Genomic DNA, 72089 nt, shown 5'->3' on the forward strand with positions numbered 1-72089 from the left:
TTAATTCTTAATTAATTATTGACTAATATTAATTAAACAATATGATTTCTCCTTTAATATATTATTCTCATAATATATTAATAAATCATAATTAATCCTCTCTCTCTCTCTATCCATAATTCAGCCTATCAAGTTGCTTTGGTGAAGGCAACCCAAAAGGACCATGCACCATCGGGTCAAGTACATACCAAAGTAGTTATGGACTTAGACACTAATCCAACAAGACAGTGGCTGCTCGCGTCACATGACAGGAAGGAAGGAAGAGCTAAGGGAGTTTCGATCTCTTCAAAATGGTGGCAATGTCAAGTTCGGTAACAACTCTTATGGAACGATAAAGGGTTATGGGATGATATCAAATAGAGATTTTACAATCAGAAAGGTGGCGTATGTAGAGGGGTTGCAACATAACCTCATCAGTGTGTCTCAGCTGGTGGGAGGAACCAGTCTCAAAGTCTCATTTGATGACGAAGGTTCAGAAATTATAGAGAAGAAATCAAACAAAGTCATTCTCAAATCAGATCGTAAAGGTGAAATGTTCCCTCTGAATCTCAGACCAATCAAAGGGAATCCAACAATATGTCTTTTATCCAAATCTCACTCAGACGAAAGTTGGTTGTGGCACCGAAGGATTTCACATCTCAACTTCAAAGACATCAACAAGCTTGTCACGGCGGTCATGTTCGGGGTCTTCAATTGCTCAAGTTTGATCGAGAACACTTATGTGCTACATGTGAAATGGGAAAACAAAGTCGCCAAAGTCACCCAACGATTATAAACACAAAAGTTGTTGAACCACTTGAGTTGCTTCACATCGACTTATGTGGTCCATCATCAATCAAGAGAATTGGTGGTAAAAAGTATATCCTTGTTATTGTTGATGACTTCTCACGTTTTACATGGGTATTCTTCCTAAAGCACAAATCTGAGGCGACTCCCAAACTAAAAATCTTTATCAAGCAGGTCGAAGTGCAACTGAGGAAAGTCGTTTGAAACATTAGGAGCGACAATGGACTGGAATTCAAGAACAAGGAATTCGAAGACTTTTTGGCAGAAAAAGGGACCAGTCACAACTCAACAGAATGGAATTTTCGAAAGGTGAAACCGATCCTTGTGTGAGGCGGCACGAACCATGCTAAGTTTTGCTTCCCTTCCTTTATATTTCTGGGCTGATGCCATTGCTGCAACATGTTTTGCTCAGAACAGGTCTTATCTCAACAAGCGTTTCTCTCTCACTCCTTATGAGATAATCAACAACAGGAAGCCGAATGTCAAGTTATTTCACGTGTTCGGTTCCAGGTGCTTCATCTTCAACTCCAAAGAACATCGCAACAAGTTTGATGTCAAAGATGATGAAGGTATCTTTCTGGGATATTCTCTTACTTCAAAGGCTTACAGGGTTTTGAATAAGCGTTCTAAAAGAATTGAAGAAACCTATTATGTGACGTTCGACGACAATTACGTCAAGAAGTTGAAGTCCACTGAAGAAGCAATAGGAGAGATTTTCTCTCAAACAGGTCAAGTCACAGCCTCTATCGCCAATCTCTTTGACCAGTTCATGGATCTATTTGATGAACCTGAGAAAGCAGCTCACTCTGAAGCCACGATAGCAGACAACAAGATTGATCACCTAAAGAAGATCGTCGAAGATGCGGCCAAACAAATGGGAGCGGATGAACCAGTTCGAAAAGAAACTCCCCAGAGTGGTACTTCGGTCGAGGGGGAGAATCTATCCTCTTTAAATGAGCAGGACTCACATATTCAGGGGGAGAATCCAATTTTTGACGCACCCGAAAGCCCCTCAGCACCAGAAAGTCCTGTTGCACCCGAAAGCCACTCTGCACCCGAAAGTCCAGTAACACCCGAAAGTCCAGTGACGACCGAAAGCCTGGATCAACCCGAAAGCCCGGTTGAAGAAAGATTTCTTGGCTCATCATCTGTCGAGGGGGAGCATTCCGATATGCTCTATGACGATGACATTCAATCAGAGTTGGAAGAAATGGTAAATGCTGAATTGGATCCATCCTATGATCCAAACTATCCTCCTCTCACCAAATGGACCAGAGATCATCCTGCATCTCAAATAGTGGGTGACGCATCAGAGAAAGTTCTAACTCGTTCACAACTGAAGGCAAAACAAACTGGTTTATTCTCCAAAGTAGAGTTCTGCATGTTTAATTCTTTCGTGTCCAAAATTGAGCCGAAGACCGTCAATATTTCCCTTGATCACTCTGATTGGGTCCAGGCAATACAATACGAACTCAATGAGTTTGAAAGAAATAAGGCCTGGCGTCTCATTCCAACACCGAAAGATGCCTCAGTCGTCGGTCTCAAGTGGGTATTCAGGAACAAAATGGACAAGGAGGGGAATGTTATCCGGAATAAGGCTCGACTAGTGGTGAAAGGTTACTGCCAGGAAGAAGGAATCGATTACGAAGAGACATTCGCTCCGGTAGCAAGGCTGGAATCCGTTCGAATATTTCTCGCCTATGCTGCACACAAGAATTTCGAGGTCTACCAGATGGATGTGAAGTGCGCTTTTCTGAATGGGGAACTTGAAGAAACTGTGTACGTGGAGCAACCTCCTGGCTTTGTGAATGAAAAGCATCCGGATCACTGCTACATCTTAGATAAAGCAGTTTATGGTGTGAAACAAGCACCTAGGGCATGGTATGAAACACTAACTAAGTTTTTACAGATGTCTAAATTCAAACAAGGTTCGGTTGACCCAACCTTCTTTCGTAAAAAGGAAGGTAACCACCTTATGATAATTCAGATCTATGTCGATGATATCATCTTTGGCTCAACGAATCCTAGCCTAACAGCTGAATTCAGAAAGTTGATGGAGACTAATTTTGAAATGAGCTCAATGGGTCTGATTAACTTTTTCCTTGGTTTAAATATTAGACAGGGACCCGAAGGCATCTTTATAAACCAGGAAGCATATACCAAGACTCTTCTTGCTAAATTTGGCATGATGGGAGATTCAAAGGTCAAAGTCCCTATGACGTTTAGTACCAAGCTCACACCATCTTTGGAAAAACCAGCAGTTGACATAACGCTATATCGCCAAATGATTGGTTCCCTGATGTACCTCACCGCTAGCAGGCCTGATATAATGTTTTCTGTGTGCTATTGTGCTAGGTTTCAAGCAAATTCTCGTGAACCACACATGCTGGCAGTGAAGAATATACTCCTGTATTTGAAGTGAACCACCTCTCTCGGTCTCTGGTATCCCTCAAACTCAGGTTTCTTTGTTCAAGCCTACTCAGATGCAGACCTTGGAGGATGTGGTCTAGATCGGAAAAGCACTACAGGAGGCTGTCAATTCCTCGACAGGAAGTTGGTGAGCTGGCAATCTAAGAAACAAACGTGTGTTTCTCTGTCTACAGCCGAAGCAGAGTACATTGCATCTGCCTCTTGCACATCACAAGTGATTTGGATCCAAATCCAACTCCGCGACTATGGACTTAATATGAAAAAGATCCCTCTATATTGCGACTCTGAAAGTGCAATAAGGATCTGTCGTAACCCGGTGCAACACTCCAAAACCAAACATATTGCATTGCGGTATGACTTTATTAAGGATCATGTGGAAGACGGAAACGTAGAGATTCACTTTGTTCGAACCACAGATCAAATGGCTGACATCTTCACCAAAGCCCTTCCTGAAGCAAATTTTAATAAAATTCTACAGGGCCTAGGTATGATGGAATTGGATTCAGTACCAAAAATACATTCTAAGGACTAAAATGTTGGAAGCGAAATGAACCGAACGCTCGGTCTATTTCGGGCTCGGTTCACATGGGAACCGAAATGTACCGAACGCTCGGTCTATTTCGGGTTCAGTCCCATTGCACTTTTTTCGCTTATCTATACAAGGTAATATTTTTGGTTGTACCCCTTTGTACAATAGTTTTCCAAAAAAAAAAATTCCAAAAACAATTTTTTTAGGAACCGAAATGAACCGAGCGTTCGGTCTATTTCAGGTTCGGTTCCAAATTTTTTTTGTTTGGTTTGTTTTGTTTTTCTCTTTACAAAATTATCAAAAGTTCCAAAAATATTTTCTTTTTCTTTTTTGTTTCTTCTTTTGTTTATAATAACAGTTTACAGATTAACGATGGGGCAGGTATCATTCTCTCACTTTCTTCTTGTTAAGTGTCCCTAGAAGCATGTTGCTGCATGTCGTCCAAAGCTTCAACTGATTCTGAATAAAAGCCTTATTGACTTGGTGTATACAAACCTTGTCTTCCCAATCAGGCTGCTGCATTTATTCTAATCATGAGCTACCTTACTCCTTTCTCATATGAGTTAGGAGTTTTCTGCTTTGTCACTATAATTTTAGCAGAGGTACTTTGGTTTTCCTACACCATCTCAAATATTTTTCTCCATCATATTCACTTCATACAAGTAACTCTTGAGACTCACAGAAATTACCACTGAGGTTTACGGTTACACAATCTCTGTGTTTGTGATCTTAGCTTCGTGTCACTACATGCCAAGTGAAACCCAATATTCAATACCTACTATGAATTGAAGGTGAACAAATTAAATTTTCTCTAGCTTTCACTTATGAATTAACGAATACACCCAAGTGGTTGTACCATGAAATCTCTAATTTTTCTTTTCTTGTGTGATTCTTATGAAATTGTTACATACCATAACATTTCTTCCCTAAGAATCCAATTTTAATTTTTCTTGAGATTTCACACCAAGTATTTCCAACATGTCACTTAGATATTATCCAAACCTACTTGTTCAATAGACCACATTGGTCTCACAAGTACTTCATTCGGTTTCTCTCTTATGTCAAGATTGGGAACTCTGAACTGAAGTGAAAGCCACCCTTATCAGCCTTATTAAAAGATGCCTTTCAACACTTCTTAACAAGTGATTGATCATAATTCAACGGGAAACCACACTAACACTTTAAAGTCTCTCTTGACTTTGAAGGAAGAGATTCGTGCCCGAGATCCACTGTTTCGTGTCTTTCTTGACATCATAAATTCCCACATATGTGTTGCTTTATTTCTTTATCTTTGACACTCTATGCAAGAAAATCTTTTTGATTTTCCAAAAATCTGGTTTCATTCATTATAAGCTATTTTTATGGCTCTGGTTTTAATGCAATATTCTCAACGGGATGTTATGGCGAATACTACACATGTTTCCTTTTATCTACGAAGACAACTCATTTTAAAAGGATAAGTTGCTGACTCAGCCGGAAGTTTAAACGTTTTGGCATTCACAAAGGCACTTGATGGGAAGGCGTGCAAAATGGAAGAGTTTTTCTCTCTCATGCGTAATCATAGGGGTTGCTAAACTGTCACGCGTCAATCAACTCAGGAAACGCTTCGGTTTTCAAGAAGATTTGGGGGCGGATTCTTCTCTCTCCTCTAACCCACGATATAAAGGGTAAACCCTAAAGTCTTTTACCTCTTTACTGCACCCAAAATTCAGAAAGCAAGAAACGATTATTCTCTCCCACTGTTCATCTTCTTCTCTAAAAACCCTCTTCAATGGCGGATTCTTCTTCTGTTCACGCCACCTCCCACATTCTGCCTATCCGACCTCAGCAAAGCCTGATCATTGATCTCACCCCACATGTCTACGACGCATTCATGTTCCCGATTGTGGAGTGTCTCAAACACTCTCCACTGGTTCCAGCACTAACCAAGGTTGAACTCGTTCCAATGGAGTGTTTATCGCAGATCTTCTCTACAGCCCACTATGACAAGTCTGTCGATCGCATTTTCTTCGACATTCTTGATACCAAATCCTCAATCTCCAAACAGCGATTCTATTCGCTTCTAGGGTTCGAACCTGATGAGTCAAGGATTAACCCTGAGTCTATTCCTGTGGGACAATTGTTATCCATGTTTTACAACATGGGATACACTGAGATTCTTACTACAGTCACCAAGTTCAAGAAATCATGTCTTCCTCCACAGTGGAATGGCTTCTTCACGGTGCTGTTCAAGGGTTTGTCAGAAAGAAGTGCAGGTTCTGACGGGGCTAGCCATCTGTTTATGTCAATTATCTACGGGTTATATCACGACCTTAATCTTGACTATGGCTCTGTGTTATGGCAACAGTTGATCCAAAGTCTTGCCTCGACTTCTCGCCATTCTGAGATTTCTTATGCCAGATTCTGGACACTGGTCACAAAGTGGGCAATGGACAAGTATCATGTCCCTGTTGTTGCTGATTCTCCACTCTCCTCAATCGCAGTTTTCCACACAACGAAGATCATCGTTACTGATTCTTCCAAGTTTCAGTTCGTTGGCTCAATCCCTGAGTCAATGTATGCGTGTGTTCCAAGGGATAGTTGCATCATCAAGATTTACAAGGAGTTTCTACGTTCAGGTCCCAGAGAGCTCACTCCAGAAATGATTCAATCTATCCACGACGCTGACAAGCCTGCTCCCAGGGGAAAGAAACCAGAAAAGGGGAAAGACAAGAAAGTTGTCAAAGGAGTGAAATGTCCTTCTCCAAAGAAGCGAAAACCTTCGAAGGCAGCTCAATCAACTTCATCAAAGAAGAGGAAAACCCAGCCCAGGCACAAACTCATTCTTGCCTCTTCCTCCAGTGAATCAGAGGATGACGATTCTCACTTAGAGGTAACACTCCTCCCCGTTCGCCTTCACCTGAGGTACCCGTTTCATCCAAACCTGTCTCTCCTCCCCCAATCTCTATATCTATTTCTTTCCCCCATAACCTCCACTACTTATATACCACCCACCTCTATCCCTGTACCACCTCCTATTTTCTCAGAAGCTACGACAACAACCACCACTGGAGTTAGAAACAACGTATCTGATACGGGGGTTCATACTTCAGCACCCGAACTCACACCCATTACAGAACAAACTTGTAACATCCCGAAATATCAAGAGTAGAGTTAAAGGGCTAAAAGAGTAAGTTTGGGAAAGAGCGACTCGGCGAGTCCACGGGTGGACTCGGCGAGTAGAGTCGCGACTTGGTCGTGTGTTAAGAAGCCGACTCGGCGAGTCAGTGAGGAGGACTCGGCGAGTAGGCGCTGAGTGGAGAAAACCCTAATTCCCGGGGTTGAGCCCTATATAAAGAATATAACAGCCCACACTCAGCCTCTTTATTCATCCTCAAGTCCAGAAACCCTTAGCCTTCGTGTGTGAGTGATCATTTCTCATTTGGGAGGTTGAAGGAGGTGTTTGTTGAAGGAATTTTGGGAGTTTGAAGGCTTGGAGCAAGGGGCTTTGCTTGGATTTGAGTTTCATTGCAGTTGGGGCATTCCTTAGAGGTAATATCTCGTTCTTGGGCTGTTGTTATGTTACTTCTTCATTTTCGGGTTTGTGGGAACTTGTCTATGGATGTAATTGGTGTCTAGAGGTTAGATATGAGGTTGCTACCTCAGATCTGGAATGGAGAAGGATCAGAGAGCATGAAAGTCCCTGTGTTGGAGTGTTTTGTGGAGCCATCATGTCCCAAACCCTAGCCCAATGTGCAAATGGCCTAGATCTCTATGGATTCACGTAAAGTTTGCCACTTTACGTGATGGATGAGTTGTAGGAGGCCAGATCTAGGTTTTGGAGCAATTGCATGGCCTGGAATGCTTCTGAATGGATTCAGACCGGTGGTACTGGCGAGTCACATGGGTGTACTCGACGAGTTGCTTGAAGATGAGCTGGAACTCGACGAGTTGGAAGAACAACTCGGCGAGTTGGATGAAGATGGATTGGAACTCGGCGAGTTGTATGAACAACTCGGCGAGTAGGTTGAAAATAACCTTAGACTCGGCGAGTCTGTTCTTGGGCTCGGCGAGTCTTGTCGAAGAGTTCCAATAATTGATGGTCGAGTCAGGAATCGGTGAGTCAAGGGATGACTCGGTGAGTTGTGTGCGAGTGGACTCAGAGTTGTTGGACTCGGCGAGTCTCGGGGTGACTCGGAGAGTTAGGTCGCGGATTGAGAAAAGTTCTGAGTATGGGGACTCGGCGAGTCATCGGGTTGACTCGGTGAGTAGAGTCAGCCAAGGGTTGACCAGTGGTTTCCAGGGGCATTTTGGTAATTGTTGATTATTGTTTTGAGTTCAGTGCATTGGTGGTTGTCCAGTGGTGGAGATCGTATCAGTGATCGGAGCAGCTTGGGTTATCTGTTCAGTCGGCAGTTTCGAGGTGAGTTATCCTCACTATATCAACAGGGTTTAAGGCACCAAGGTCGACCCTTTTATCGGATGGAAATCCGGGTAGTTGTCTGTTGATATGATATTGCAGAATATGGGCCAGAAGGCATTACGTTATGGGCCGGAAGGCATTATATGTTATGGGCCGGAAGGCATTACGTGTTGTGGGCCGGAAGGCATTGCGATGTGGACCGGAAGGTCATGGTCTGGAAAGGCGTATGTACGTAATTAGTATGTTGGCTGAGTCGTAGGGTGATGTTATGCTAGTGATCGGCTAGGCTGGTATCTTGTTTAGGGTAATGATATGTTATGTGATCTGTTGATCGATTGCTAACGGTGAACTATTATATGATTATATGTTATGTGCACGGTTGTTTGGTCTGGAGCGTGACCCGGTATGCATGGTTGTTCTATGATCTGTTATGTTATGTATGCATTTTATGTTATGGGCCGGAAGGCAATATGTTATGGGCCGGATGGCGATATGTTATGGGCCGGAAGGCGATATGTTATGGGTCGGAAGGCAATATGTTATGGGCCGGAAGGCAATATGTTTTGGACCGGAAGGTCGTGGCCTGGAAGGGCGTATGTGTGGTTGGTATTTTTGGGGGTATCTCACTAAGCTTTCGGGCGTACAGTTGTGGTTTCATGTTTTTCAGGTTCTTCAGGAGACTATGGCAAGGCGAAGGCGTGATCGTACCGCTCCTCGTGATTTCGTAGTATTGTGATTCTGGGAACACATTAAATGTTTTGTATTAAAAACCTTTTTGTAAAGATTTACTGGAATCGAGATGTTTTTTGAAAAAGTTAAAATTGGTTGTATTTTTCGGTCGTTACAAGTTGGTATCAGAGCCTTGGTTTGAGTGAATTGGAGGAACATTCGTGTGACTCCAGTCTCAAATCGAGGAGAGTTTTCAAAAGAGTATTTAAAAATGGTTTTCCAAAATAAGTAAAGGAGGACGCGGAGGTACGATCAGCCGGAGCCAGTAAGTAACCCCAAAATACCATGCATGTTATTTGTTTTGAGCTTTGATAGAACAACATGCTAGTGATAGGCTAGAGATCTTCAGGATTTCATGATATGTTGCCTGATTTGTGATGCCTGTAGCCTAGGGATTCCTTATGGGATATTTTCAGTGTTCCTCTAGTGTTGAGGGTTGAGCGTTGTTATGCATGTTTCTCTAGAGAGTTGTGGCAGTACTTCATACAAATATGGGTAGGTGTGGAAGGTAGTATGGGCCCGTACTACTGAAAGCACAGGACCCATACGCGTATCAGGGAAACCATGATCTCTAGGGTTGGGTTGAGAGAGAGTTGGATCCCAGGATTGTGGGAAGTGTCTGAGATTTTGTGGTGTTTTTCAGTATGGAGATCCCTAGGCATGCTGGGAGTGGATCCAGATCAGGATCGGGAGCTGGAGAGAGAGTTCCGGGTGGATCGGTGCCGCCCGAGGTTATCGGTCAGATGAGCACGAGTGAGTTGGATGCGAGGATTCGCGAGATCCTGCGTGTTGAGATTGCTGCATTGTTTCGGGCTGAGTTGTCGGAGTTGTTTGGGTCAATCAAGACCGCCATGGTTGAGTATTTTGATGAGCGTTATGCGGCTCTCGCGGAGACAGCTGCCGCGTCGGCTACAAAGGCTGTAGCAGCGGCAGGAGGAGGAGTTGGTAGGGATTTTCAGTATCGGGACTTCGATAATGCGGAGCCTCCCACCTTTGATGGGGTTCAGGACCCGATTGTTGCTATGAGGTGGTTATCGGACGTGGAGGGGTGTTTCTTCACGTGTTCATGCCCTGCCGATCTGAGGGTGAGGTGTGCTCTGAATCTGTTGAGGCTCGGGGCGAAGGATTGGTGGAGAGTGACCACGGGGTCATATTCGGATGAGCAGAGGGCTGCGGTTTCATGGGATCAGTTCAGTGAGATGTTCAGCACTCGTTATGTTCCGCAAGTGGAGAGGGAGAGATTGGCTCAGGAGTTCCTTGAGTTGAAGCAGGATTCAAAGTCGGTGACTGAGATCACCAGGATGTTCACTGAGAGGGCGATGTTTTGCCCTGAGTTCGTTTCGGAGCAGGCTCAGATGTCCCGATATCTGAGTATGCTCAAGGGGGATATCAGACAGTTTTTGTCTGCGCAGAGGTGCGAGACCTTGTTGGAGTTGCAGGAGGCCGCCAGGCGGCGTGAGTTAGAGGTTGAGTTGCAGTTGCGTAAGCTGAGGCAGGCTCCGATGCAGTCGCAGCCGGCGCCGAAAACGGTCCAAGACCGTTGATGTTAGAGTAGGGGATCTGAGCAGCCACACTTGTGGGAAGTGTGGGAGGAGTCACACCGGATTTTGTTGGTCCGGTGGTGCATGCCGCAAGTGCGGAAAGGAGGGGCACTATGCGAGGGATTGTCGGCAGTCAGTGCCGGTTCGGGATTTGAGGATATGTTATCATTGTCGTCAGGTTGGACACTTGAGGGTCAACTGTCCACAGCTTGCTGCAGGACCGGTGCAAGTCCCAGCATCGGCCACGTTGAGGATCGCGGATGGAGGTCTGAGTGAAGCGAAGCTCCCAAGGGCTTAGGGTCGTGCTTTTCAGCTTGCAGTGGAGGAGGTTAGAGCAGTGCCGGATGCAGCTGCGGGTATGTTTCTTTCTTGTTGTCTTGTGATTATTGTGATGAATTGTTGTGTGCTGGTATCTTTGTGTGGTTTCGATGCGGTATTCGTCGTTTTACAGGTTGTGGTTTGTTAATGAGTTATTGTTTTGAGAAATTTCTTGGTTATCTTCTGTGAGAGTTATTAGTGGGAATCTGGCATGGGTTTGGAGGTCGGGTAGCATCGACTTTCCGAGGAGAGGTTAGATGCAGTCTGAGTTTCTTTCGAGCGGGCTAATCAGTGTTGATGTGAGATCTCGTTAAGGTTGTTTATGCTTGTGGGAATCAGTCCGCGTGTAAGTGTTTTCTTTGTGCATGGTTATTCTGGAAGGTCGGTGATGGCGACCGGGGATTGTTGTTCAGTGCTATAAGTGGGGGAGAATTGCAGAATTCTCCGGAGAATCGTCGAGTATGTGAAATTGTGAGCTGTCTGGAGTTCAGCAGTGATCTGTCAGCCAGAGTATAGGCTGATAGGAGCTAGTGCCGGGCATGCGGGGCGGGTTTCAGACCTAGGGCATTTGATTGTGGAAGACCTGGGATCAGGCCGGGATCGATTGTGTGGAATGGAGATAGAGTTCGGAACCCCTAGGGGGGGGGGCTTTAGCTGTACGCATGGGAGGATTTCCCGGAGAGATGACTCGGACGAGGAATGCTAGTTGAGCGGTCCGGTTAGATTGGAGGCCGGTAGGCGTACCAGTCAGGCCGAAGGCCTGGCGAGGCGGGCCAGTCATGCTGAAGTCCATGAAGGTATTGTTGGATCGGTTCGAGGATATGGATTGGGTATATTGCAGTGTGATTGTATTAGAAGGTTTGGTCCCGGGTGGTGATCTTGATTAGTTGAGGTAGTGCATGGGCTTGAGAGAGTCCCTGCGAAGAGGGTCAGAGTAAGTGTGCTGGATGGATAGCAGACACGCTAAAAAGGGTGGTGTAGCGTTGGGCGAGCACCGTGGCACTTTTCAGAGTGACAGTGTGGTCGAGTGGATTCCTTGGTAAAGGAAGTGAGAGTGAGGTGTAACCCCGAGAGGGAGTGTAAGTTCTCAGAAGTGAAAGCGGCAGAGCAGAGTTATGATTAGAGTAATTTGAGTGTGGTTTTTGAGCAGCGTGTTGCGGCAGTGGAATAAGAACTCATCTGGTTTGGGATGTCTGCTGAAGTTGCGGAGGGAATTCCGCAAGTGTAGAGCCATGAGGCTCAGAAGGGATGTAGGGAGAGAGTCTTGGACTCTTAGTGTGATTCTGATCAGAGTATGGGGTATGTATTAGTGGTTTATCCTGGGGGATGTTTGAGGATATTATCAGTGTGTCAGGTTTTCCCAACCTGAGGGTGTTAGAGCTAGTTCAGCATGTGTATGCGGCTGCGAGAGGGGAACTCGTGAGAGTTGCTCTGAGATTGAGAATGGCTCTTTCCGTCGTCATGGAATGGATAGAGTGGGATTCAGATCGGGGATTCGATGGTTCATGGTTTTCTAGCCCTTATGGGTCGAGTGATTGTTGAGATTTGGAATAGAGTTGCATCTTGGGTAATTCTCGGATATTGTGTGTGATTATCAGAGGGTACAGCCGGTACCCGGTTCGAGACGGTGGTCAAGACACCGTAAGAGAAGGGAAAGTGTGTTCGAATTTCGATGGGTATGCCTTGTGGGACCTGGTCTGATTAAGGCCAGGTGGCACGTTGTGGGAGTATTTCTGGAGTTGAGTTGCTGGAGGCTTCGAGGATGAAGCCTAATTTAAGTGGGGGAGAATTGTAACATCCCGAAATATCAAGAGTAGAGTTAAAGGGCTAAAAGAGTAAGTTTGGGAAAGAGCGACTCGGCGAGTCCACGGGTGGACTCGGCGAGTAGAGTCGCGACTTGGTCGCGTGTTAAGAAGCCGACTCGGCAAGTCAGTGAGGAGGACTCGGCGAGTAGGCGCTGAGTGGAGAAAACCCTAATTCCCAGGGTTGAGCCCTATATAAAGAACATAACAGCCCACTCTCAGCCTCTTTATTCATCCTCAAGTCCAGAAACCCTTAGCCTTCGTGTGTGAGTGATCATTTCTCATTTGGGAGCTTGAAGGAGGTGTTTGTTGAAGGAATTTTGGGAGTTTGAAGGCTTGGAGCAAGGGGCTTTTCTTGGATTTGAGTTTCATTGCAGTTGGGGCATTCCTTAGAGGTAATATCTCGTTCTTGGGCTGTTGTTATGTTGCTTCTTCATTTTGGGGTTTGTGGGAACTTGTCTATGGATGTAATTGGTGTCTAGAGGTTAGATCTGAGGTTGCTACCTCAGATCTGGAATGGAGAAGGATCAGAGAGAATGAAAGTCCCTGTGTTGGAGTGTTTTGTGGAGCCATCATGTCCCAAACCCTAGCCCAATGTGCAAATGGCCTAGATCTCTATGGATTCACGTAAAGTTTGCCACTTTACGTGATGGATGAGTTTTAGGAGGCCAGATCTAGGTTTTGGAGCAATTGCATGGCCTGGAATGCTTCTGAATGGATTCAGACCGGTGGTACTCGGCGAGTCACATGGGTGTACTCGACGAGTTGCTTGAAGATGAGATGGAACTCGACGAGTTGGAAGAACAACTCGGCGAGTTGGATGAAGATGGCCTGGAACTCGGCGAGTTGTATGAACAACTCGGCGAGTAGGTTGAAGATAGCCTTAGACTCGGCGAGTCTGTTCTTGGGCTCGGCGAGTCTTGTCGAAGAGTTCCAATAATTGATGGTCGAGTCAGGAATCGGTGAGTCAAGGGATGACTCGGTGAGTTGTGTGCGAGTGGACTCAGAGTTGTTGGACTCGGTGAGTCTCGGGGTGACTCGGCGAGTTAGGTCGTGGATTGAGAAAAGTTCTGAGTATGGGGACTCGGCGAGTCATCGGGTTGACTCGGTGAGTAGATTCAACCAAGGGTTGACCAGTGGTTTCCAGGGGCATTTTGGTAATTGTTGATTATTGTTTTGAGTTCAGTGCATTGGTGGTTGTCCAGTGGTGGAGATCGTATCAGTGATCGGAGCAACTTCGATTATCTGTTCAGTCGGCAGTTTCGAGGTGAGTTATCCTCACTATATCAATAGGGTTTAAGGCACCAAGGCCGACCCTTTTATCGGATGGAAATCCGGGTAGTTGTCTGTTGATATGATATTGCAGAATATGGGCCGGAAGGCATTACGTGTTGTGGGCCGGAAGGCATTGCGATGTGGACCGGAAGGTCATGGCCTGGAAAGGCGTATGTACGTAATTAGTATGTTGGCTGAGTCGTAGGGTGATGTTATGCTAGTGATCGGCTAGGCTGGTATCTTGGTTAGGGTAATGATATGTTATGTGATCTGTTGATCGATTGCTAACCGTGAACTATTATATGATTATATGTTATGTGCACGGTTGTTTGGTCTGGAGCGTGACCCGGTATGCATGGTTGTTCTATGATCTGTTATGTTATGTATGCATTTTATGTTATGGGCCGGAAGACAATATGTTATGGGCCGGATGGCAATATGTTATGGGTCGGAAGGCGATATGTTATGGGCCGGAAGGCAATATGTTATGGGCCGGAAGGCAATATGTTTTGGACCGGAAGGTCGTGGACTGGAAGGGCGTATGTGTGGTTGGTATTTTTGGGGGTATCTCACTAAGCTTTCGGACTTACAGTTGTGGTTTCATGTTTTTCAGGTTCTTCAGGAGACTGTGGCAAGGCGAAGGGATCGTACCGCTCCTCGTGATTTCGTCGTATTGTGATTCTGGGAACACATTAAATGTTTTGTATTAAAAACCTTTTTGTAAAGATTTACTGGAATCGAGATGTTTTTTGAAAAATTTAAAATTGGTTGTATTTTTCGGTCGTTACAAAACTTCCATACCCAAACCTACTACCACAAACGAACCTCCACCCTCGCCTTCATCTCCCAAACACTCAGCAGATGATGAACCTTTTCTTGGAGGAGAAGACATGACTTTTGACTCTGTCTACTATAGTCCGTACCAGGTTCAGAGTGATGATGATGATGATGATGATGCTCCTGTCACTAAAAAGCATCTCAAGGAACTTCATGAGAAAATCGACAGTCTCATCGCTTCCTCCTCCTCATCCTCTCGGTCCAATATCTCCGAAGATGTCATTCAGGGGCTAGTTGATTCGTTCACCAAGGCTCATGAAGCCTCAATCAACTCCGCCACTGCTGCTATCGACGCCTCTACCAAGGCGTGTGCTGCTGCGACCGAAAAAGTCGAAAAACTATTTCTTGATGCTAACAATCTTTTCCAGTTTTTACAGGGGGTTGCTGCATCCAATGCAACGAAGCTCAATTTCGTTGTCGAGAAGCTGGCCACTTCATTTACATATGAACTGCAGTCCTTTGCTAGTCTTCGTCAGTCTATTGATGATGACAATAAAACCTTCGGGCGACTGTTGAGTAGCGCTTGACAAAGCTGCAAGAGGATCTCGCTTCAGAAAACTCCATGATGGATGCTCTTGCTCGCAAAACCACTGCTCTAAAGATCAAGAGTGTTCTACTTTTCCAATCAGAAAAGGAGGTTGCGTCTCTCCGATCTGAGCGGGCGGTCATTTCGACGTGTGTTTCGGATGTCCACACCGCCCTCTCCAACATCATTGAAGCACATGATCCCATCCTGAACTATTCTGTGAGGCGCACTCTAGCTGAGAAGCTTGCTCCCGCCCTTGACCTACTCAGCAAAATTGAAGGGCTTCCTGAGTTCGTGGCCCATCCAAAACAAGGGGGAGAAGATGTGTCTCAACTGCCTCCTTCTTCTACATCAACTATAGCAACCGAACCTCCTCCAATGGGTCAACCTTCAGGTTCGGGTGTTAAAGATAAAGGGAAGGAGATTGTTGAAGACAATGATGATGATGATGATAAAGAGACCATCGCTGATCTCTTGAAGAAACAAGGCAGGGAAAAGGATGAAGACATGAGTGCTCGCGTTGCCAGAGAGGCCGAGGAGAACGAAAGAAAAATGAAGGAGGCTCATGATCTTCTTGAGAATCGAAAAACTCTATTTCCTCCGTGGACTCTCGAGAAGCTTATTAAAGAAGCCATTGATACTCCCAACATCTTATGGCTCGAACCGGTGATTTCCTTGGATAGGGTCAATTCTGTCGACTCTCAGTTTGGTATGCCCTTGACCCGAAAGGCCTTCATTTTTCATGCTTTCTCTCATATTGCTGATGTTCCTCATCCTCACCCGAAGGTTGATAGGGAGCTTGTTGAATTTTATCTGAGGTCTGCTCAGCCTCAGTATCAGACATGGAGTGCTCAGAAGATTATAAACGTTCGTGTTCTGAAACCCTTTCGGGAGGGTAACTTCACGAATGTTCGGTTTAAAGTGCTGAGGGGGTCTGCCAAAACAGAACATGCTATTTCTCTTGCCGATCTTCCTAACCTGAATCCACATGATTGGATCATTCTGCACAACATCCTTCTTACCAACGAAGCTGAGTATGGGCCAATCATAGATCACTTCAAAAGGATGCTGGTTTGTTACATCATGGAGGTTGTCAAGATGGATCAGGAGATAGCAAGTATTTTCAAGAAAAGCCTACTATTTCTCCTGTTGGTTCTGCAAGTGATTTAAATATGATGCAGATGGGAAGGATCGACCCGAAGCGGAACTCTGTCATGTTCACAAGGAACGAAGGCCAAAAATGCCTGTTCGCCTTGGCAGATAAACATCTATATACCACTGCATGCTTGGAACATGTTCTGAGTATCATCAATCGATGCAAATAGAACTCTGCAGATGACAAGAAATATTTTGACGCAAAGGGGGACCTAGCAAGCCGAAGTAAAGTCTCGCTCCAATTGACGCAAAGGGGGAGATTGTAGGGTCTGTTAGATGTTGCGTCTTGGGCTCGTACTTTAAGTCCAATTTTGTATCCGGATAGGGCCTGTCCATCCGTGATTTTATGTTCTAGGGTTTAGTATTTATAGATGCTTGCATGCATCTTAGTACGTAAGTTTTTGGGAAGTCGATCATTCATAGATATTATCTTTATCGTTTGTAACCCTAATAGCCTCTACAGCGGATGTTCTTTGTCGAGCTCTGTTGAGGCTTGAATCTATTGAATCATTCGACATATTTTGATTCACTCTTAATATTTCTGTTTTACCTTTAGTGCTTAACCTGTTTAAAGATCTAAACGATCAAAGAGTAATTCAACTCATCAAACCACTATATAAGGGATTGAGTGACATCATTTTGAAGCTTTTTTTTCTCTCTCTTAAAACACTTTCTCTCACTACTCTCTCTCTAAAACTCGAGTTTAATCCAAAAACGCCCCTTCAAGCCCCGAAATCGTAAGTAATCTATCCTAACTTGTTGTTTAACTTGATTTGTATGCAAATTCGTGTTGGAATCATCCAAATACATCAAGAACACGAGTTTATTGTTTAAGAACCCTTCCAATACCGTGAACACCCCTAAAGAGGATTTTGAAGCCCCAAAACCCTTCCAAATCACTTCTAGTGCTTAGATATGGCTTAGAAACTTGCATGCATGAGCTTAGGACCCCAAAATCTTACAATTTGAGGTATGGACATGAGTTTATGGCCCAAGAACATGCTTGGACCGTAAACCCTCGTTCATGGGCCATAAACACCTTTTTAAGGTGATAAATTGCCCCTAAACACCTCCAAAAGCTTCTATGAGCTTCCATGAGTGCATAGAACCTTATATTCCTTCATGAGATGCACCAAAACATACACAAATGATTCACACTTGAGTTTACGGTTTAGGAAGGTCTCTCAAAACCGTAAACAACCTTTCTTAGACCATAAACACCCCCAAAGGGTGTTAAAAGTGCCCTTAACACCTTGTATGGTTTAGAATTGGACCTAGAACTTTGTATGGTTAACCAACAACCACTAAAACACATGATTCATGGAAAAACATGAGTTTACGACCATAAACTCATGTGTTTAAGGTAGTAAAATCACCAAGAACATCTTCATAAACCATAAACTCCTTCCGAAGGTCAATTCAAGTCCCGATCACTTCCTAAGCCATGGAATCAACCCTAGAACCTTCCCGTGTGCATTGTATGACCATTTAGCATCCAAGAACACACCACCCATGAGTTTACGGCCGTAAACTCATGGGGATATGGTCAATGGGCCGTAAACTCCTCAAAGAGTTTACTCTTGAAGAGTAAACTCCATATATAGGCCCTACACGCCCTTAGATGCTACCCGGGTCACTCCTAACACTTGAATTGAAGTGTTTTCGCACCTCAGAGTGTATATTGATATCTAATTAGTGGTTCAAAGTCTAATTAGATACATTTGTGTATCTCTTCATATTACATAGGAACCTTGCGTGTAATCAAGCCCCGAACTGACACTTAGCATCCAAACCGACACATTCCTCGTCTGGTGAGTTCATACCCCTACCCTTTTTTAGTGTTTTCAATTTTTCAGGGGGGAATACAAGAAAAAGTACAAGGATATCTTGTACTTAAACTTATTATATCATTTGAATTGTTTCACATTCTGTATGCTTTTAACAATGGAAACCGTATGAACCAACCGTTTAACCTTTAAAGTTAGTTTTCAAACTATTTGTGAAACTTGTTATAAAATGTCATAATTTCTTAGATAACAACCTTTTCAGTAAACCAAAGGAAACTTGTTCATTTTCAGAAAACAAACCGCTTATGAACTCACCAGCTTTATGCTAATTTTCAAACTGCTTGTATTCTCAGGTCCACATTAGACAGGTATCCTGCAACTTTTTGGCGAAGACGGAGCACGTAGAAGACACGTCTTTACTTTTGTTTATATGATGTATACGTATAAAACTTGTAATACTTTACTTTCAAACAAATTAAAATTTTTCCTATGTAATGTAATGGTTGTTTACTTTGCTTACTATGTACATTGGTTGTGATACTTAACATGACGTCACCTTCGCCCCGGAACGTTTCCGCCTTCAGTTTCGGGGTGTGGCACACATCAAGGATTCTAATCAACTTAACTTGAATTTTCTCCCATTTTGTAGATGTCAAAGTATGAAAACTATGGTCTTCCCAAAATCCCGTGGAACAAGCTTTCCACATGAAGATGATATTCCACGACTCGATCGAGGAACAAGAGATCATACTTCACCTCCTCCAATTGTTCTCCCTACCCCACAAGTTCAAAGGCTTGAAAGTTCAAGCTCACTCAAGCCCTATTGGAAATTAAGCACGAAGATGCGAAACCTGTGTGTGCATACGTCTTAGAGATGAAGTCACACATTGATAGGTTAAGGATGTTGGGTGTCGAGATTTTAGGTGAGTTGGCTGTTGACTGGGTTCTTCAGTCGCTTCCTGAATCATATAGTGAGTTCGTTAGGGAGTACTATGATGGATCACGACGTGACCCTCAATGTTCTCACTTATTTGCTTATAGATGTTGAATCAACAATGATTTGGCGTGCTGGTCAAGCAAATTTGTCTAGTAAGTCAAACTCCCTAACTGCAATGGACATTGGCAACATCGGAAGTCTAGAAAGAACTAAGTCTATGATTGTCCGATGTGTTGTGCAAAAGGAGTCCATTTGATTTTATTGCCAAGAGAAGGGGCATTGGAGATGAAGCTGCCCTATTTACCTGAGAGATCTAAGAGATGAGAGAGTCAAAACGTGTGGCTCTACTTCAGGTGCAATTCATTAACTAACTCTTTTAAGTTCCTATTCTCGATTCTTAATACATGATGTGATAAGATTACATTTTGATGTTTTGTAGGATTGAAGAAAAGAAAGGAAGCTTAAGGGAAGAAGTGAGCTGAATCTAATCGTGACGATATGGATTTCGATCGCATTGCTTTAAGATTAGATTCTTGAGCTACTACTTGGAGTTAGAATAGGTTGCTAAGAAATATGTATTAACATAGTTTTTCAATTGAATTGCATTGTAAGGAAAAAAAATTTCCGCAATAAAATAAAGTTTGATTTTATGTTATTTAATTATCCTTACAATGACGTGTATGAAAAATTGATGTTTGAATGTTTCTGTTATTAGCAATAATGGATTTTATTCTTAATTATGTTATTTGTGGAAATGTCGAGAATTTACCAAATAGGGAGAGTTTCTCATCGCCCAAGTTTCAATTAGACAAAAAACTTGGAATCATACAACGTGTATTGTATGATGAATGAAAACTTTCACATTTGGGAAATTTAGACTAATTCTTTAACAAAGTGTCGATTAAAGGACTAGGAGATCAAGTACACTAGGTTGTGCATTGATTTAGTCTACCACAAGAGCGACAAAGATATTCGTCATGATTCACTAAAGTTTAGTGAATGTGGTTATACTTATAAGATTGAGTATAATTCTGAGTTGATTGAAAGAGTTTAAATCAATAGCAGAACGAATAAGAAGAATCAAGTAGGCAGAAAGATAAAAGTTTCTCTATTCTAAGAAGAAGGGAGAGTACCTTTTATTATGTTTTATGATAGGTCTTAATGATTAAGAACCATATCTCAATTGATCCTCTAAGTGAGTCTTAGTACATTTGTATGTCTAAGAAGAGGAATCGAGAATTATGGAAATGGTTAAATAAGGAAGTCAATCATACTTCGTTCCAATATCAAGTCTTAGAGTTACACTCCAAGATTGTGAATTGAGTGACAAATCTTTAGAAGGTTTATAACACTCAATAAATGTGGAATTTGGAAAGTTTTCTTATTCTTGCACATTTGAAATTGGTAAGTTGTGCTATCTTGGATAAGACGAAGACCAACTAGGACCAGTTATGTGAAGTGTTTTGTCTTGATAAAAGCTACACTAACTCTTGAATGTTTGTTTGTCAAGAACTGTTTCTTGACAAGAGAATCTTATATGTCAAGGAGTAAGTGGGAGTCTTAATGGTCTTGAAAGGTTTCAAGAACAAATCTAGAATAAACCTTATCGATCATCACTAGCACACGACTTGAGGTTTATAACCTATCGTGTTGACATTATTTTGTTTCTGTGCCATTCCAATTGAGACAATTATGCATGTGAGTTCTATGAGTTCTCATTTGAATGCATAAAAGGCAAGCACCTTGATAAATGAAAAGTACATTGATAGGAAAGGGTGAGCTACTTAACTACTTGGAAGACATGGTGGGCACTCGTGTTACCATAAGGCAAGAGATCAAGATTGAGAAGGTTCGGTCCATATGAGTTTGGATTTGTCGCAAACTTTGGTTTTGGAAAATTCACATGGATAGGAACTCATGCACCATAAAATCTAAGTGTCATAAGATTACCTCCTTCATGAAAATGACTGTGAGGAAATGCTTTCACTAAGAAAGATTTTAAGAAGATAGCGATTGTGAAAATTGTATTCTCGAATTCGATTATGGTTACGGTATCCCTTTCCATAATTCGAATTGTGAGATTTGGCAATTAGTCTGAATTAGACACACATATGAGCTATCTAAGGCAAAGGTGTATAAGTTTAAGAAGCTTAGATAAAGGATTATCAAATCATTAGGTATTAGAAATACGAACTTAAGAAATTCAATAGGTATTATTTTCTGGAAGTTAAACTGTTTTCTGAATACATGTCAAAGCTAGTGGGAGCATAAGTGTTATGCTTATATGATAATAATCATCATGATAGTGGGAGCATAAATGTTGTGCTTGTATGATTATTAAGGCAAGTATTGCAAGTTAGCAATATTAATTATAGAAAACAAGAGTTATACTTTGCAAAGTCGTAAGGGTTGAAAAGTTGTTTTGCTATAATTAAGGGAGAGAATATTGTACTTCGTTTCAAAATCTAAAGCTTATATTGAGAAATTTTAATAAATTTAGTCAAAGGATACATAGTTTGTTCTTAAATTTCGATTATGATTACAGTATCCCTCTTCATAGTTCGAATTGTAGGAACGTGACACATAAAATATTATGGCAGAAGATTGATAAAGTATCGTATGTTTTTGTAAGACATTATGCATCGTGTCCCATTCGGGTATATGATTGATTGCAAGTGCTATAATATTTGACCATTCTAAAGTTTTCCAAATGTCTAGCGCATTTAGAGGGAAAAAGGACAAGAATCGGTTTTGACTAAGATAATTAAACAACTATCAAAGGACGATTCAAAGTTCGCTGAGTATTAGTCGCTTGTGATTACTTGGAAGTATGGTATTGGATGGACCATATCGACATTATTATGAATAGATAAGATTCTATTAATAATGAGTTGTCATATGGCAAATATGGAAATGTTTCCATATTGGGAGTTGGAAATTGAGAGTCTATGTCTAGATTAGAAAATTTTATGCAAAAGGATGTTCAAAGAAATGTACTTTGAGTGTGAGACATCACGTATATGGAATTGTCTAGTAACAATCTCCAATAGAGGACTTTGTAATTTCATTGGCAATAGTCATTGTGACTTTTGTGCTATGACATTACGAAAGGATCGTTGCATAAAATGTTAGAATCTAGCATATTCTAATAATGGCAAGAACCTTGTGTTCTTACACTTATGATGAGGATTGGGAGTTGTGAAATGAGTATGATTGGAAATGTGTTCATTTGATCTATTTCACAATGTAAGGACCATAGGTAAATAATGTGTGCATGCTAAGAGCATGGGACAATTGTAGTAATAATTCAAGTAATAAGTTAATTAACCAAAACAACAAATAATGAGTAATCGATATGGTGATGAATAAAAGGTGTTTTATTTATACTCAAAGGTTTGGGACCATATAGGATTAGTATTATTCTTGTGTTTCACTTTGCATGTTTTGACTTCCTGAATAATTAATTGTTTCAGAATAATCAAATTATTCGAATGGTCCACAGTCGTTCATATGTTGGAAGTAGGTATGAATGAAGACTGTCATGAATTGGTTTGTAGATTGTATAAAGTGTATTAGACATAGCAAAGGTTTGTTGCAACGTTCATGAGTGCTTATGAATATGATTTTGAGCATTGGATTAAACCCACAATCACAAGAATCACTTCATGGATTTTATCACGAGTGATTGTGAGTCGATAATATTGTATATTCTTGAAACCGAGACGTATGAGTTGTTATTTGCTGGTCGGTTTCACATTGATAATAAGTAAACGCACCAGTAACTTGGTTTCATAAAACTTATTGTTGTGTGTGATTCGATGAGTGAATGCAAGCGAGCATTTGAGTCGAAGTTTATCCATTCCTTTTACCCAAAGTGGGATAAAAGCGATATCTTTGGGCCCCTCGATGATTTAGTGATGATACCTAAGCGCTTGGCCAAGCCGAGACTAAGTTGATGTGTTCAATTGTAGTCTGTTGTTAGTCGTCATAAATCGGAAGTCGGGAAACAGTATAGAGAGAATGATTGAAATCCATGTCTCATGTCTATACGATATCTAGAATGGAGGAATATATGATCCCTTATCTAAAGGACACGCGTATCTGATAAGATCAGAGTTGACAGCGGCTTTTGAAAGCTACGATTGCTAATAAGGATCTGAAGTTATACGCAGATGAGTTATTAGATTTATCCAAGTGGGAGACTGTTGGATTAGTGTCTAAGTCCATAACTATTTTGGTATGTACTTGACCCGATTGTGCATGGTCCTTTTGGGTTGCCTTCACCATAGCAATATGTGAGATGAATTAAGGAGAAAAAGGTTTAATTATGATTTATTAATATATTATAAGAACAATATATTAAAGGAGAAATCATGTTTAATTAATATTAGTCGAGAATTAATTTTGTGGCTAAAAGAGATTAATTAAACTTAGGGGACTGGATTTGTAATTATAAGATAATTGCAATTGGGCTATGGATTACTTAATAATATATAGGTTGGACGAATTCTATGGGGAAGCCCATTAGAAATCGTCCAAGGGATATGTTAAAGGAATCCGTGGGCTGCTTAGGGCTTAAGCAGTCAGATTAGGGTTTCCTAGATGAAAACCCTAATAGCCTACCTATATAAAGGAACCCCATTGCCCCAAAAACGTGGCTAAGACTCTCTTTAGGGTTTGTAGACGTTTTTGCTACCTCCTCTCTTCTCCTCTTCATCCAAGTTGCTCTTGGTGTTTGTGACTCCATTAGAGGTGCAACATTTGAGGCACTAAGCTTTTTGAAGCTAAGGATTGATTGTTATTGCTATATAACAATCAAAGGTAAGATCTAAACCCTATTTTATATTAATATGATTAATTGTATGCTAGATCTAGGGTTTATAGCTTTGGATATTCAATTGCATGTTCATTAGACAAACTAGATCCAAAAGCTATTAAGGTTTGCATGTACACCATAGGAATGATGTATTGCTCAAAACCCATCAATTTATTAGCTTGTAAACAAGCCCTAAAGGTTATAGAGGACACAAAGAAACAAAGGGTGTAATGTGGTTTCACTTGTACAAGGTTAGGGTTTAGACTTTGCTAGGTCTAAAATTTCGAGTTGTGACAGTAGCGCTCTTGAATAGTCAGACGATCAAGATCACTTGTAATGTGATCTGTTGCTCCCGTATCAATGTACCAGCTTGATTTTGGGTTGTACCCTCCTGTGGTCACACTATTTCCACTATGATACTCAGCTTGATATGCATGATTGAACCTGTTATGACAGTTTAATGTAGTGTGAACTGGTATGCTACATACCTAACATCATAGGCCGCCATTATTTCTGCCAAGTCCGCGACCACTGCCACCAAAATAGTTATTTCGCTGATTGGAGTTATTATGCTCATTATTGTTGTTGCGACGAGGGGCATTAGGTTCATGCCTAGTGGCATTGTTGGCTGATGAAGTATACTCCACTGTAGTGTTCATAGAGGTTGCTTGTGCTTCATGTGCAATTAAATAAGAGTAGAACTCTGGAAGAGTTACCTTATGTTCATTGCTAAGAGCAGCAATAGCAGTGAAAAGATTACTGTGTCCAGGCCCCAAGCCGGCTAGTATGTAACCAATCACTTCTTCAACACCCATAGGTTGACCAATGTTTTCCATGGTGTTGGCAAAACCTGTCATCTTCTGATAATACTTGTCTGCACTCATGTCACATTTCCGTGTTGTGGATAGTTGAGTACGAGTCTGAATAGATTTTCCTCGATGTTGTGCAGAAAATATGGTGTGAAGGGTTGTCCACAATTCCTTTGCAGTATTAGTGCAGCGGGTGAGTTGAGGGAGACCCTCTTCTGTCATTGAGGAAAGCAGGCATCCAACCACAAACTGATCTTGAATAGCCCATGTATCATAGTCTGGGTTTGGCGATTCCCTGGCAGCATCCCCGGTTCCTATAGTTACCTTTTCCAGAGGAGCAAGTATGGTTCCATTAAGATGTCCAAAGAGATGAACACCTTGTAATATAGGAACAACTTGAGCTTTCCACAATAAGAAATTGGTGTATGTTAAGTTACATGAAACAGCAGTGGTAATGGTGGAAGATTTTATGGGAGCAGACATTGTAGAGATATCCTTTGGCAAGGAAGACCAAAGAACCGGAGATGGAAGGTAGGTTTTGTTTGGAGCGTGAGATCTTTTCTCTAATACCAAGTGAAATAGAGAATTTGGCATAAAAGATCCCAATGGGATTGATTGAATATATATATATATATATATATATATATATATATATATACAAATATGATTGCAAGATAACAATTATCCCTTATAATTAGGATCTATCTATACAACATGATATGTCCTATATTCAAAACCTTTTATCTAATCTGTTTACATAGCTTTTACTTGGAATGAAATAGGCCCAATGGCTGAAACAATACGTGTTTTATGTTTTAAATGTTTCAGGTACTTCCAGTTCTAAAAGGAATGGTAAGACTTGATCGCACTGCCTCCCCTAGAGTTTTATTCCACACTACCTTTTGTGATTTACTCTGATGTTTGAGAACATGATATACTTTGGTTATTTTAAACAATGAATTAATGATTTGGGGGGGGGGGGGGTTACATGAAAAGTTTACTTCATATCTTTGGGACGTTACATATATTTTTCGAATTAAAGTGAGATACATACTTATATAAAAGACATAAGTATAGGGATCAAATGTGACAAAACTTTAAAGAAAATTAAGAGGTCAGAGAATAATAAGTGGTTGGAGTGACATGGGCTACTTGAGGAGTTCCTCTATAAGAATGTCTAACATTATTCCCGGTAGAAGTGAATGAAGATGCAAGAGGCATTCGAGAGACTTGTGAATACATAGAGGTTGAAGATGTGATAGGCACAATATACATGATTTGAGAGATCAACCGAAGAATTAGAATTTGATTAAATAGTAACACCACGACCCTATAGTTGTTGACATATTGTTTTGGTAAAAAATAAGCTAAGTGAATATCAACTAAAATAGTAAAGGTTGTGGTGTTGTAATTAAAATACAGTGTAAGAAATTAAGGTACAAGACACAAAAATTACAAGGAAAACCCTAAGATCTTCGACATAAACCTTGGGAGCTGGAAATAGCTAGGCTGCCTTTGATGGTGTTATTGATTAATCGAAAAGTACAAGTTGATGACAATATCCTAGCTAGTTCACAACAGAAAAAAGAGTGTTCATGTATGTGTGCATTTGCAACTCTAACTACTAATTTATACATGAGAGTCCTAACATCTATAAGAAAAATCCCTATAATCTCGACATTATCTTCTACTCTGATATTCTCGATGATTGTTCTTCCTTTATCCCTAAAATTTTGATGATCGAGTCTTCTCTTCATGTTCCTTGTGGCAATTCCAATTTGATAGGGTATTTGTTGCCATATCAAGAGATGAATCAAAGAAATAGATAAATAAAGAGCAAGCATGAATGTTAGTAATCTTTAGTATCTTGATCAAGATGTTCGTCAAGATCTTATCTAGCTTGTTGTCCCAAATCCTACACAAGATTTTAGTGAGAATTTATACCCATAACAATATAAATACTAACATAAAGATTAAAATTTGAAAAAATGAAATAAAAAGGACATATAGTCATTTCATAGGGACCAGATCAATAAAAAGATCTCATTTTAGACTAATGGTGCAAGTTGAAAAGTTTTTAGACCTCATCCATAGTTTTTGGCTAACTATAAGGACCAATTTTGCACTTTGCTCTTATAAAAATGGTCAATGGTGTTGAAAATATAGGATTATTAAATTCGCTACCCCATCCCTAGAAGTTATCTTTAATTTATGATCTACATGCAAAACTTAACACTTTTGTGGGTTAAGAGTATTACATGCAAAACTTAACACTTTTGTGGGTTAAGAGTATGGGTGTAAACCAGTGGCGAGTCTAGAACTTAATATCACATGGTTCACTATTTAAGTGAAACCGAAAAAAAAAATATTAGTTGCGGGTCTAGATTCGGGTCACATCGTATAAGAAAAAAAGATTTATAGTTCTTAGAATTGTATCCGACGGGGTTTTATATCTTGATATATTTTCACAAAAATAATCGTTTGTATGCTATTGACAAAACACAATAAATAAATCATGTTGATAGTATTACATGTTACTATCGTGTGAACCACTCATAAGGAATAATAATAACAATAGTAAAAAACCCCTACACACAATGACACAGTGAACATTTTATCTCTAATCATTGAGTTAGAGGTTGAAAAAATATTGGCACTGAGAAAGGAAGATTGTCGGAGACCGGAGCTGCTGTCGGCTGTGGCGATGGAGAGACTATCAACGATGGCAACAAATGTCGATGATAAACCATTTATGAATGTGTAAAGCAGGAACTAGAGTCTTGGAGAATAAAATGACATCATCTAATTGACAAACGATTTTATTATTATTTAAATTTAAGGTTATTTCATATTAGATTACACATTAAATGAATTAGTTATTTTGGCTATTAAAATAAAAAATATGGACTTTGAAAATATTTAGTTATACATTTGTTTTAGTAAAAAATATTAATTGGTTCACTTAAAATATTTAAGTTGGTTCAAAATTTTATTTCTATTTAATTTTTTTATAAGAATAAAAAAATAGGTGGGTTAAGTGACCCACCTTTGAGACACATAGCCTCGCCACCGGTGTAAACGAGCTGAGCTACTTGGTTGTGAATCGTTAAAAGCTCGACTTGAGCTCTAGTTAAACGAGTTTGAGCCAGCTCAAACCTAATTTGGGGCTTGTTTATTAAGCGATGAAGATTTAGCTGCATTTAGCCATTTAAATATCTTTCATTACTAATACATTGTAGATCCCAAAAACTTAAATTAAATTACTCAACCTAACAACTTAGGAAGGCCTATCTAAGTTTAATAAAATAGAAGCCGTAGATATATTCAAAATTTTTACCTTATTGTTCCCAACCCTAAGGCTTGTGTTAAGAAAACTAAAAACATGAACACACAAGAAATCACAACATCAACGATTCTTATTCAAGTAAGAACCAGTTGGTTTTCAATTACTTACACAAGAAAGCTCACTATAATCACACTCTCTCTCAAATATATGTTCTAATCTATACTCTAAACACAGAGAAACTCAAAACAAAACAAGAACACTCAATCGAACAATGAGTGATTACAGACTTTATGAGAGATCACGGACTCTATCGAACAACATATAAAGAAAAACTAGAGAAGAGAGAAAACCCTAACAGAAGAAGACTGATCAGTGAATAATGACCACAAAACACACACATGTATCTACTTATACACCGGGTCAACCCGACTACAACAAATACAACCCGCGTATTCTTGATATGATCCAACTTTACACCTTAGCCCAAATCTTTCTTCAACTATGCACAATTAACCCCTCCTGCAAATATCTAACAAAGCAAATACACAAACTATTCCAAATAAATAATAAACATAAATTAAGAACATAAAAGGATACAATATTGAATTATAAGTTTGAAGAATAAGATATCAATTATCTCAACATCTTGAACTTTATCCAAAACCATATGCCAAAAGATATTTGGTTACTGCATACTAATTTGTAGTACACTAGTATTTGGGTCATGGAATCACAAATTTCGACGAACCAGTCCTTTAAAAATGAACAAATTTGAAAATAAATAATTGTGTTTGCTCAAATGTTTTTAGATTACTTAAGATAAGCTAGAGATCCTAGGGGCTAGGGCTATTCTACAAATTACTATTTTTCTAGTTTCAGCGAATTTTTGAACTAACATACAAATAGATGCATTGTAGTAACGAGTTTGTATGAATGGGTCATCTTTTAAGCACTAATTCTGGAAATAATCTACATCTAGCACAGGGGCGGATCTAAATTTTGAAAACGTTGGGGGCATTCTATGCAAAAAAGCAATTTCAGGGGGGAAAATACATATATCTATGTAAAAAAAATTAAACCATTAGATGCATGTAAACTTTTTGCTATACAAAAAGGCGTAGCGGCGCAGCTTGTTGCCCGTTTGCCATCTCACTTGTTGTACGATGATAATTAAATTTATTTAATGGAAAAGATACCCCATTAACCACAAATCTATGTAAACTTTTCATAATGTCGGAAAATGGCCACTGATGGTGTTCATGGCAATGTAACTGATAATAGGGGCCTTAATTAAAACCCTACCAAATACAAGTAATACATGACTATGTATATTTTTCCCTTTGCAATTTTAAAATGAACACCACCACCTTCACATAAACCCAATCTTTGAAGCTATCATAAAACTGAAAAAAAGCATGTCTCCCTCGACGATTGAGAAGTAAAGCCCCAATTGCTATACAAAATCCAGTAGCAAAACCAGTTCCCCCACCAATATAAAACCATCCCCAAAATTCATCTTCCCCATCATCCTCACTTTTTCCAATGACGGGTTCTTCATCTCCAAGACATTTTTTGGAGAGGGGAAGCCCACATAGTCCCGCATTTCCATCGTATCTTGAAGGTGCAAACGACTGGAGTTGAGTGCTAGATACGATTCTCCCTGACAAGTTATTATATGACACATCTAGGTAACCTAAAAAAGTCATTTGAGTCATGCTTGATGGTATTCCTCCTGCTAAATTGTTTCTAGATATATCCAAAGCTATGAGTTTTTTCATCTGACCAATGTTCCTAGGAATCTCTCCAACTAGAGCGTTCTTTGATAAGTTTAGCGCAATCAATTCAAAAAGATCGGTAATTTCGTATGGGATATGTCCTGTTAAGTTGTTGCTTGATAGGTCAATGCTCTTCAACAATCCCAAATTCCTAAAGAATTCACGCTCATCTCCTTGCCACTCGATCATTGCATGGTCAACGTAGTACTCATAAATGATATCTGGATGCGCACTTCTTGAATGATACTATTGAGTTGTAAAGGGATGTACGTTTGGCAGAGGTAAAAATCCTTGTTGAACCATGCTTGTGAGATTATTTAAACATGAGGGGATGGTTCCATAGAGACTATTACTTGACAAGTCCAAAATTTGAAGATTTGGTAATTGACATAACTGTAAAGGGATGGTTCCGAAGAAGTTGTTAGATGATAGGATAAGAGCATACAACCCTGACAAGTTTTCCCCAAGCCAAACAGGCACATTACCAGAAAACTTGTTTGCCCCCAAATTCAACGAGTTTAAGCTCGTGCAATTCTTTAAAGACAAAGGCAATTCTCCGTAAAAATCGTTCTTGTATAGATACAACGCCTCAAGTTTGAACAACGATTCAATAGAGGCAGGAAGCCTTCCAGATAGATTGTTGTTTCCTAGATTAAGAACTTTGAGTTCTTTGAAATGCCACAAACAGTCTGGAAGTTGTCCGGTTAGAGAGTTATGGGAGAGGTCAAGGAATTCTAAAAAGCCATCGACAAATTGGCATAAGAAGGAGATTCCTCCAGAGAATTTGTTTCTGGAAAGATTTAATAATGCCACAGCGGAAGAGACATTTTTTATTGGACCGTTAAAGCTGTTGGAGCTCAAATCTATCACTGAATGGTTGTCAAAATTTAATGATAAATCTGGTACTTCCCCGCTGATGTTGTTGGATGAGAGATTCAGAAATCTTAATTGAGAAGGCCACATGTCCCAAAAATCCAGAGGAATGGTGTCTGAAATTCCATTATTGGAAATGTCAAGATATGTAAGCTTTTTGAGTTTTTGAATCCATTTGGGGAAGCTAGGTCCTAGCTTGCAAGAGTTCAGATCAAGAGACTCTACATAAGAAAGGTTTGAGATGTGATCTATGGAAGGAACTCCTTGGAGTGGGTTTTTTGATAGTTTTATAATAATAGCGCCCGAGTTTCCAATCTTTACAGAAATGGCACCACTAAGAGAATTTTGAGAAAGGTCAAACGTGGTAAGCTCAGGTAGTTCCCACAATTTCTCGCTTATGGTTCCATTTATGTGATTACCTGATAGGTACAAATATCTTAGGGATGAAAATTTTTGGATGTCATCAGAAAATGACCCTGTAAATTCGCTATCAGAAGCATACAAGTATGTTAATCTAGGTGATGTGCATCGAGACAAGTTGTAGAGAAAATCAGGAAGATTGATAAGCATTGGGTTGTTATCCAGCTTTAAAGAGGTCAATGTACATAGGTTTCCAGGATTTTTGGGTATCCCATCTAACGTGTTGCCAGAGAGATCAAGATCACGAAGCTTATTGCTGGTTAATGGGAACAACCAATGATACATGGATGAGGTGAGATTGTTGTTTCCAAGATAAAGGGTTTCAATAGATGAAGAAGAAGAGTTGAGAAATGAAGAAGAATATGGATACATGACCTGTGACAGCTCACATCCATCTAAACTTAAATGTGATAGGTTCCGGAGACTTGAAATCACATCTACCCAATAATTTTGTTTGGCAAGGGAAATCCCATCCATTCTCAGATCCTCCAGATGAGAGAGATGAGACAACCACTGTATGTTTTCAACTCTACATCTTCCAACGTTTCCAAGGGAAATCCCTTGCAAGTTGGTGAGGTTTCCAAACTCTTGAGGAATGGTTCCATAAAAAGAGTTGTAAGAAAGTCTAAGGTACCTTAATTGGGTCAAGGAACCAATGGACCTGTGAATGGTTCCATTAAGATTATTGCTGCTAATATCAAGCTGTGTGACATGACCTTGGTCGTTACACGACTCCTCTCCATGTACAACAGTCATCATCATCTTCAGCTGTCCATGTAGAAAGACTGCCATTGGGATCTTGAAGGTGAGATTTGAAATCAAGGAGAGCACGTCTCTCCACATCAAAGAACTTGTTGTTAACATCTCTTCCTTCTTCTCCCACTGACACCAATTGGTTGGCAGTGGTAGCCTCAAGGAGTAGCAAGAGAAATGAGAAAATTATAAAAAGACAAGGATGCATCATGTAAATGCAAAGTGATTTTTGTTTGTGTTAATGTATCTACCAAGATGCCCCTATGAAGCTTTATATAGTGTCAATTGTAAAGATGAAATATTAAAGTGGATGGTCTCAAATTGGTGGCTTATTTACAATAATTGATTTCCATGGAATTTAATCTAAACTCTAAGACAAGAAAAATTAAAGATGAAAATTAATATAATATAATTATATAAATTTCTCCAAATCAGACGTTCGAAGACTTATGAGTCTTGCCTTCTTGGCAATTTGTAATTATTACAAGTATCTTTTCCAATCCACTATAACTTTTAGTCCTCAATTTGTCATATAAATCCAAAAGAAACAGGTGGCATCAAGTATGAAATGAACTTTTCTTAGTTTGATTAAATTTTTTTTTTTTTTTTTTATTTACAAAAAAAACAAGGTGGTTGAGACCAGTCGGGTGCGTCCTACAATAGTTTTTGTGAACTGCCAGTCAAACACGGACAAGCTCGATGAGGTTTCGGTCCGCATGCTTACTTTATCAAGTCCGTTCAATGGGCTCTATCCAAATGCCTACCTTTAGTTTAAAACTTTGAGTGAAATTTCGGGGTTTTTTTTAATATAACGATTGAATAAAAGACTTTGCAACGATTAAACCTACTATATTGACTATATAAAAAACGTCTTTATATCATTTCCATATAACAAATCAAACAAACGTCAAATCAAAATAACCATAAAGAAAAACACAGATATAAAAAAAGTAATTATCTACTAAAATTGTTTTGTACATTTATACTTAATGCACATTACAATAGATATTTTCTAAGAATTAATCAAAAGTGTAGTAATTATATTAATAGGTATTTTATTAGTCTTTAAGTCTATTTAATTTTATTACTATAGGAAATTGCATGGTAAGTGCAAGTGACGTGTATTTTTGTAGAAAAGTATGCAGTGTTGACTACTTGACTCAATAGTCAATATATAATATAAAAAGAAAGAAACATGACAATTTAATGGTGGCTCTAAAAGAGTGAGTTAGACGTCTTTTGTTTTTATAATCCTCTACCTCCATATTGGATTCTTAGATTCTCCAAGAAACATCATGTTGTTTGTTTTTTCTGAGGTAAAATATCTGCAGTCTGTTGATCTGCTGACCTCTGCAGTAGAAGAGGTGGACCAAATGTCTGCAATCTAAATATAGAAGACTGTTTGCATTTTTAATATTTGTATGCTGCTGGAATAAACTAAAATTTAATTAATTGATTTTTTAAAAAAAAACTTAAAAATGTTTTTCAATAATTTTATAACTTTATTATAGATAATTAACAAATATAGATCAACTTTTAAGTATTATTGTATAAAAAATTAAAATAAAATGGTACGAATTAACGTATATATTTGATAAAAACCAACAAACTTTGGTTGCGAAGTTATACCTAAACATTATAATTAAGGGAAATAAACTTTTATTTTAAATGAAATTTTTAAAAGTTTTCAATTTACCTTTTCATTTAAATGAATTAAAAAATAGGCATATATATTTTTTCTCAAGAAATGAATTATATTATATTAAATAATGTTTTACAAAAATTGGTATAAAAAATATAATTTTTTTCATATCTATATAAATAACCTCCAATACCATTATTGTAATTAATCTTTATTTATAAATTTGTCATAAAGTTCATGATTGTATTGTAGAATCTTTTTTCTTCAAGTATTGTTTCTATTTTATTAAAAATTATTTATCATAAATAAAGTAGGAAAAAATCTAAGTTAAAAAAAAACAAGATATATGTTTTTTTTAGGCTAAAAGATGTCTGAAGAGGCTTGAAGACTCTGGTCCATGTATGCGCCAAGAAGAGGACGCGCAGACCTTTTTAGGTCTGCAGTTTTCAAAAAAAAAAAAAACAAACAAACAGTCTGCGAAGCCTAATGTCTGCATGTGGTCTGCGCGACGCAAACATAAGAAGTCAAGAAGTCAAGAAGATCTGTAGACAAAAACAAACAACACCTAAGAAACAACCAATAGATAAAATTCAGTTGTTTATAGCTAATTGACTATAATCGGAACCCAAAGACAAAAAAATCAAAATAATGTGTTTTTTTAAAGAATAGTTTTCAGACCATTTTTGTCTATATGGATATAAAACGTGAACAATTTTTTTTCGTTTCTGTTTTCTATAAACAAAGTCGTTTATTGTGCTTCTAAGTGTTTGCTGAAATTGATCGAATTTCTCAAAATGGTGGAAGATTCCTACGTTTTCTAAACCATTGGAATCGAGTCCATCTCGAGCCTCAGCTACTGCGTTTATTACTAACATTTTTCTGGCAGATTATTCAGACATATTTTTTTCTGATTCAAGAAACGAAGCCCATTAACTAACAATCTTAAATTGATTTGTTTCTTGAATCGAAAAAAGTATGTATGAATCGAATAATCTGCTAGAAAAATATTAGTAATAAATGCAGTGGGTGAAGCTCGAGTTGGACTCGATTTTGATAGTTTAGAAAACATAGGAATCTTCCACAATTTTGAGAAATTCGATCAATTTCTATAAACAGTTAGAAGGACAATAAACAACTTTGTTTATAGAAAACAAAAATGAAAGAAAATTTTAGACAAAAGCACATAAAAATCCATTCCTTTGTATATTTATGTTTGGTTTTTTTATGAAAGAAAAAAAACTATCAAAGGGTTTTGTATATTTCTCTTTGATTTGTAGAATTCTAGGGTTAAAGGGGTATTTTGGTAATTTCATACTCATCTGCAAATAGCCAATCGATGATATATTTTAGTCAAAGCACATCAAAAATCCATTCCTTTGTATATTTCTGTTTGGTTTAAATAAAACAAAAACTATCAAAGGGTTTGTATATTTCTCTTTAATTTGTGGAATTTTAGGTTTAAAAGGGCATTTTGTTAATTTTGACAGGTGGGAAAGCGCATGGAATTGAATTCCACGGGTGTTAAAATGAAGTCTTCAATGGAAGAAGGATGGACAGAGGTTCGACGCTGCAGACAAAAACGAGAGGACAAAGACGTTGTGACTACCTTCTACGTATCAGGCTTTCAGGATGGAACAAGTAAAATGGAGTTACATAGATCCTTCGAAAGATTCGGCCTTGTAGCAGACATATATATTGGTGGGAAGAAGAATCAAAGGAAGCAGAACTTTGCGTTCATCAGATACGTGGGGGTGTAGGATGTCAAGGCCCTGGAGACAGCCATGCAAGGAGTTAGAATAAGGGGCATGCTACTCTCGTCAAATCTGGCCAAATATCAGAAGGAAAGTACGGTCACTAAAAGACCCTCAACAAGTCGTCAAGGTGAACCTCATGTAACACTCACTTCAAGGAATGACACTAGGGACTTCAGAACTTTTGCACAAGTCGCATCAGGAAAGAAAGGTAATTGTCTGAGCAATTCTCCCCCCATCATTCTTAATCCTGAAACTACTATGAGTAAACGGATACGGAAAATTATGTTGATTGGAGAGGCACATAGCCTTGATCACATTGCCAACCTACCTGCACCCACCCTCATGAACGAAGGTACAAAATATCTCGGTGGCTTGAGAGTTGCCATTCTATTTGATTCATCGAAGGACGCCCGTGAATTTTTAGAAGACAAAGGTAGATGGAAAGAATGGTTCTAGTGGATGATACTAGGTGAACAACTGAATTCCAGTTACGAAAGATTGGCATGGTTGAAAATTAACGGTGTGCCCCTCAAATACTGGGATGAAGATAACTTCTCCCGTATTGCCAGTAGATTTGGGAAGGTCATATGCCCATTTGATAACATACATAACAGGAGGGATCTCTCCATGGGCAAAGTCAGAATAATCACAACAATAAAGAAGTGGATCAATGAAGAAGTTGAAGTTATGGTGAATGGCGTACTACACTCCGTCGGAGCAGTTGAGTACACAGACGACTGGTCGTCATTTAACCCCTGCCCATTCGACAAGGTGGCTAAGGATGGTGACTCGGAATCCACTGATGGTGAGGACGACGACGAGGGTATATCAGAGACATGGCTACAGGAAGATGATAATGATATGGAGGAAGGTGAATTCCGGCTGGACGCCTCACCAGAGGTACAATCGGAGAAGTCGAAAAGTCATGATAGAAGTGTAAAGCCTCCAAGGAACATTGGGAATGTAAACGTGGTGCGATTTGAATCCTCGAAGAGTGGTTCCCAACACGAGGAACCTGGCATGGAAGGCATTAGTGATGGGTCAACAGATGTTAATATGGCGTTTGGAATTCCGTTTAGAATGGTGTACGAGGAGGCAAATGGAGACCTAATGAATACAACTAATGCTGGCATCAGTAATCTGGAGGCTAGACCCACTCAAAATGTGATTGGGCCCAATAACAATCTGCTACCTCAAGATTATGATGGACTACCTCATATTGTTACAACTCCAACCCAAAATATATTTACAGCCTAAAAAGGGGACTCGATATCAGGTACTGAGCACAGCAGTAATGAAGCCGAGATTAAAAAAAGAAAACGTGCAAGAGTTGGTAATCGCTCGTCCCCAAGAACCTTCACACCATCAACCAACATCAATCCCTCGTCTAACTGCGGTGATATCCCTCAATCTCCCTATATAAGCGCATCACTTGATCTTAATAAGAACCCTAAAAACTCCTCGCCGGATAGGATTAGTAGTGAGGGATCAGAAGTGACCGGGTCAGATGAAATCAGGAAAACTGTGGAAATTAGGGCAAAAATCGGGTTTCAATTGGATGCTGACAATCAAATACTGGTTGAGGCCATGGGTGGTAGGGGTGGCTGTATACCTAAGCCATGAATTGCCTATCACTAAACATAAGAGGTGTGGGTGAAGATGAGAAAGTGAATTGGGTTAGAAGGTTGAAGGTTCATCACAGAGTAACATTTGTTGGGCTCCAAGAAACTCAAATATCTAATTTCGCAAGCATTAACGTAAATGGTTGCTGGGATTCCAATGAATTTGATTTTGATGGTGTTGTCTCCAATGGGCGATCTGGGGGCCTCATTTCTATATGGGACAACAGGTGCTTTCAGAAAATTGAGGTGATCAAGAATCGACACTTTCTTATAATAATTGGCAAATGCAAGATCATTGAGGGGAACCTGAATATGGTTAATGTTTATGGTCCGCAATCATTGGTAGAAAAAAAGAAGTTGTGGGATGAGCTAATAAGGATAAAAAAATGAAAGGCCAGGCATGTGGGTTGTGTTTGGGGACTTAAATGCCGTCATATACCCTAGTGAGAGATGTAATTCAAAATTTTACCCCTCTAGTGCTTTTGCCTTCAATAAGTTCATCCAGGAAGCGGACCTAAAGGAGTTCAACATGGGTGGTGAAAGGTTTACTTTTATGAGTTGGGTGGATGCCAAACTTAGCAAGCTCAATAGATTCTTGGTCTGCTCGAGCTATCTCAATTCTTTTCCCTTTAGTGCAGTGATTTCTCACCCTCGAGAATTATCCGATCATAGTCCCATCACACTACAGTCGGCAGTCTCAAACTTCGGGCCGATTCCGTTCAAGCTATTCAACTCCTGGTTATTTAGAGAGGGTTTTGATCAGATAGTAAGTGATGCATGGAACCAATTTATGGGTTTTGGCACTTCAGATGCTTACTTTGCTGCCAAACTCAGGTTTTTAAAGAACTCGATCAAGAAGTGGAGGAAGGAAGAAATCCAAAAAGAAATGAAGGAGCTTAGTGACACAAAATTCCTGGTCAAAGATCTTGAGAAGCTGGCGAAATTCTGACCCCTCACAGCTTTGGAGGTGAGTAACTGGAACATGGGAATCAAAAAGATATCGGAGTTGGAACAATGGAAAGCCATGGACCTTAAACAGAAAGCTCGAATCAAATGGACTGTTGATGGGGACAAAAATACTAAGTTCTTCCATGGCTATATCAATGGTAAAAACAGGAGGAATTACCTGCATGGCCTCACGATTAACGGTCGTTGGCAACCGAGGTCAGTTTGATCAAAGAGGAAGTATTTAGATTCTATGAGAAAAAATTCACAGAAGACCGTGTCTCTAGACCTAAGTTCATCAACCCGTTATTTAAGACGATCTCAATGATGGACGCCATCAGAATAGAATTTCCCTTCAGTTTGGAGGAGGTTAAAACTGCAATTTGGCAATGTGGTAGTGAAAAAGCCCCTGGACCCGATGGTTACAAATTTAAATTTTTAAAAAATTATGGGGCATCGTTAAATACGACGTGATGAATTTTGTGAGGTATTTTGAAGAGTATGGTGCTTTGTCTCATGGTTGTAACTCTTCCTTCATTAAACTTGTTCCGAAAGTCAAAGACCCTCTTTCTCTGAACGACTTCCGTCCAATAATCCTAATTGGTTGCTTGAGTGAGATCATAAGTAAGATACTCTCAATTCGTATGAAGACTGTCATTGGTGGGATAATTGATGATGTTCAATCAGCATACGTGGATGGGCGTTGTATACTCGATGAACCCCTCATGATCAATGAGATCTGCTCATGGGCGAAGCGTAGCAAAAAAAGAGTTCTTCTTTTCAAAGTAGATTTTGACAAAGCATTTGACTCGGTGAATTGGGAATACTTAGATTCGATTCTTGCTCAGATGGGATTTGGAAACAAATGGAGGATGTGGGTTTGGGGCTGCTTGAAGTCTTTTAGGGCATCAGTCATCATCAGTGGCTCTCCAACGAAAGAATTTTCTATATCTAAAGGGGTTAGGCAAGGAGATCCTCTCTCACCATACTTATTTATTATTGCCATGGAGGGCTTAAATGTAGCTCTTAAATCTGCCCGGGACAAAGGGATTTTTAAAGGTATTCAAATACCTAGAAACGGACCAACTTTATCTCACTTATTCTACGCGGATGATGCGTTGTTTATTGGTGAGTGGTCTAGAGCTAATCTCAAAAACCTTGCGCGTATACTCAGGTGTTTCCATATATCATCGGGCCTCAATGTAAACTTCCACAAATCAAGAGTTTTTGGTATAGGGTCCACCTTGCAAGAAACAACGAATTGGGCAAGCTTATTGGGACGTGAAGCTGGAGTCCTGCCATTCGATTATATTGGGGTTCCGGTGGGAGCCAACATGAACCTTAAAAAAATTGGAAGCCCATACTTAAGAAATTTCATTCCAAACTATCACGTTGGAAGGCCAAAACTCTTTCTTTTGGGGGTAGGCTAATGTTAATAAAGTCTGTCCTTGGTAATCTTCCCACCTACTATTTATCGTTATTTAAGGCCCCGACAGGTATACTAAACGAGATGGAAAAAATTAGAAGAAGTTTTCTATGGGGTGGATGTGATGATAAGAGGAAAATACATTTGGTGGCATGGGATAAAGTCCTTGCAGCTAAAAGTGATGGAGGACTAGGTGTGGGCTCGATAGAAGCATTAAATATCGGGCTACTTGTGAAGTGGTGGTGACATTTAAAAAATGAGGGGCATTCTCTTTGGGCTCGGGTAATATACGGGGTCCATAAATTGTCAAATAAGCCTTTTGATTATTTATCTAGACAAAATGTCAGTGGGGTTTGGAGTACCATTGGAGGAATTAAAAAGAAACTAGTGAAGCACGGATTGGGAGTTCATGACATGTTCAAGCTGGTGGTAGGAGCTGGGAATGAAACTCTATTCTGGTATGATCCTTGGTTAGGGCCGATGAGATTAAAAAACAAATACCCCGCCCTATTTGAGTTGGAATCTAGGAAAAGATGTTCAGTCGCTGACAGACTTTCAGGATCAACCATCTCATGGAATTTGAAGTCCCATCCTCCTGGTCTCGGTCATGGGTCAACTGTCCAAGCACTCACTAATGACCTCTCAGGTATTCACCTAGCCCAGAGTGTTGACCACTGTAAATGCAAATTAACAGGTGATGGTTTGTCCACTGTCAGCTCGGTCCGAAAAATCTTAGATACACATCCCATCTCCATCTCGGGCACTATGACAATTAACTGGTGCAAAGTGGTTCCAATTAAGGTATTATGTTTCATTTGGAAAGCTACACAAGGTAGAATACCCGTTGCTGTTGAATTGGAGTTGAGGGGTACTAAGGTCAACTCAATGTTGTGCAGCTCGTGTATTGGACAACAGGAGAGTGTCGACCATGTCCTCATTGACTGCCCGTTTGCGTCGAGAATCAGAGAGAATATTATGAGCTGGTGTGGAGTAATGCTTGATCAAAGCTCATTAAGGACTACTGGGGATCTTCTTCATGCTATTTTAGCATGGGGTAGCTGTCCAATGAAAAGGAAATGGCTAACAATCATATGCTATGGAATGTTATGGAATCTGTGGCGGTTCAGGAACAAACGATTGTTTCAAAACGATGGAGTTTCATTGATTCAGGGGATTGAGTCTATCAAAACTATGGTCTTTTATTGGTGTAAGCACAGGGGTAAAAAAGTAATTTGTAAACAGGACGAATGGTTAGTGTCCCCGTTTATTGGATTGTAATCCCTTGTACTCATATTTAAATTTTACTATATATACTCTTTTTACATAGTTCAGCCATCAGAAAAATTTATAGTATAAAAAAATAATCATTTTTTATCTTTGTTTTTAGTTGTAAACCAACAAACGTAATATTTTTTCCTTTACCATAAACCTAATTTTCATAGAACTCTTTATTTTTAAGTTTTTTTATAACGTGCATTTTTTTATTTTAAAGTGCAGTTTTTTTATAAAACATGGAATTTTGTTTTAAAACATGAAGTTTTTAAAAAAATGTGCAGTTTTTTTTATTTTATAAAAAATGTAGTTTTTTTAAATCGTGTTGTTTTTTTAAAACATGTAGTTTTTTTGTTAAAAATTACAGTTTTTTTATAAAAATATTCTTATTAATTGATTTATAATTATATTAAAATATTAAAAATAAAAAATATTGACTCTAAGAAAAAAAATGTTGACTTTGATATATTACTTTGAGTTTAATAAATAAATAAATAAATAAAAATTACATATAGTAATATTCTCTGTTAACCGAAAATTATTATTAAAATAAGTAATCATACATACTTATAAAGCTAGCATTTTTTCTTGAATCTCATGCATTTGAAACCCCTATTATTTTTTTTTCCTTTCACCACATTCATTTGAAGCTCCCATGACTTTTCAATTTCTTTATAATAATAATAATTATTATAATTTGGTAATTAGGTTAAATAAATATCAAACCTAAAGTGTAATCATATATAAACTAAATTTCAATATTAAAATAATATCTTTACTTTTACTTATAAAATTATGTTTTTTTTATTAAAATAATATATTTACTTCTACTTATAAATGATGCATTTTTCCTTTCATCACATTCATTTGAAACTCACATGCATTTTTCCTTTCCCCACATTCATTTGAAACTTCCTTGACTTTTCATTTTTTTCTAATAATAAATATAAGTTGGTTAATAAGGTTAAATAAATATCAAACCTAAAGTGTAATCATATATAAATTAAATTTCAATATTAAAAAAAATATCTTTACTTCTACTTATAAAGTTATGTTTTTTTTAACTTTTAACATATTATAGTTAATTTATTAGTTTTAATATATTGTTGGATGTAAATCATTATCATTTTAAAAATATAATTTTGGAACAATTTGCATAATATACTTACATTATTAATTTAAATATAATATTATAGGGTCAACTTAAATATAATTTTTTTTAACTTAAACAACCCAAAAAATATTTTGTAAATAGTTAAAAATGATAAGATGTAGTGTCTTTCTAATAATGATTATAAGTTGTTTATTAAGGTTAAATAAATATCAAACCTAAAGTGTAATCATAAATAAACTAAATTTTAATTTTAAAATAATATATTTACTTATACTTATAAACTTATGTCTTAAAGTTTTAACATATTATACTTAATTTAATAGATTTAAAATGTTGTTACATGTAAACCATTATCAGTTTAAAGCTACAACTTTTGAACAGTTTGGACAAAATAGTTATAATTTAAATATAAAATTACATTGTCAACTTAAATATAAATTTCAGTTCCACTTAAAAAACCAAAGAATATTTGTAAATAGTTAAAAGTGATAAATACAAAAACTAAATTGTAATATCAATTTAACTAAAATATTTCCTAAAAATATTTTTATAATCATGAAAAAATTTCAAATAAGTAGCTTAAAATAATTTATAATAAAAATAGTTAAAAATAAATCTATATAAATAATTATATTGTTACCTTTAAAATAAAAAAACAATGTTTGATATTTTAACAAGTTATAATGATAGAAATTAAAACATTAAGTAAATAAATTTTAAAAATTAATTATTAATAACAACAACTATAAATAACATTAAACCATATATTATATTTAAATTTATTCATGCGTAATTCGCTGATAGAAGTCATTCAAACGATTGAGATTATGCAGTTATAATAGATTTATATATTATCATATAATTCAAAATAGTCTATATATTATATCAATTTAGTATACAAATTATTATATCAAATTTAACAATAACGTTATTGTTAGATTTAAAAAAACATATATTTGTAAAGACTTCAACTATACAGGTGTTTCTGCGCAACGCGCAGGTATTCGCCTAGTATCCTAATAATAATAGTAATAAAATAATATTAAAAAGATTAAAAAGAGAGAGAGAGAGAGAAAGATTAAAAATGAGAGAGAAATAAAAAGGAGAGAGAAAAAATTTACTTTTTCAGAAAACAATGTAACTTAAATAATTTATTATTGAAATGATTAATCAATAATTATGATTTTTTAATAGACATAGACTCGTGTGTAGTAGATTGGTGTGTGGAAAAAAAATACCCTATCTTATTGAAAACAGGAAAAGACATTGAGCTAAACTCTTATTCACTATCATCATCACCACAATGACATGCACTCCTAAAAGCTCTCATGATTGATCGAATTGCACCTATTCTTCGTTCTTCATGAATGGTTTTAATCCATGAATCACAACTGAAGTATATATATATATATATATATACACATATACACACACACACACACACACACACATATATATATATATATATATATATATATATATATATATATAGCAACCTCCCAATCGTCGGCATCAGGAGTCCCCACAACTTTCTCATTTCTTCTTTTTCTCGTAGTCACCTCACCATCAACCTCACTTCCACAAAAAGTTTTAAAACCACTATCAATCGCAAGAAGCCTACAATACAAAATAAAATTCAATAAAAACATTAGTATGTAAATTATGAAAAAAAAAATTAATATATCATATTTAATAGTAAATAAAATACCTATCAAACACTGCCTCATACTTTTCTGCCATCTCTAACATCAAAAAAGTAGAATTCCATCTTGTGTCAACATCAAGGGATGGTTTCTTACTACAATTAATCTTCACTTTCTCAACACATTCTAGGAATGTAGCAAACCTAGCACCCGATGACCTCACATACTTCACATCATTTCGGATCTTTGTGATAGAACTAAAATGTTCTTCTAACCCGTCCCTAACCACAAGATTTATGATATGAGCAAAACACATAAAATGCAAGTATTTGCAATCCAAAAAAGCATGGGGTCCCCTAAGCATGGTCGCTAGATACCTAATTGCCTCATCATTTGAGGAAACATTATCCACAGTCACTGTAAACACCTTCTCAATTTCCCAATTCTGTAAGCATTTGTAAACGAGTTTTCCTATGGTTACACCTTTGTGATTTGTAATGTGAAAAAAGTTCAGAATTTTCTTTCTCAAAACCCACGTCTCATTAATCGAATGTACCGTTAAACAACTATAGTTAATGTTTTGGATGGATGTCCAAGTATCAATTGTAATGGAGACGGTTTGTTTGTTTAAAACATCCTTCAATTTATACATTTCTTCTTTGTATATCTGCAAACAATTCCTTGCAATAGTCCACCTTGAAGGAAATTTAAATAGAGGTTGCAAATCCCGTGAATATTCCCTAAATCCTTCATCTTCAACTATACTAAAAGGTTGATTGTCTTTAATACACATGCGGGCTAAGGAATTCTTACATTTCTCTTGGCTAAAGGAATGAACTTCCAAAGAAGTAGCCCCCGAGTCTCCCACTTTTTTGAAACTCAACACATATTGTTTTTTCGTATCACAACTTTTCCTTTAGCATCGTAAACAGGAGATGTTGGAGAATAGAGTCTTAAATGATTTCCCATTGCACTCGTACCATTTTTCTTTGAATTCGCACACATCATTGTTGAACAATATGGGCATTTCACTTTCTTAGCACCCTTCTTTACGACATCTCGATCAAAATGTTGTCATACCCAAGATACTCTATGACCACCACCCTTATTATCTGCAACTTCTTCATCGTCTCCTTCATCAACATCAAGATCAACATCAACAGTTTGTGGAGCATCAACATCAACAATTTGTGCATCTAGTTGAGACCTTTCCATCTACATAGAAAAAAAAATCAACAATCCATATGTAAACCAAAAGACTTCAGGAAATAAGAAGCTTCAATTCAACAATATTCATCAACATTTCACAGCAAACCATAAGATTCACAGCTTTCAGAATAATATTACAATATTTAAGCAATATTTATCAACATTTCACAGCAAGATTTCAGGAAAAATCTAACAAAAACCCTTGATTATTTTGATAGCAAGTAAACATAATAAGTGTAATAAGATTTTAGCAAGATTTCCAAAATTCTTAAATGCTTGGAACGAAGTCACGAACCCAAATCAGAGAAAAAAAACAAAATCAATGGCAAATTGACAAAAAAGGAACATAAATCAGAAAAAAAAACGAAATCAGAGACACATTGACACATTCTACATGAACACAACATTCAGAACATAAGCAGCGCAAGGGAAATCAGAAAATAAACACAACATTGAAATGAGAAAGATAGAAATAACTTGTAAACGAGGCACATTACACAAAACTAAGTGAGGAACGAACCGTATTTGACGATTCAGAGGCATTGCAGGTCTCGTTGGTGGCGCCGGAGGTTTGGGATTCCGTTACAGGTCTTGTTGGTGGCGTCGGAGGCTCGGAGCCTCGGATGTGTGCGAGCGGCTGAGCGCCGGAGGATGAAGGACCTTCACTTCACTCTTCAGTTGTCTACTCGTCTTTAGTGGGATGTTCCGATGGGGAATGCGAGACTGCGAGTACCGAGTAGGGCAAAACGAAAACGGGAGTAAGTGACCTAGGCTTTTTTTATTTTTTTAATATACATATATATATATATATATATATATATATATATATATATATATATAAACATAAACATAAAATAATCAGTAAAAAGCATTGGGTTTGCGGGTTTACTGGGTCGGTTTCTCGGGTTGTTGGGTCGGTTTCTGGTTGCAAAACCGAAACCGAACCCAAAAAGTCGGTTTTTACAAATTTAAAACCCACACCGTCGGTTTTGATTCGGTTTCGGTTTCGTCGGTTTTTGTCGGTTTCTCGGTTTCTTGGTTCGGGTTTGCTCACCCCTACTGCATAGGGAAGAGGTCAAACAAACTTTTGGAATTGATGTGAGTATAGGTAAGTGTAGGAGAGCAGAGAAGCATGTCATTCAACTAATTGAAGGCACATTGGTTGAGCACTATGCAAAGCTTTAGTCATATGGTGAAGAGATAAGAAGATCAAACCCTAGATCTACTGTGAAAGTGGATGTGAATAGTATACCAAATGGGAAGACATGTTTTAGTAAGTTTTACGTATGTTTTAAGGGACTAAAGCAAGGTTGGAGAGGCAGTTGTAGAAGAGTAATAAACGTGGATGGTTGTTTCTTAAAATGGTTATGTACTGGAGAGTTCATATGTGCAGTTGGAAGGGATGCTAATAATGATATTTTCCCAATAGCACGGGGGTGTTGTTTGTGTGGAAAACAAAGAAAATTGGAAATGGTTTTTGTAGAATTTAAAGGATGACTTAGAAATGGCAAATGGTTTTGGTTTTACTTTGATTTCAGATCAACATAAGGTATGTCACTTACTTTTTAATGTCATATTAACTACATGTAAGTTGTATTGATTTTACAAATGAAAATTATTGTGTAGGGGCTATTGGAAGTTGTGCAAGAGATATTGCCTACTGCTGAACACAGACAATGTGCTAGGCATATTCTTGCCAACTTCAGGAAAAGATTCATTGGAGTACACTGTGAAAAGATGTTCAAGAAGGCATGAAAGGCATCCATTGAGCCTTTATTTAATGAAATAATGAAGGAAATTCAAGTTCTTAATCCTGCAGCCTTTGATTATCTTATGGAAAAGAACCCACGGTCATGGTGTAGAGCTTTTTTTCAATAGGGTGGGATGCGTGATGCAGTAGAAAACAAATTATCTGATAGCTTTAACAATGTCATAAGAGATGCAAGGAAAAAACCAATCATCACAATGCTAGAAGAAATTAGATTGTATGTTATGGAAATACGGTTTAATTTGAGCATGAAAGGTAGTTCATGACCAGAATTTAAACCATGTGCAACAATCATAGTTTTACTCAATCACAAAATTAGATTCCGTCATTAGATATTGGCATGTTTTACCAACTGGTTTACTCCAGTTTGAGATAAGGAGCTTGGCAGAGTTCTTTATGGTAGATTTAGACAAGAAGACATGTTCTTGTAGAGTGTGGCAATTAAATGGGTATGGGTGTGTGCATTCAGTTGCAACCATATCCTACTTGAATAGAGATGTTGGAAGTTATGTGGATCCCATGTACTATATAGCATTTTATAGGAACACTTACAAATATCCAATACATGGGATGGCTTGTAGCAATATGTGGCCTTCTACTAAATTCATCCCATCACTGCCACCTTTGAGGAGGAAATACCAGGCAGACCAAAAGTTAATAGAAGAAAGGACCCAAGTGAAAAGACTACAAGACACACCGTGTCAAAGTTTGGGAAGAAAAATCTATGCAGTGTGTGTAAGCAAGTTAGACATAACAAGTTTACATGTCCTCAAGTTGAGAAGCCAAAAAAGCTCAAGGTGAAGAAGAGAAAGAGATCAACTAGTAAAGATGGTAATGGAGGGGAAGGAATAAGTGGAGCAAAACCAAATGAAGATGCAAGACCTTAATATAAAGGAAAAGAGGGTACATGAAAAAGGAAGATTTCTGAAAGGGTTATCAAGAAAAAACTAGGTAAAAGGGTTTAAGGGAAAAATAGAGAAGGCAATACAGGTGATAAACCTTTGGTTGTTGAATAGGGAAAAAGTGTCATTATGTATCAATATCTCATAATGATTGAATGATGTTGGATTTAATTTTAAATGTTTGATTCATGTTATGTACTAGAGTTGGTTGTTACAATAATAAGTGTGTTGTTGCTTGCATGTTTGAATCTATGACTATATGTAATGTAATGGATGTGTGTGGTTTTAATTTGATGCATGTTCTCATTAGTAGTGCAAATAAGTGCATGTTCTCTATTATTGTATGTCTTTGTGGGTCCAAAGAATGTACTTACTAAACATCAAAAGAAATGGCATTTTCATTAACGTGAAATACAATTACAGACACATAATTCACTTATTAAACATCACAAGAAAATACCAATATCAATCCCTTACGACTTGTAACCTATTATCACAAAGAAAATAACGTAACTAAGAAGTAACAAAACTTTAAACTTCTTAACATCTGAGTGAAGCTTCTTATTTGACCTAACTAAACTTGTAATCAACCGTGACTCACCACTTCTATTGGTAGAGTCCAGTTCGATTTCCCAACATATAAACCCATCACGGAGACCCTGGCATAAAACAATTGCGAGTAAGATACGAAAAGGAAAATAACCATTTTCAAGTCTAGGGCTACAATTGAAGTTGAAGGAAAATGCAATCAAATAATACCTTTTTGGGGCAAGCATAAAAGGGTCATCTAGGATTGGACTAAATAGTTGAGGTTCGTAATATGACATCAAATGCACATGAACATTCAATCAATTCATGTTTGTAATGTTACTTGCAAAGAAACAAGAACAACATAGAGCAAACGAGGGTAAAATGGGCAGATAGCACTCTCATCTGTATATATTCGAGACTAAAAGGTGAAAGGACCAAATTACCTCCAACGGTACTCAATGAGGGTTAGTGTCTTAATCTAAAACAAACACATTCCATAAATGGAATAAACTATCGATATGGCATCAAGTGATTATGGTGGCGGGGTAGCCATCTCGTGATTATCGTGAAAAAAAAGTTGTCTATTTTTTGGATTTGGTTTGGCCGAAAATGGAATAAACTATTAGGGCTTGCTTGAAAATACCATTCTTTTTAACAACATAGTGTCCAGAATAACCCTTAAGGCCCAAGCAACAAACCGACTTCAACTCAATGATAGGTACAATGAGTTGACTCAGAGTTAACTTAGTAGCTTATATGGATTATGTCTAGTATGTGAAACCTTTTAAAATAGGTATAATGACCTATTTAGCTAGTCAAATAACATTTTGTACCCCTTAAAAGCTAAAAAACAAAAGGGACCATTTAAACCAAAAGCTATAACATAGTTGGACTATACTGATAATTACCATTTATTTTAGCCATAATTCATCTGAAAATAAATTATTATTATCTCTTCCATAACACGTCTGTCCACCTAACCCTACCGTCACACACATACGCCCACTCCCACATGTTGGATTAGGTATCTAAGCCCATAACTTGTAACGCCCGCAGATCCGGACTAGTCAATTTAGAGGCAATAGGGGTCGAAAACGACTTTTCGACAAAATATTATTTAGAATAAATAATCTTAACCAAGTTATACAATATATCACAAGGTTTTCGTACATATAAAGAACGCCGAAATCCGAGTTATAACGAAGAAGTTATGGCTCATCGAAATTTTACGGCAAAACCGACACGACACCGGGAGACGTAAATAGTGAATTTAAGATAGAGGAATTTTTAGCCTTAGTGATCTAAACCAAAGTTGTAGTATACGTTAAACCGAGAACATCCATAAAAAGAACGCCCAAATCTGACTTCGTATGAGGAAGTTATTATTTTTCTAAGATTCGGCTTAGCAGTGCACGACCCAAAACTTGAATTTTAGTTCGAGCGGTTTTTGGCTTACACGACCTAAATGAGAGTTGAAGATCTCATTAATAGGAACTCAACGGTAAAAAGATAGATGAAAATGGAGTCCGTATGAAGGAGTTACGAATTCTTCGCGGTCATTTAACAGTCTAAACGCCTCCTACTGTTAAATTTAAGATCGGTCGAGAATTAGCCGACAGAGTCTAAATGAAAGTTGTAGATCTTGATTTTACCTACGTGTTGAAAAAAAGAACGTCGAAAATGGAGCTCGTATGCGATAGTTATGATTTTTCTAAGTTTGAAGGCTGATACGCGATAGGGGTGACGTGACATCACCAGAATTGGACACGTGGCACCACCAGAAGGCCAACACATACCCCAACTTGGCGAGTAGGTCCTCCTACTCAGGGAGTCCATCAAGATTTCACACCATAAATAGATGTGTCAGGTTCCATTTATTCTCATACCTTTCCCCTTCCACTTTCTCTCTCTAAACTCTCTCTCTCTCTCTCTAGCTCCCCTTAAGCCCCCCTAAAGTCTAGGTAAACCCCCTAGCACCTGAAGGAAGCCCCGAGGCTCCCAGAGTCCTGAGAAAAGAGCCTTTCGGCTCAGGAACGCTGCTCCAGCGAAGCCCGGTTTTCGAGAAAACCCGCTGTAAGTGAGCTGTACCTATCCTATCTTTAGTATAGCTTATGTTTCAATATAATATTGTTATTAGGACCTTATAAGGAGTATTTGAGCTATTATTATGGGTTATATAAGTATTTTTTAACACTTATATAATAGTAATAATAGCTAGACTATTAAATTAGTCTCGTCAAGCGTTAGACTAAACTCTAGTGGTAATGATACTAGGTTTCGTCAAGGGATAATTGTTTTAAGAGTAACGAAGTACTGTCTGAGTGCCGAATCACCACCTTATCAAGTGAGTGCATGGTCCCTTTCATCTTACACATAGATATGAAGTATTTTACATAAATTACGTGCTATGTGTGCATATTATCTGAATACTTGTTGTCTATGCTGGATGAATGATTTTATACATGTTTTAAATGTTTATATTTATATCTACTAATATGTTGGGATAAAACATGGGTAGATGAAATAGTTGATGTGTGATGAAATAAAATAATGAGATATAGGTGATGATAATTAGGTGAGGATAGATAGGTGATGATGAATCGGTGATGTAGGATACTACAACCTTGTCCGACAATTTGGAGATGTAGTCATCTACCAGAGTATAGATGGCGACCACGGACTATTATAGACAACGTCGTGGAAACACCAGCAGGCTCATAACCTGTAGGTGATGAATTACGAGTTCAGGAGATGTTGTAACTACGTATTCATGCGATGATACTCTAACCCCTTACTATGAATTACGAGTTCAGGCGATGTTGTGACTACGTATTCATGCGATGATACCCTAACCCTTGGTGGTCACGTATTGAGGGAGTAATCCCTGAATCAATACTGTCTAGGCGATGTAGGCGATGATCCTTAGGGAAAGTCCTTAGGAACAAACATATAAGGAGATGCGATGTAAGAAGATGAGAGGTAAAATATGATGTATGAGACTACCCTTAGGATAAATCCTTAGGGAGGGTACTTAGGAATAAAGAAGATAATGGGGATGGGTAATTGAGTTAATTGTTTGATGATTGAACATAATAATTATATTATTGTGGGTTGAAAACCCTATGTACTCACCAGGTTTCCCAACCTGACCCACTCAGTTTATTTATATCACAGGTGTCGATATGAAGTGACGTTACACTGAGAAATTAAAGAGATGTAGATCACTAGTATAAATAAATGTAAGTTCCGTTTACGCTTATGTTCCTGTATTGACGATGACATCCCAAACGTTTTAAAATGAATAAAATACGTTTCTTCGAAAATGTTTTGCTAACGTATTTATCGTATTTTTCTTGGAACAAATTCCGCAACATTTTTATGAAAAAAAGTACTCTGATTTTTATAAAGCATAAATAAAATTGGTCTTTTCTGTCCGAGAAAATGGGGATGTCACATAACTATAATTGGTATATACTTAAATTGATAGTAGCACAGTCCTTTTGGGTTGCCTTTAAAACTAGCAACTAGACAGGATGATTTTGGAGAAAGAGGTTGATTTATTATTTGATTTATAAATTGAAATAAATGATTTATTATTATATTATGAAAATAATATATTAATTACAGAAATTAATGTTTAATTAATATTTAATCAGAAATTAACTGGAATTAATTTTAGGATTAAAGGAATTAATTAAAAGTGTAGAGATTGAAGTGCAATCGTTTAATAGCTGAGCAAGAGGCAATCTAGAACCCTCCATAGGCCTTGGATGGTTTTCTTCTGGCCACAGGGTTTCTAGAATGGTCTTTTTTAGATAAACAAGAAAGTAGATAACTGCCTAGTTTAAGATTATCTTGGATTAGGGTTTCCTAACTGCACTATATAAACAAACTGAACTCTACAATTTTCGGCCTCTCATTCTCTTGAATAGCCAGAAAAAATGTTGAAGCCTCTCTCCTCTTTCTAAATCATCTTCCATTGCTATTGTTGGGTGTGAATCACTAGAGGCATGACATTTATGACGCTTCCTCTCAAGGATTCAATAACACAAGGTTTTGGATTGTTATTACAATATAACAATCAAGGTATGAATCATATAACCCTTATTGTGTATTATGATTATATACTAGCATCCTCGGGTTTTCTATTTTGTTGTTCAAGTTGTATGTTCAATTAGAGAAAACATAGATAAAATTATTTAGGGTTGCATGCACACATAAGATTATATGTTTTGCATAATACCCATTGGTGGTATCAAAGTGTAGGTTTAGTTTTCTATTGAATTGATACAATGGTTGAACTTGAACAAGAAGGAGCAAACAAAATCGCTATTATGTTTCGCAAACACGATGTAGTGTTCTTCCACCACAACATGTTGGCATGCGAAATCGTCTAACACGACATGGTGATTGTTTACCACGACGTGTTGGGCTGTCAGATCCTCAAATTTGAGTTTTAAAGATATCTTATGAATTGATTAGGATAATTACCTTTAATAATATTTTTTAACTGTATAAAACTGAATATTTTTAAAATATAATTTGATATCCTCATCTAGAATTCATTATTGGTTTTATTTTTTAATTTAATTAATTGAATATTAATTTTCAAATTTTAGAATATAACCTTGTATTTTTGGAAAAGTTTTAAAAGTACACCCTTATATTATATGTAACATTCAAAGTCTTATATTACTATATTTATAAGACAAGTCAGTTGAACCGCTAGTACACCTCATTCACGAAGCCGATCTATAAGGGGAGTTTAAAGAAGCGGTCTATAAAATGACTGCCATTGGGTATCCACTCTTACCCACCATTCCCTTGATTGGTGGAGGGTCGTTAGCCGATCGGGTTTGATTGGACAACCTAATCCTCATTAATAAGTATAATGAATTATAAAGTAACTAAACATATTTTTTTTTATAAAATTCCCAATCTTAGTTACTTTAGGAAAATTGTGAACTTGTATGCCAACCCATGAAATAACACATTGCACTTTATGAGTCGTTAGTGGAGTATGTGTGGTTAACCGACACTAATAAGGACGAATAAAGAGTGGTGATGGGTGTCTCATAAATTATCATTGATTAATGGAGCGCGTGTGGCTAACAGACACATTCAAATGAGATGGTAAATGACATTGAGAGTACCAAGTTAATTTGCATGGTTATTCATATCTTATTTGTGATCCTCGGTATCCCAGTCATAAATGGAAGAGCATAATCGATATTAAACATGCCATGGAAAATTTCAATGATTCTCAAAAGAATCTAGGAATTCAATTTAAAACAAAATTCGTTAAAATTTCTATTTTCGATGGTGAAATTGGTAAATCATAATTTACCTACCTTTATGTAATTTACAATTAGATTACAACATCCCTTTTCTAAGTTGTAAATTATTTAGTTGGATCCTAGCCTTGATATTTCATTTTTGGTGTTATATTGAGGACTATTCTTATCTAACTAAAACTTTCCTTTCTACTCTTTCAGATGTCTACTCCAACTGATGCTTATGGTTCCTCCTCCCCCTCCTCCTCCTCATCCTCCAACAACAACTTCTCTCTGCTAAACATCTACTCAAAGGTTCAATTGAATGGCACCAAGTACAACGATCGGATGCGCAACATCAAAATGACCCTTCACTTCGAAGACAAGGAGTACGTCCTTGAAAAACCTTTGGATGAGATTGACGAAATGAAAGGATCTCCTGAAGAAATGGTCACCTACAAAAAACACTATAATGATGCCACAAAAGATGTGTGCATCATGGTGGTGACAATGACTTAAGAATTGAAAAGGCACAATGAGGACTACTGGTCGTACGAGATGAACAAGGACCTTATGGAGAAATACCATAAGCGATATCTTCAAGAAAAGTACAAGGTGGTAAAGTCTCTCATTTCTAGCAAGATGAAAGATGGAGAGTCTGTGAGCAACCACGTTTCAAGAATGAAACGATATGTGGATAGGCTAATCAAGCTCAATGTGAATTTCGACGAAGAGATGGCAATCGACACAATGTTGAACTCTCTGCCAAGTTGTTATGATCAGTTCATATTGTCTTATCATTTGAACAACAACAATGAAACTACTTTGTCACACTTGCACAACCTCCTTCGAATAGCTAAAGCAGGAAAGAAGGGAAAGGGTATTGCCTCATCTCCTACAAGTGCACTTGTTCTAGCCATAGGGCAAGGGAAAGGGAAGAAGAAAGGTCCTCATAAACAAAAATGGAAGGGAAAGTCCCAAGCTGGGTCGTCAAGTACAAGATCTAAAGGAATATCCAGTTTGGATGCTCCCCCTGTCTTTGACCCCAAGGAGGCCACTTGCTTTTATTGCAATGACAAGGGGCATTACAAACAAAGTTGCCCAAAATACTTGCAGCATATCAAGGATGGCAAGGTGAAGCCAACATTGGCAGGTATTTACACTATCCTATCTAATAACTCATGATGTTCTCATTCTTGGGTCCTGGATACAGGATGTGGATTTCACATTTGTTCTGATTTACAGGGGATAAGAAGAAGTGAGGATGTGAAACATGGAAGGATGAACTTGATCATGGGGAATATGCGATCTTCAACTGTCACCAAGATTTGAGTTATAGCTTAGTGCTTAGTAGTGGGTTAGGTTTAGATTTACTAAAATTGTTGCTACTCATTAGAGATGGCATGAAACATCATTTCATTTCATGATTTATTTAAATAAGGTTTTAGATATTCTTTTAATGATAAGAATGGTTCTGCTTCTGCTTATAAAATGGTGTGTTTTATTGTAAGGTTTTACCTTGTGATGGTGTGTATGAAACTGTGATGATTGTAGACAATTTAGAAAATAGTGTTTTTCGTATTGACTCGTCTAATGGTATAGACAAAGAGTGCTTGTGGCATTTTCATCTTGGACGTGTTAACAAGAAACGCATGGCGCAACTACAAAAGGATGGGGTGTTGGAATCATTTGAATTTAGGTCAGATGATACATGCGAGTCCTGTTTATTGGAAAAATGACAAAATCACCTTTCACTGGTTCTTGTGAAAGGGGTGAAGGATTGTTGGATCTCATACACAAAGATGTGTGTGGTCCCTTCAGATCCACCACAAGGGATACAAATTGATTCTATGTAACTTTTACTGATGATTATAGCAGATATGACTATATTTACTTAATCAAGCATAAGTGAGAAACCTTTGAAAAATTCAAATAGTTTAAGCAAGAAGTCGAGAATCAATTGGGCAAGAAGATAAAGATGCTTAGATCCGATACAGGTGGTGTGACAACCCGAAAATTTCTAGCTTGCATTCTTCAATTCTTATCAATAATAGACTCGTTTTGCTATCTTGTAGTACCATTTAGGGTCTATTGGAGCATTCTAAACGTGTTATAATCAAGGTAGGAGTGTTAAAAAGGGTTAACTCGAAGTGTAGGAATCAAAACCGGGCCAAACACTCCAACACATGGAGTGTGCGGCTACACACTTGAGTGTGCGGCCACACACATGTGTTTGCGGCCTCACACCCTTCCCAACCGCACACTCCACCTATATATACCACACTTAGTCATTTTTGAACACTTCTTTCACCTCTTCAAGCATAGAACTCGAAAATCCTCTCAAGTATCATCCATTCTCCTTGAAGATCTTCATAAAAGGTACCAAGAACACCAAGAACACCATCTGGCCGCACACATGGCAGCACACACCATCTGGCAGCACACATGGCCGCACACATGTGCTGGCAGCACACTAGGCCGCACACCTGGCCGCACACACACATATAGTGTGTATTTTGGCCATACACTCCTTTGTAAAGCCTTATACCCCTTCTTACAATCATATATGGTTGTAACACTTCAATATAAGTGTTTACTAGTCCCTAAGGTGGTCCCAATTCATTAATTAGTTGTTCATAACACTAATTATATTCATATATGTGTCAATATATGCTAAATAGGATTCGCGTGTATACTCAAGTCACCACTTGATATTTAGCAACAGATCCAACATTTTCATCAGAACCACCCACTACAGGTGAGTTCATACCCCTTAAATAATGTTTTAAACTATTTTTAAATGTTTTATGGGGGGGGGGGGGATACAAGTAGAAATATGCTAGTTATTATATCAATCACATGTGATTAATAAGCAGCATTCAAATGATTGGCTACTCATTAGCCGTTTTACTAAACAGTTTCCTTCAAATGTCTATCATAAACACTATATGTGTTTAAAACTCCTTATTACACTGTACATTTTACTCTGTATATCACATTTTAAACTTATTTACAATTGTGTTTCAAACAAATGTTTCCTTATACTTAAACTGTTTTATCAAACCTATGCCTTCAAACTGTTTTATAGATTGACATCAAGTCGATCTTTTCTGAAAATAATAATTATGTTCAAATGTTTTACAAAACTTATTTATGCTTTTATATTATAAATTGCATGCCTCTATATGTATAGTTATATAAGAAATGTTTAAAAGACTTAGGAAGGCTATCCACCATATTTCCTTTTTCTCGATTTGGATGTGGTCTGGTGGGATATCGGGTACCCATCCGAAGGTCGTTTAAATATTAGTTATATATCATGTGTACATATATAGTCATAAAAGGTCCTTCCAGTTCATCCCATGCCCTTGGGTAGCAAGGGTATACATCCATGTTCATACTTACCAGTGAGATTACTAGTAAACTACCATTGGGGTGGTTTAGGAAGATACTAGAACTATTACTAGAACACAATATCATACTATGAGTCAGTTCATTCATGAGTCAATACTTACTACTATGTGAACATATACAACTATACTAGAGAAGAACGTATACAACTATACTAGAGAAGAACTTATACAACCATACTAGAGAAGAACATATACAACTATACTAGAAAGAGAACATATACAACGATACTAGAACGAGTACATTACTATACTTGCTAGGTAGAGAGCACATACAATACTAGCTAGAACATTACAGTACATTTCCATACTACTACATAGATATGGTCACATAATAATGTTTACATGAGTACACTTACAAGAATTACTAGTACATCTTATATGTATAGATTTTGTTATATAATCCTCATTCTTATCTTTACCTTGTGATTCAATCACATAATCGACGAGATAGAATGGATTTAATATCCTAGTACCCAAGGATACATTGCGGGACTGACCATTCCTAAAATCTCTGCTAAAGGGAAAAGAATTGAGATAGCTCGAGCAGACCAAGAATCTATTGAGCTTGCTAAGTTTGGCATCCACCCAACTCATAAAAGTAAACCTTTCACCACCCATGTTGAACTCCTTTAGGTCCGCTTCCTGGATGAACTTATTGAAGGCAAAAGCACTAGAGGGGTAAAAATTTGAATTACATCTCTCACTAGGGTATCTGACGGCATTTAAGTCCCCAAACACAACCCACATGCCTGGCCTTTCATTTTTTATCCTTATTAGCTCATCCCACAACTTCTTTTTTTCTGCCAATGATTGCGGACCATAAACATTAACCATATTCAGGTTCCCCTCAATGATCTTGCATTTGCCAATTATTATAAGAAAGTGTCGATTCTTGATCACCTCAATTTTCTGAAAGCACCTGTTGTCCCATATAGAAATGAGGCCCCCAGATCGCCCATTGGAGACAACACCATCAAAATCAAATTCATTGGAATCCCAGCAACCATTTATGTTAATGCTTGCGAAATCAGATATTTGAGTTTCTTGGAGCCCAACAAATGTTACTCTATGATGAACCTTCAACCTTCTAACCCAATTCACTTTCTCATCTTCACCCACACCTCTTATGTTTAGTGACAGGCAATTCATGGCTTAGGTATACAGCCACCCCTACCACCCATGGCCTCAACCAGTATTTGATTGTCAGCATCCAATTGAAAGGATAACGAACTTTCGACTATGTTCACATTTAGTCACTAAACTTTTTTTCGTTATCTATTTGCCATTGAACTATTGAAATTGTTCACATTTTACCCTTATGATCGGCAACAGCCGGTCATAAGGGTAAAATGTGAACAATTTCAATAGTTTAGTGGGAAATAGATAACGAAAAAAAGTTTAGTGACTAAATGTGAACAAAAACGAAAGTTTGTTTCCCTCTAAAAAGTTCAATGACTAAATGTGAACAAACTTCATTTTGTATTATGTTTTAGCAAATTATTTATTTTTGTTAAATTGTAGCAACATTTGTTGATGAAGAAATCTATGAAATAAAAAAAAACAAACCCCGAGAAATATATTAAAAAAAACGAAAAACCAAAACCGAAATAAAAACCAATGGTTTGGTATTTTCCAAAGTAAAAAATCACAATTTTCCAATCTGATTTTTGTTTTACAAAAATTCAACTTTCAGATTTCCATATCTAAATCCCTCCCTCTTTTTATAATCGACAAATGATTATAAAACCAAAAAGGAAATGAGAAAGTGCTCAATTCAAAATTTTCTATCCAAAACTCCCCCTTTATGACATGAGAGATAGAGAGAGAGAGAGAGAGACATGTAAACACCTCTATATAAGGTGGGTTCATACCACATGTAGATGTGTGCTTGAGAGATGTCGCATTAAGAGTGTTAGTGTGTGTTAATTATGTAGATTTAGATCTAGATCCTTTTTGTAAACACCTTTCATAATCGAATGCATCTCTTAAACACCCAAATCACCGTGTTATTTGTGTGTTCTTTAATTCCGCATGCCAAACCAATGGTCATAATTCACATAAGTGAGAATGGTTCATTTTTTTTTAAAAACCAAAATCAGATTGGAAATTTTGATTTTTTATTTTGGAAAATGTCAAACCATTGGTTTTTTATTTCGGTTTCGTTTTTTTGTTTTTTTTTTAAATATATTTTCAGGGTTTTGTTTTTTTTTTTTCATAGATTTATTCATCAACAAATGTTGCTACAATTTAACAAAAATAAATAATTTGCTAAAACATAATACAAGAGGAAGTTTGTTCACATTTAGTCATTGAACTTTTTAGAGGGAAACGAACTTTCGATTTTGTTCACATTTAGTCACTAAACTTTTTTTCGTTATCTATTTGCTACTAAACTATTGAAATTGTTCACATTTTACCCTTATGACCGGTAACAGCCGGTCATAAGGGTAAAATGTGAACAGTTTCAATAGTTCAATGGCAAATAGACAACGAAAAAGAGTTTAGTGACTAAATATGAAAAAAGTTGAAAGTTCGTTACCGTTTCAAGTCATTATCTCTAAAAAAATAGTGAAACAAAGAATCTAACCAGACATATAGAGGCACATTCGCACAAAAAAAATATTAAAAAAGGTGCATATACGAAACATGCATATTTAGCATTTTTTATGTACTTTTGCATTTTCTGACGTTTTTGCACATATTCACCTGTCGTATATGCATATTTTTTTCGAGTTTTTTTTTTTTTTTTTTTTTTTTTTTTTTTTTTTTTGCGGATGTGCTTATATAGGACCGATTAGATGCTTTATGTCACTTTTTTTTTTTGTAATTTCTCACACGAAAAAGTTCACGCTTTCACGAGAATCTTTGGGTTCACAAAAGATCCCAACCCTATATATATATATATATATATATATATATATATATATATATATATATATATATATATATATATATATAATATTATATTATATTATATTATATATTATTTTCCTGTGTGAAATCGCCAAAATCAGAAGTATGGTTATTATGAATAAATGAAATCTTACGTCATAGTTTTTATTGCAACAAATTCCTTAATAATGATATCTTCTTCACTCTTATATAAGAAAAAGGAAGGTTTCACATAAATTGTAAAACATTATTTCCTCCGACTAAACTATACAAACACCATATAATCATATACAAATTTGAGTGGATTGTACCCAATCCTCTCATCGGATATCAGAAATTGTCATTCAAATATAAGGTTTTTGGAGGTTGAAATGGATGTTCGGTATAATTCCAACTCTGAAAATAGGAAGAAGTCAGATAAGGTAACTATCACTTCATTATTCTTTTCCTGTTGTAATTAGTTGTTAATTTTCTTGATCTCATTATTTATTGGATCGAAATCAACTTAGTAGGCATTTATAATAAGTGTTTCAATCTATTCCTCACATTACTAATTTGAATTGGCTACTTATTAACCCTCTATACTTTTGTAGATCCCAATGGATTCAACAGACAAGGTGAAAAGCAGTTGCGACATCAACTTTGAACAAAGTTTCAACAACTCATTAAGCCTTAATGACTTCGATTTGAATGTGTCTCCAACCGAACTTGTTGATGAGTCGGAACTAATTTTAATGAGTTGTCTTAGATGCTACATTTATATGATGGTGTGCGGTTCCAGCCCAAAGTGTCCTAAATGTTTTAAGCGAGGTTTAGTTTATATGATTTGAAAGTTTTTGTTCTAATTACCTCAATGTTTATGTTATTTAAGTACCAAATAATATTAAACAAGTTATATTACATATTTTTCATATTCTTCATAACAATTAATTATTTTCACGTCATATAAATATATTTTATTTATTTAATAATATGCGGAAATAAGATCATATTTCAAAAAATCGAAACCCATCATACAAGAAAAGATCTACAACTATCATGATATAATTTAGAATTTACAAGTATAAAGAAAAGGGGATAAGAATATTTCATTTATGTATTATCGTAGTTTATAGTTTGTAAGTTGGTATATTAATTAATACGCATAAGATTTTTATGTACTTAGATTTAATATTATGATTCGAGAAGTTTAGATTAATTTTTTTTTGGTGTTCAATGTTTATGTCAACGTATAGATATGTGAGGGTGTGGAATTCTTGTATGGGAACAACCTATTGATTTGATTTAACTAATAATATTAATAATAGTTTTAATTTATATTTAATAAACTATTAGTTGTTTTTTCCTCAACGAAAATTTTAGTAAGAGCTTACACTATAAATTTCTTACCATGTCTTCGGTACATCTATAAGAAGATGGAGAATAATATTAATTTAAATTTATATTTAATAATTATTATTAGAGAATTATTCTATGATTATGGTAACATCTATAAATGAGATTAGTTAAATAAAAATTAGAGTTAATGACATTGTATTCCATCTAACTTTTCATCTTTGGTTTAAGTGGTCCCTAAACTATTCTTTTTGGCTTTCTGGGGGAATAAGGTGGGTTATGACCTACACTTATCTTATCTAGTCCACTAACCTAATCTCCCACATACCAGTTTGAAGCTTATGTGACTGTTAGGTAAGAACCTTGGTAATTTCATATTCTTGGAAATTAATAAATTTAATAATATCAAATAACAATCGAATACGAAACCAAATTGAAAAGAAATTTAGGAAAACCCTAGCGAATTTTAGCAAGCGAAGATACTAGTATGTTGTTCAATTTTTCACAGTGTTGCATTTAACCTAAGTATGAGAATGAAACAAAAGAACAAAGGGTGGAAATGGAGATTAGGAAAACACCAAACATGAATCGATGATCCCCAAAGGAGAAGTAATGGTGTTAATGTACATCAACCATACTACAAGAAACAGGAAGATATTTTTGTCAATGTTTTCATGGCTAATTTCCCTTGCTCGACAAATGTGAATGACCTGTGGAAGCTTTGTGAATGTGTAACGTCACAATTTTTACAATAAAATTTTCATTTTTAATTTAGGATAAACACTCATTTTCATAATAGTAAATTCAAAGCAAAACCATTTGCTCATAAAACTAAATCCATAAATTAGAGTTGTAACGAAAGTTTCGTGGAATCTCAACTCATAATATTGTTGACATATGTGTGTACAATCATGCGTTCGCCATCCCACGATTTGATGAAGTACCTAAAAAATTTAATCCCCAAAAGTAAGTTAAAGTTTCACGAGTTATGCAAAATAATACACATACAACGCATGCACACAATGGCCTTTAGCACAAGGTTGGTCCGCCCCTTTGGCCTATTGCATAAAGCTAGTCTGCTCCCTTTGGCTTGATTATCTTGACCTTCAACATACTACTGGTCTGCCATGAACTCACCCATAACATGTCCACATATATATAAAACAGACAACTACCAAACAAGCAACCACAAGTAATTATTAAACAAATCTACCTTCCTAACAACTCACTACATCATATCAACATCCTGTCATACAGAGGATCCACACTCCAATACCAAATATAGTGAGCAAACTCATATGAGCTAAAAAGATAATCCCACCAACAACCCCATTGTAGAACAACTAACATAAGCAACCTAATAATGACAATCGAGAGCAATGATAGGTTTTATGCAAAACAAATAAACTTAAACTCGTAAGTGTGGATGCAACACTAATAGGGATCTATGTTTTCTCTATTGAACCTATAACTAAGAAGATCAAAAAGAAACCCTAAGAACTGTAGGAAAATTTCAAAGTTACTAAATAAAAGGTTTAGGGTTACATACCTTTTAGTTATTATAGCAAACAACTAGAATTCTCCTTTGTTGATCTCTTGGAAGAAAGCACCACAATTGTTGTGCCTCTAATAGCATCACACCCAAACTAGCAATAAGAAAACTATAGAGAGAGAGAGAGGAGAAGAGAGCCAAGATTTTGTCCAAGTCTTGTAGAAGGAAGGTATGGATGAAATTATGGGTTAGGGACCTCCTTATAGAGTTGAGGAAACTTGGTGCCAAAGCTAGGGTTAAAGGGAAATCCCTTAGATCCTTTGCTTGGTGTGTAACGCCCCGATTCTCAAGTATGGATTTAAATAAAAGGTTCTTTTGTTTTAAGTCTTACTCGACGAGTTGGTTGCCCTACTCGTCGAGTAGCAGCAGGGTGGGATCGCGTGTTAAGTGACCTACTCGCCGAGTCCAGGGAGGGACTCGAAAAGTAGGAGCTGGCAGAGGAAACCCTAAATCTTGGGGTTTTGCACCCTATTTAAGGAGGCCTAAGCCTCCTTTGGCCTCTCTACAGTCTTTGAGAATTCGTGTGGTACTCTTTTTGGTGTGTTTTAAGCCTTGGAAAGAAGGTTGGCTATGAGGGAAAAGCTTGAAGAGCAAAGGAGTTGAAGCAAGGAAGGTGTGGGAAATAAAACTTACCTCAGCTAGCATCTTTTGGAGGTATCAAGTTGCTATCTTTACTCCCTTTTCTTCTAAATCTCTTTGTGGTTGAGTTTTAAGGTTTTATGGATTTTGCGAGTCATATGGGTGAGCTATGGGCAAGATCTGATGTTGTAACTTCAGATCTGGACCCTTCTCAAGTTCTAGAATCATAAAGTTTCTGTTTTGGTCGTGGATGAGGCCCTCCTTGTGCATGAAACCCCATTAAGAACTTAGATTTGGCATTAAGAGCCTTTTTAGCCATGCATGCACGTAAAGTCTGCAACTTTACGTGAAAAGCATGCCCTAGAAGCTTGGATATGTAATTTGGAGCCATTACTTGGCTTAAATGAGTATGTATGGCTTAAGGACTAAAGGAAGTCAGCGAGTCGCAATGTTGACTCGGCGAGTCATATGAATATGGCAATTGAACTCGACGAGTTGGATGAACAACTTGGCGAGTCCGATGAAGATTGCCATAGACTCGAAGAGTTGTATGAACAACCCGACGAGTCGAATGAGTTTTCCCCAAGTTATGAATGCGTGTGTATCCGTCGTGTTACAAGAAGGAAACTCGGCGGGTGGCCTTAGGGTTTCGATCGAAAATCGTAGGAACACGACGAGTCACCCCGGTGACTCGACGAGTGGGAAAGAACTTCAAGGAACTCGGCGAGTTAAGGTCAACATGGACTGTTGACCTTGACTGAGGACTTTGACTTTGACCAGGGGTTGGCTAGTTAGTTTATGGAGTACCTTGTGAGGTTGAGGACATATGAGTATATTCGTATTATGGTAATAGGTGGTAGAGTCTTTGGCAAGTGATCTGAGAGTTGGGATTTGTCACAACTGGAAATTTTGTATCATGTAATCTATACACTCAAGTTAATGTGAATCAAAAACTCAAGAACATGATTGACACCTACTATTATGACATCAAAAACTTTAATCAAATACATCATACAAGTACTACAAATAGTCATCAAACAATTGGAGACCCTAGAAGTCCTTGTTTAAGTCCATTTTGGACTAGGACTTCCTTATTGGTTCCAAATGGACCAATAAGCTTCCAATTAGACTATCATGGGCTTAGAACCCTAATTGGGCTCTAATTGGACCCACACTAATTTATTTCAACATTTTGGGTCATGTTGGGCCTAGAATGAAATGAATTAAAAGCTTTGATCCATGAATACCCTAAACTAGTTCAACAAAAATGGAAAAATCATACTACATTCTTTTAGGTATAAAACACACCCTAACTAACTCTAATTTTGGGCTTAAGGGAAAAAGCCCAAATTTTTCTTTTTCCCTTCCAAACTCTCGGCCCAAGGCCCAAACCCAAGGAAAGATGAAGAGTTGACTTTGCCATTGCCACCTCATTTTTATCTCTTGGATATCCATGCAACATATCACATATACCCATGCATACATCATCTCAAAGATCACTTCTTCCTTCCTCTCTCTCACTCTCGGCCATCTCAAACACACACACATCTCACAAACTCTCTCAAGAACACTCAAGAAAACTCCTCCCTCTCCACTTAAAGATCTCGAAATGTAGGAAGCATTCAAGAGGAAATTTCCACAAACTCTTCATCTAAGGTAAGATTATGCTTGGATCTATGACTTAGATTCTTTTTGTTATCAAAATCTTTTCCTAATCCATGCAAAAATCATGATCTTACATCCTAGAAGCACCTCAAACTCGAGATCTTCAAGGAAAGAGTGCTAAGGCCAAAAATCACCAAGTTTTCTTCCATATTTTCTTCAAAAACCGAAACTACATCCTAAGGTGAGCTTCATACCCCCTATTTTCTGTTTTTATGAGTTTTGTGGGGGGGGGGGGATACATGTGAAAGTGTAGATCTATATGTGTTTTGTATGCTTTGTATGATTTCCATGCTTATATGTGTGCTTCTGTGTGTTATAATGTTGGATCTAGCCATAAAACCCCTCAAAACCGAGATATACTTTATGTTAAATGATGTTAGCATCAAATATATTTCTACATACAAAGTATTTCTAGAAAAATAGCTAAATGGCTTAGTAACAATCTCTTTGGGCTAAAAACACAATTTTTGGACCTAAAATGTGAAAAATACAAAGTTAAGGGCCCAAATTGACATATCACGAATTCTGATGGATGAGGTGTGTTAAAACAGCTTCAATAAAACAATTTATGGAAATATACTCTTTTGGAGGATTAAAAACATAAATTTCAAGCTTAATGGGCTAAAAATGACATTTTCGGCCCAATGGGGCCCATTATGCGAGATTTTCTGTTTTGGAGGGCCAAAACTGTGTTTTTCTATAAAACAGTGGACTATAAGTGTTCCAAGTCCTTTTCAAAGGTTTAAAATGCTTTTTAAATTTAAAAAGGACCAAAGTTGCAAAAAATTTACAATTTGAGCCAAAATTGTCAAAGTTGCGAAAAAGAAGGGCTATTACCGAGAAAACTGCAATTTCAGGGACTAAAACTGTTTTCATTGAAAAATATGCTGAAAAATATCAATTTCAATAATTTTTGGTGTTAAAATGTCAAGAAAATTGATTTAAGGACCAAACCGGAAAGTATTTAATAAAAGGGTTGAAAAAGTAAATTTTACAAACAATGAGGGGTTGAAAATAGAAAACTTTCAAGGCTAATTCAATACACGCAATTTGATCAAATAATGGCACCGCGACTATTGACGAAATACAATACACCACAATACCAAAAGTCGTTGTTAAACGAATTGGTTCGATCTCGAACAAATAAAATCCGAAACTACTAACACGACGACACTACGACACTACGACACTACGATTCATACAAGTAACGTTTGGGAATTCAATATACATGCGAGTGTGCACAGCCGTCTATGCACCATCTTTGGGCCCCAAAAGTGTAAAATCTTGTTTGTTGGGCCTAGCTAGCCCAATGACCTGATCTTAAGGCCCGAAGACCTCTATCTTACGAAGTGTTGGGTTTTACCGATCTAACACAACGTAAAAGGACTTTCAATGGCTTGTATACTACTGGTCCCCAAGGGTCCTTTGGTATTGCTAGTAAAGTCTACATTTCATGCGAGGCGGGTCTGGGACCCCTCGTACATTTTTTTATCCCCAACCGGTTAATGGAGTCATCGAGGTCTTCGTGCCCTCTTTCTCTTCGGATGTGGGAGTACACATAGTCAGGGCGATTGGATAACGTGATTAGTACGGACGACGCCTACGGGATCGTTAGTATAGCTATAAACTGGTCGTTTGTGTAATGCTTGTTTGTAGCAAATAATCATGCTAAAAAATAATCCAACGTCGCCTGGGACTGACACTACACGCTATGCAATGGTTTCAATGTAACTTCATGGAATTCAAGGAATTAGGAAAACATCGGGTTTTCCTAGGGTTTTCAATACATACGGATTCGAAATGCATACAATTTTAATGAACAATTTTTACAAGTATAGAAACAAACAAGCATACCTATGGATCTTCACAAACGTTTTCAAAAGCTTTTCTTTTCAGAAAATATCGGATTTTCTGGTGGTTTTCAAACGATACGAAACATTGTTTTTCTTCAAATACCGCTTATGAACTCACCAACATTTCACATGTTGATGTTTTTCAAAATACTTGTATTCTCAGGGAACCAGTGACTCTAAGGAAATCGTACTCAGTGATGGCTTGCAGTTTACTTATTAACGAATCGAACAATTTATTTTTTTTGGGAATGTAATGTTTAAACAATGTACTTCATGTAAACTCTATTGGTTGTACTATATTAATGCATGGTGACGAATGTTGTTATGTTTCATATATATTCAATGTTATGGTATTCAATTGAGTCACGACAGCCCCCGGACGTTTCCGCCGTCTGGTTCGGGGGTGTGACAGGTTGGTATCAGAGCTTTGTTTATAGTGAACTAGCATGTCGAACCACACATTGATATGCAACTATAAACCAAAAAGAGGGACTAACATAACTCTGAACAAAACAAGTAAATAAAACACACTTGCTTGCATTAGGAATAAGGACCTAACGCCGAATCAAACACAATAATGTTGGTATCTCGGTTAATTCGGGACTCTTCTTAGTGATACCAAGGGGTGAATGTAGCCTGATCAACTACATTCTCTCCAAAGTAAAACTAACACACGTCTTGATGAGATCGGGATAGCTATGGAACCTAAAACTATACCCTTTATCACCAAAAAGAGAACGTTTGCTTAGTGTGTACAATAGTCGTAGCATCCTAGGAATAATGTTAGCATATTTACATACTCGCGCAGACAGCATGGCTGGTTTTCATCACCCTGGAGACCCCTATTTCCCTAATCAGGGAAACAACGGGTGGCTAGAGGAGGAGGAGCCTGAGGAAGAGCCTGAAGAGGAACCTGAGGAAGACCCCGAAGAGGAATCTGACGGGGAACCGGAGGCAGAAGTCGAGGGCGAGCCTGCCGAACCCGAAGAAGACGAAGAGCATTTCGAAGAGGAGCTTAATGACAGAGAAGGGGGTGATTTGGACGCAGAGTCCAAGGTCATCAACCCCCCTTACCCGATCAGGGTGCCTGCTTATCGTGTGGGTCCTACTGGACCTACTCCTCCTTGGGGCATTGATCTTTGGAGATGGAGCAGACATCAGGGACAACGACCCCCGTTTGGCATGTCACGTGAGTTCTTTGACCTGAGGGACGGAGGACCGGCCGACCGAGCCCTACCGGTCATGGTGAGACGATTACGGGACACCGACGACCTTGCTCAGGGCACTGCTGATCAAGTACGCCAGTTGTGGACTAGGGTCGAGCGTGCGGAACAGGAGACGCGTGACGTCCTTCGGGAGTTTCACATGAGGCAGGTAAGGTGGGAGTCTCGACTTCAGGACGCAGAACGCTTGGTGGCTCGTCTTCAGGGAACATCCACATCTTTGGCACCACCTCCAGACGCAGCTCATCGCAGTTAGGGATAGACTTATTATAGTAGGTCATTAGGAACTATGCTATGTACTCCGGCTCTATGTTTAAGTGACTACACTACTCATGGAGCCGTTATGCTGTCGGATTAGTGTCACTTATGTATGCTCTTACGAGCAAATTTTCTTGTATTAAATGCGGATAATATTAATGAACTCTTGTGTGTTTTGCTATGATATTACCAGTTGTTATGTGTTGAGACATTATAATTGTATGCCCGATAGTAGCAATGTCTAAGTTCGTACCATACACCTAGTTAGTAGGATCACAACCTCACAGAAACCACATACACTCAACATCTTTCCGTTTCATGACAGAAAGATGCCTCGCTGAGCTACTCGCGGAAATCCCGAACCAACCCCGCCCGAAGTTGACACCACTGCTTTCCAGGCAGCCATGTCTGCTGCGGTCACAACAGCTATGGCACAACTTCACCAAGGGAACAACGGAGGAGGCAACGGGCAAGGGTCCGGAAGTTCGAACAACGGAACGAATCAAGGACCCACTAAAACGTGCACCTACAAGGACTTCACAAACGCTAAACCACGAACTTTCAACGGCACTGGAGGGGTGATCACTCTGAAGCGATGGATCGAGAAAGTAGAGTCGGTATTCGAGATATGCGATTGCCCCGAGCAGATGAAGGTGAAGTTCGCGGCCTGTACTTTTGTGGACCAAGCACTCACTTGGTGGAACGGACACGCGGAAGCTATGACGCTCCCTGTAGCCAACTCTATACCATGGGCAGAAATGAAGGAAATGTTAATGGCTGAGTACTGCCCCCGAGGCGAAATACAGAAGATGGAGCAAGAGCTATGGAACCTCACTGTGCAGAATGCGAACATCGATGCCTACATATCGAGATTTAGCGAACTATCTCTGTTGTGCCCGGGTATGATCACATCCGAAGGAAAGAAGATTGAGCGATTCATCTGGGGACTGACACCTCCCATTCAAGGGAATGTGATAGCTGCGAACCCTGAAACGTTTGACAGTGCGAAGAGATTGGCAAAGAGGTTATATGATCATAACAACAAGAAGGGCGAGAAGCCAGTGGAGGCTGAGAAGAAAAAGGAGAGTGATGGCAGGAAAGGGAGGAACAACAAGAGAAAGGGGCGTCAGGGCCCCGAGACCTCTAAAAAGCAGCAGACAGTGGCAGTTAACGCTGTCACCGCATCGGTTCCAGCCACACCACATGCTCCAGCCTCAGCTGCTTCAAATGCTTCAAGACCCTATTCCGGTAATCTTCCCAAATGCAATAAGTGCGGTTTCCACCATCTTGGCGAATGCAGGGAATTCCATTGCACCAGTTGCAACCGAAGGGGACACACTGCAAGGTTCTGCAGGGCTTACCCTCCTCAGAACCAAAGTCAGGGAAACAACCACAACAACAACGACCACCGCAATAACAACAACACCAATGCCGGCGGCAACAATGCAGGGCCTAGCCACACCTACTTCGGGTGTGGAAGGACGGGGCATTTCCGCCGAGAATGCCCTAACAACAACAATTCAGGAAACAGAGGAGCAGGAAGGATGCTGACTATGGGTCAGAGCGATGCAGTTCAGGACCCCGCAGTTGTGACCGATACGTTCCTCCTAAACCACACTTATGCATGCATCTTATTTGACACCGGAGCTGAGCGAAGTTTAAACATTTATTAAAACAACAACCCCAGAAGCTAAATGAAACCTATACGGTGGAAATGGCCAATGGGAAAACCGAATCCACTGGGGAGATCTACATCGGATGTACCCTAACCCTTAACCAACACGTTTTTCGAATAGACCTAATGCCAGTATCAATTAGGAGTTTCGATGTAATTATCGGCATGGATTGGTTAAGCCCCCACCATGCTGAGATTATGTTCCACGAGAAGGCCGTTCGCCTTCGTCTCCCAAATCACGAAACCCTAATAATTTACGGAGACAAACCCAGTACGAATCTTCGTCTCATCTCGTGCATCAAAGCACAAAAACATCTACGAAAGAACAATTTGGCGTTCTTGGCTCACATAGTGGACAAGACCAAAGAAGAAACTAACGTCCAAGATATTCCGGTAGCGTGTGAATTTCCAGACGTGTTTCCTGAAGATCTTCCAGGAGTATCCCCAGAGAGACAGGTTGAGTTCCGAATCGACCTCGTTCCAGGAGCGACTCCTCTCGCTAAATCACCTTATCGGTTGGCTCCCGCTAAAATGCAGGAACTGTCCAGCCAACTCAGTGAGCTTCTGGACAAGGGATTTATCCGACCTAGCTACTCGCCATGGGGAGCTCCGGTGCTCTTTGTCAAAAAGAAGGAAGGATCTTTCAGAATGTGCATCGATTACAGAGAGTTAAATAAACTCACTGTTAAAAACCGCTACCCACTCCCACGAATCGATGATCTATTCGACCAGCTCCAAGGAGCTAGTTATTTTTCTAAAATAGATCTACGGTCCGGATACCACCAACTCAAAGTCCGAGAAGAGGATATTCCTAAAACCGCTTTCCGAACCCGCTACGGACATTATGAATTTGTCGTAATGCCCTTCGGTCTAACAAATGCACCTGCCGCATTTATGGACCTAATGAATCGAATCTGTCGACCGTTCCTTGACAACTTCGTCATTGTGTTTATCGATGACATCCTCGTCTATTCTCGAAGCAAAGAGGAGCATGGCCAACATCTCCGACAAGTCCTAGAAACTCTGCGATCAGAAAAGCTTTACGCCAAACTCTCCAAGTGTGAGTTCTGGCTCCGGAGTGTGAATTTCCTAGGGCACGTAGTTAGCCAAGACGGAATTCATGTGGATCCCTCTAAGGTCAAAGCTGTGGAAGGATGGGCAACTCCGACTACGCCCACAGAAATTTGTCAGTTCTTAGGCCTAGCAGGCTACTATAGGAGATTCATCCAAAACTTCTCTAAGATCGCCAAGCCGCTTACCTTGCTTACGCAAAAGGGCGTGCCATTCAAGTGGACATACCGACAAGAGATTGCGTTTCGAACCTTGAAGCAAGCTCTCTGTAGCGCTCCTGTACTATCTCTACCTGAAGGAACGGAAGATTTTGTAGTCTACTGTGACGCGTCGAATCAGGGCTTAGGTTGCGTTCTCATGCAACGTGGAAGAGTGATAGCATATGCGTCCCGCCAACTGAAGATGCACGAAGTAAATTACACGACCCATGACCTAGAACTGGGAGCCGTGGTCTTCGCTCTGAAAATTTGGAGGCACTACCTGTACGGTACAAAGTGCACCATCTTCACGGATCACAAGAGCCTCCAGCACATCTTGAATCAGAAGGAGCTGAACATGAGACAACGAAGATGGGTGGAATTGCTAAACGACTATGAATGCGAGATCAAGTACCATCCAGGCAAGGCCAACGTGGTAGCTGATGCATTAAGTCGGAAGGAGTACTCTAATCGCCGTACGAAAACGCACTCGATAACCATTCAATCTCAATTGGCCACTCAAATTGCATCAGTCCAGTCAGAGGCTATGAAAACGGAAAATAGAGCTAGTGAGGCATTGCGCGGGATGGAAAAGAACCTAGAAGCAAGAGAGAATGGGGTATACTACTTCATGAACCGCATTTGGGTTCCAAGAATCGGAGGATTTAGGGAGGCCGTTATGAAGGAAGCCCACAGGACACGATACTCCATTCATCCCGATTCGGACAAGATGTATTTGGACATTAAACAACTATATTGGTGGCCTAACATGAAGGCGGAAATCGCGACCTATGTTAGTAAGTGCCTTACGTGCGCCAAAGTAAAGGTGGAATACCAGAAACCTTCAAGATTGTTACAGCAACCGGCAATCCCTGAATGGAAATGGGAGGGGATTTCTATGGATTTCGTGACCAAGCTGCCCAAGACGTCGGACGGACTGGACACCATATGGGTAATAATCGACCGACTGACGAAATCTGCCCATTTCCTGCCAATCAAAGAATCCTACAAGATGGAGAGACTGACGCGTTTGTACCTACGAGAAATCGTAAGATTCCATGGAGTGCCAAAATCTATCATCTCGGATAGGGACATTAGGTTCACATCGCGCTTTTGGCAATCACTCCACAAGGCAATGGGAACTCATCTCGATATGAGCACCGCATATCACCCACAAACGGACGGTCAAAGTGAACGAACCATTCAAACGCTTGAAGACATGCATCGTGCATGTGTGATAGACTTTGGAAAGTCTTGGGATACCCACCTACCATTGATCGAGTTCTCATATAACAATAGTTACCATTCGAGCATCAAGGTGGCTCCTTTCGAAGCACTGTACGGGCGTAAATGTAGATCACCGTTATGTTGGGCTGAAGTAGGTGACACCCAGCTAGCAAGAATGCATACGTCGGATAGGGCACTAACGGGACCGGATATCATTTGCGAAACCACAGAAAAGATCGTCCAGATCAGAGCTCGATTGCAA

General features: G+C 38.3%; 1 pseudogene; it reads right to left on the reverse strand.

Annotated features, from left to right (window-relative positions):
- Positions 1-26166: 26166 nt before the first annotated feature.
- On the reverse strand, positions 26167-31909 carry LOC145059059 (receptor-like protein EIX1; annotated as a pseudogene).
- Between the last annotated feature and the right edge of the window lie 40180 nt (positions 31910-72089).

The sequence above is a fragment of the Lactuca serriola genome, chromosome 6, assembly GCF_051521515.1.
Source record: "Lactuca serriola cultivar US96UC23 chromosome 6, Lser_US96UC23_V15, whole genome shotgun sequence".
Lineage (NCBI taxonomy): Eukaryota > Viridiplantae > Streptophyta > Magnoliopsida > Asterales > Asteraceae > Lactuca > Lactuca serriola.